At 30.7% G+C, this 72,089-nt stretch overlaps 6 protein-coding genes across 6 annotated transcripts in view; 3 read left to right on the top strand and 3 right to left on the bottom strand.

Moving 5' to 3' along the window:
- Window positions 1–7,884, bottom strand: part of LOC113851105 — a 16,218-nt gene extending 8,334 nt beyond the window's left edge. The window contains exons 1-5 of the mRNA XM_027481590.1: window positions 4,954–7,884; window positions 3,910–4,170; window positions 2,431–3,183; window positions 1,623–2,291; window positions 1–111 (exon numbers count right to left, since the gene is read on the bottom strand). The exon at window positions 1–111 is cut by the window's left edge and continues 630 nt beyond it. Of these exons, the coding sequence (XP_027337391.1) occupies window positions 1–111; window positions 1,623–2,291; window positions 2,431–3,183; window positions 3,910–4,170; window positions 4,954–7,884 (4,725 nt within the window). The remainder of the gene's footprint in view (window positions 112–1,622; window positions 2,292–2,430; window positions 3,184–3,909; window positions 4,171–4,953) is intronic.
- Window positions 7,885–14,402: 6,518 nt separating this feature from the next.
- Window positions 14,403–18,184, bottom strand: LOC113849896 (F-box protein PP2-A13-like). The gene is made up of 3 exons (XM_027480122.1): window positions 17,396–18,184; window positions 17,182–17,300; window positions 14,403–15,751 (listed from the first exon to the last, which is right to left on the bottom strand). Exons 1-3 carry the CDS (start codon window positions 17,708–17,710, stop codon window positions 15,337–15,339), a joined length of 849 nt encoding a protein of 282 aa, XP_027335923.1. The 5' UTR covers window positions 17,711–18,184; the 3' UTR covers window positions 14,403–15,336.
- A 9,139-nt stretch (window positions 18,185–27,323) lies between these two features.
- Window positions 27,324–33,399, top strand: LOC113849110 (probable methyltransferase PMT16). The gene is made up of 6 exons (XM_027478741.1): window positions 27,324–28,150; window positions 29,593–29,803; window positions 30,235–30,535; window positions 31,401–31,793; window positions 32,335–32,412; window positions 32,766–33,399. Exons 1-6 carry the CDS (start codon window positions 27,449–27,451, stop codon window positions 32,998–33,000), a joined length of 1,920 nt encoding a protein of 639 aa, XP_027334542.1. The 5' UTR covers window positions 27,324–27,448; the 3' UTR covers window positions 33,001–33,399.
- A 4,228-nt stretch (window positions 33,400–37,627) lies between these two features.
- On the bottom strand, window positions 37,628–46,313 carry LOC113851417 (plant UBX domain-containing protein 8-like). The gene is made up of 11 exons (XM_027481883.1): window positions 46,225–46,313; window positions 46,011–46,072; window positions 45,351–45,864; window positions 45,170–45,253; window positions 44,971–45,084; window positions 44,305–44,427; window positions 43,989–44,198; window positions 43,792–43,911; window positions 41,956–42,099; window positions 38,477–38,533; window positions 37,628–37,766 (listed from the first exon to the last, which is right to left on the bottom strand). Exons 1-11 carry the CDS (start codon window positions 46,300–46,302, stop codon window positions 37,659–37,661), a joined length of 1,614 nt encoding a protein of 537 aa, XP_027337684.1. The 5' UTR covers window positions 46,303–46,313; the 3' UTR covers window positions 37,628–37,658.
- A 1,991-nt stretch (window positions 46,314–48,304) lies between these two features.
- On the top strand, window positions 48,305–52,664 carry LOC113849636 (COP9 signalosome complex subunit 1). The gene is made up of 6 exons (XM_027479677.1): window positions 48,305–48,905; window positions 50,178–50,498; window positions 50,939–51,055; window positions 51,167–51,252; window positions 51,733–51,967; window positions 52,198–52,664. Exons 1-6 carry the CDS (start codon window positions 48,507–48,509, stop codon window positions 52,372–52,374), a joined length of 1,335 nt encoding a protein of 444 aa, XP_027335478.1. The 5' UTR covers window positions 48,305–48,506; the 3' UTR covers window positions 52,375–52,664.
- A 7,345-nt stretch (window positions 52,665–60,009) lies between these two features.
- Window positions 60,010–65,438, top strand: LOC113849415 (probable methyltransferase PMT13). Its single transcript, XM_027479315.1, has 7 exons — window positions 60,010–60,838; window positions 61,696–61,899; window positions 61,982–62,192; window positions 62,284–62,545; window positions 62,784–63,158; window positions 63,901–63,996; window positions 64,891–65,438. The coding sequence occupies exons 1-7, from the start codon at window positions 60,410–60,412 to the stop codon at window positions 65,096–65,098; spliced, it is 1,785 nt and encodes a 594-aa protein (XP_027335116.1). The 5' UTR covers window positions 60,010–60,409; the 3' UTR covers window positions 65,099–65,438.
- The last annotated feature ends 6,651 nt before the right edge of the window (window positions 65,439–72,089 follow it).

The following is a 72,089-nucleotide window of genomic DNA, read 5'->3' as shown; positions in this document are numbered from 1 at the left end:
CGTCAAGCTCGAAAACCAATTCTCTAGCAGTTGAGCATCATTTGATTGCCAAGCTTTTTGTAACTCAGGATGTTCGGAAAAATTCATTTCCTCCATACCTTCAAAACACTTCTGTAAATTGCAATTTAGTTTATCATTAAACATGTTAATACTTATGTATATAAATCAGTTTTTGTTATTCATGTCACATGTTAATACTTCATGAAATGATACCGTTTTTTTCTATTTTTTTTAAATTATTATAACAATGCTGTTACATTTCTTATCATGATAATCTGTAATCCATTTTGCAGAGGTTAAATTTTCTATGTATTTTTCTTGTATATTTATAATAGTTTCATCTATTTATCTATTTATTCATTTATTTTAAAAATCTGTAATTTATTTGATGAAAGTTAAGGGACTGTTTAATTCTAAAAAATATTTTATTTTTATCATTAGTTGTAAAACTATCACTTTGTTTCCATTTTGTTTCTTATTTTTAAAGATTTTTATATGAAACGATGAAAAGAATAAAAAAGGTTGTTTTCACCATTTCTTGTTTATCTTTGAAAATAAGAAGAAGAAAAAAAGATGATAAGTTTGAAACTAAAAGTGAAAATAGAATATAAAAATAGTAAATATTTTTTAAAATCAAATAGTCCTTAAATTTATATATCTACAATATCTATTTTAATTTATGATATCATTTACTTTTCTGTATAATAAATAATGATTTATTTGATGGAGCCTAAATTTATCTTTTTGAATGAATTCATTTTATTTTATTTTTAATTTATTATAACTTTATTTTTTAAACTATCACTTACTTTCGCTAATTGTAAAAAATCAATTTTTTTATCAATTTTTTAACTAACATATTAAAATTTTTCAGTGTTTTGAAAAAGTTATGCACTCTTTACTCAAATGTTTACAAAAATAAATAATGATCTCATACTGTTAACGAAATTTAACATAAAATTATATTTAAAACAAAGATTTAAAAAATTATTATTAAATTATTATTAAGACATACTAATCTTTAAATGATTAATTTAAGGATTTATTCTAATTTTAGTAACAACATAGAATGAATAATGTTGTTTGAAAAGAACACATTTTTATTAATTGATTTTAACAAAATATTGGATGAGTAAAATAAAAGTAAACGAATTATAGTGGAAATAATAATTGGTAGGATTAGAACAGGGTATCAGAACATTCATTTCAGTTTGAAAAATGATCCATACCTGTTTTCTACTGGTGAATAACAACTCTATGTCCACACAAATATCAAATGAATAGTTATATATACTTGAACACTTTATTTTAATTAGATAGAATATATTTTCCTTTTTCATCTTTTAAGAAAAAGAAAACCTTGTTTTTAAAATTATTATCTGAAGAAATAAGTTACTCGTTTTAAATTAATTTTCAAAGGCAAAACAAATAAATCAGAAAAAGCAAAGTAATTATAAATCATGTGTACGTACCTTTTCTTGGAACATTGTTCGTATCGAAGTTTCTAAATTTTCGTTCCAGTACAATCTCTTTTTTTCTTGTTCATGTTGGATATATATTTTCTTTAAATTTGGCGCATTCTTGACTTTAGAGAAATTTTCCATTTTGGCACATGCACTCACTACTAATTTCTCCAATGACGGGAACTCGAAGACACAACTCTCAGAGCTGCAGAAGCTTTTGAGGTTCTTCAGTGACACAAGTTCTAGAGTTCTCAATTGTTTGAAAACAATCTCAACTTTGTCTGCATCTGTTCCTTCATCCCTTACAATTTGCTCCAAAGATTCACATTTCATTACTTTCATGATGTTGAGTTGACCCATAGCAGTTGATGGGGCCATTAAGTTTCTCAATCCATTACATTCAACCACTTCCAAATATGTCAAGTGAGCTAGAAAAACCGAGGAAGGCACTATAGTGTCTAAAGAAGGACAATTCTTTAAAATCAAGCTCTCTATTCTTTGAAGGACTATGTCTCGTTCAAAGCCTATCTTCTCAAGCATAGGTAAGTCTATTAACTTCAGGCTTTTCAGCTTTGGAACAACCCCTAAGTTCTGAATTTCAGGACGCCTTTTAAGAGGCACTATCTCTTTAAAGGAGCAATTGTTCAATGAGAGGCTTTGTAGATTAGGATTGTTATGAAGGAAAGAATATAGAATCTCAGTATTCATAAATTTTGATAACTGAAGCTCTTCTAAGTTATTGCTTCGATAGTTCCCCTCCCCCATGTAGCTGCTGGACGAATTTGCATGCCACAACTCAATTTGTATGGCCTTGAGCTTATTGATTACCTATAAGAATCAAATGATGAAAAAATGTAAATATATGAAAGTACATCATTTTCAATTCATCTGTACACTTATTATCATATCTTGTCTACGTCTCAATGAATTAGAAAGAAATCCAAAGAGTTGAAAGGCATAGCAGTACCTCTTCAGGAAAGATAGGCTTTCTTGGATGAGCATCTGCACTTTCTTTTTCGAATGGTTCCAGCTTGTCACAAAGTTCAATAGACAGGTCCTTCAAAGCAGGACAACTTAGCTCATAAACTTCTGGATAGAAACACTTGAGTTTTGGTAGGTTTGAAAATTTGACTGTCATTAGTTTAGGAAACAAAAATGGTTTTTGTGTTGGTGTTGGTGTTGGTGCTGGTGCTGGAGTTGGAGTTGGTCTGCTTCCATCGATTTTGATACCTTCCCGCTTGGCAACAATTTCCCTCAATTCAAAACAATCCAATATCATAAGATATTCAAGATTATTAAGACAATGGGCCACGGGAAATGGAAATATATTTTTTAAGCTGTCACAATCGCGAACCCGTAATTTTTGCAGGTTATTCAATTTAAGAGCCCCTTCCTGATTGTCTTTCCATATCTTTTCCAATTTCGGGAGTGTTTCTAAATGAACATCTTGCAAGTTGGTTACATTCCCAGCATCTCGCCTTTTGTTCTTTAAGTCAAATATAGCTTTCATGGACTTGCAATTAGTAACCCTCAAGGTGCATAGACTTTGAAACATTTTCTCCATGTAAAGAGGAAAAACATTGACTAATTTATCACACTTCTCGATTATCAAAGTCTCCAGCTTTGCGAAGGAATCTGGAGGGACTTCAGAATTCCATATCTCACTTAAACTCTTCATGCTAGTCAATTTTATATTCTTCAAATTTGGAAAGAGTCTATCCTGCTTTGGGTCACAAGAGCCATAGTTAATCAAGATGTCAAAATTTTTAAGCAAACTAAATCAATGTATACAGAGCAGAAAGTATATTGATTACCAATGTTTTAAACTGCGATATAGGTCAAGAAATTGTAGTGTAGCTACTTGCTAGTTTGGCAATTGCAAAATACAACTTTAAGAATTACAAAGCATATCAAATCATTTATAGTAATTCTCGAATCATGAATGGTAATTTATCATCTTAATTATTAAGATGATAAATTAAGTTAATGAGTTTTTTGCATACTAAATCACTTAAGCGACTAGTTGTCCACGTTTCTTTTTCTTCTAAACAGGAAGCAATCCTATTTGAGCAGTTGTCCATATGTAGTATGCTGTAGTAGTATTTGAGCATGAAAATGTATGGTTTCATATTTTTACACATCTACATGTACAGTTCTGAATAATCTTTCAATATCTAAGGTGTCACCACAAACAGATTTCAAATCCTTAGTCTGTGTGTTTTCTGTGCAGAGTGAGGAAATGTTCTCTGAGATTCTGTTTTTTTGGATACGGTGATAAAAAGTGCAAATGTGTGGATAAAAACAGAGTAAGTGAGTGAAGTGACGACAAGAAAATAAGATAATAATAACAAACAAAATAAAACAATGAAAAGACAAAATTTAGGTGCTCACAGTAGTATTAGTTCCACATTATGAAGGCATAATCTAATTCCTCTAGCCTACGTACCTTCATTTTACCAAGATAACTACTACCTGCACCTTCGACAAAAATGCATTCCATGTTCTCACATTCGCTTACGAAAAGGCTTTGAAGATTCAACATACTCTTGGCCATTGAAAATGACAACAAATTTGTTAAATTCCAACAATAATTCACATCCAAGTGTCTCAAATTTTGAAAATAGGAACATAGCGAAGCTTCTTTACTCCATATTCTGTCACTTTGAATTAAGGACAACTCCAATCTCTCTAATTTGGAAACTACAACCTGCGAAGAAACACAAATAAGCATCTCCAAATATTTAACAATATATATATTTGACTTATTCACTACAGAATTTTTATTTTTTATTTTACTTTACCAACTTACAAACTTTTTTCTTTGCATGTATAAATGTGTATAATTTAAATATATTTTGTCTAAAAAATATAAATAAATTTAGTTTTAATACTCATAAATATTTTTAACAAGCCCTTATCATCACTTATAAAATTTATGGTTTCAATTTGTGTAAACTCAGTCACCCTAATTTGCAATTTAAGATGACAAAGACTTTTACATTGATAACAGATAGTTACCCACTAAAGTAAAATTATGCTCCTAATTTACTTTGCAAGATCGGAATAAAATAAGTTACCCAACTAATTTCAATACTTAAATATTATTAGTGTATTACTAAATATTTCATGAGGCAAGCTAAACAATGTGAAATGTACAAGTTAACAATTACATTAATTAAATAAAAATTAAATGAAAAAGGAACTTCGATGTATAAAGAGGACCTGATCGTTGCAAAAATTAATCATAAAAAGAATGAAACCCATTATTTTTTTTTTATATCGTATTTAATTTACTAAATTTTTTTATACCTAGTATCAATAGTGATGTGCATGCTACATCAACAACCATTTTAAGATAGCATGTGTTGCCGTAGGAGGACTAAACTCAATTTTAACCATATTTAAAGGGACTAGAAATATATTTTACCCTACACGCGTATAATTTAAAATAAGAAAGATAAACTAATTCACAAGAAAGTTTTAAGCGCACCTTTTCGTTGAATATCCCTCCTATTGCCCTCGATGAAAAGCCAACAAATTGGGGTAAAGATCGTAGTGTCAAAGAGCGCAACTCAAGAAATTTAAGCTCTTCATTGCGATTATTATGTTGTTCCACATCGACAATGTAATCCAAAGAGTTACATTCAGAAACTTCAATTGTTTCAAGAACAATTAGAAGTTTAACCATAGAAATTAAGAAGATATTCTTTAATTCACTACAAAGATTGATCTTGATGACTTTTAATTTGGTGAAGGAGGGTGCTGAAAGTCTACAAGAGCATAGTCTTTCCATTTTCTTGAGATTATAGAGATACAATGACTCTAATTTGGGGAAAGCCTTCTCAGGATGCTGCCTTCTCTTCTTTGGATCAATGAGAGATAGAATATGAGAATTATTTACAATTGACAGAGATTTTAGATATGGAAATCCCTTCAAATTCAATCTATAAAATAAATCTTGGACGCCTTCGAGATCTTCCAGCAACAAATTTTCAACTCTATCGAACAACATTTTTATACCTATTTGAGAATGAATGTCGAAGGCCTTTTTTAACTGTATTGCCAAAAATCTTGATCTTTCATGCTTCTCGGGCATCTTGAAATCTGTCTCTAAATATGCATTCAATTCTCCAATAACAATCTTGTAACTATATAACTTGTCAAAGAACAAGTTCTTCGGCAATTGGGCAATGTACGGAATTTGTATGTCTAAAATTGTCAACTGATTCAGATGCCTTAACTCAGATAGAAGAACACCTAAACTTTGTTTTGTTTGTTGGTCAACCTTGAATTGAATCAAAGTGTTTCTCATATACAACTCTTCCAAACTAATCAAACTGGATATTACATTGGAAGGAATGTGATTAAGTTTGAAGCAATTACTTATGTCAAAAATTTGAAGATTTGTTAATTGCATCAACTCAACTGGCAATTTCTCAATATCAGATCCTGAAAAGCTAAGAATTCTTAACATTTTCATCACAGCTATGAAGGATAAGTCCTTACCTAGCACACATTGCTCCAAACAAAGCATTCGGAGTTTTGTTAAGAATCTAATTGATGGAGGTAAGGGGGATCGATGAAAGCCAGTCAATATCAACACTTTGAGTTCTTTCATTCCTTGAAAAAGGTTGTCAGGTATTTCCAAATGTGGATAAATATTGTTGACATGGAAGACTGTAAGTTTTGGGCAATTTATTCTCCTAGGAAAGCCTTCAATGATATCACAATGATGTAAGGAAATAGCAGCATACCTTCGAAATTTGTCATGCAATTCATCTACTTTTGCCTTTGTCATTGTAAATACTTGCTTATCCTTGGATGCTATTGACAAAGCCGCACTACGAACAATATCTTGCATGGTAAAATGATCAGTTGAATAACTATCAGACAACAAACCAGACCCCTTTAGCTTTCCAACCAATGAATACACTCTATCTCTGGCTTCCCTTACTGTGTAGATTCCTTGAAGAAAACCCAAACCAACGCAGTATTTCACCAAATCCATAAGTAATGTGTCATGACCCATGCGAGCACAAAGTAAGAAAGTGTACTTGAGCTCCTCATCTTCTAAAAGCTGATAACTCAACTTTGTAGAAAACTCAGGCGACCCTGTTGACTTTTGCCATTCAAGTTGTCGACGAACATCCTCCCACGTTGACCGGCTTTGATTTTTTAATGCCTTTGCCGTTGTAACTATCAACATTGGCAATCCATTGCATTTGTCAGCAATTTGAGCAGCTAATTTTACAAATTCAAAATTTCTCTCATTTATTCCAGCCATTTTCGTGAATAGTATCTTTGGTTCATTTTCCTTCAAGGCCTCCAATTGAAAAATAGAGCTCTCCTTCCCTCCCATTTGGCTTAATAGTACTTGTTTGATTTCAGAAATCAACAAAACTTTGCACCCTCTGTAATGAGTTTCGTCTGTTTGCATCCTATTGGAAGCACCAGAGGTTGTTTTCGGTTTCATCACTTTGGAAGTACCCTTGTTTTTTTCCGGTTTCCCCATCACAGCGCCTAGTGATGTTCCTTCTTTCACATTCATCGAGCCATAATCATTATTATTGTTCACTGATGGAATCCCTAGCATGTTGAAGTCCAATTTCTCGCAAAGGTCATCTAGGATTATAAGGGTGCCCTCCTTCTCATTCTTTAATCTGTTTCTTATTTGATCAGCTCTAGCAATGTCACTTTCCCCATCTAATTGCTTCCCTAACATGTCAGCAATTTGTCCTTGAATTTTTCTTATGTCTGGATTCCTTGTTACGTTTGCCATGATGACTCTTTTAAATGTGTTAGCTTCCAAGAAATCCTTGGCTAGTTCTTTGACCAAAGTGGTCTTGCCTACACCACTCAACCCATGAAGCCCGATTATTCTAACACTTGGGTCTTCCAATGCTGTCTTAATCTTTTCCATAGCTTCATCTCTTGATGGAAGTCTTTCATAATCAACATTAGAGAAAAAGGATTCCATGGAGGGTGGGCCAAGCCAATATGAAAACGAATCAAACTTTGGCGCCTTTTGCAGTAATCCATTAACCTTTCCTATAATATCATTTGCTTTTCTACTTCGACGATACCTTATCCCTGGCTTAGGAAGGTAACCATTTGTAAAGAAGTCCAACGCAGCAAGTTCATGGCATTCATGATCTCCATCAAAATCCTCATGCTCAGAAATCACTTTATCCACCCGTTTTATCCATTCTTTAATTTCATCTGAAATTCCTCTCCCATGACGACTTTCTTCCTCCTCAACTCTATGTTGAACCCTTTCTCTCTCTCTCTTCAGTTTTGGAACAACAGCTGTCAAATCCTCAACTCTTGCCTCGTACAACTTCAAGTCAATCAGGTGCTCCTTTAGCCACACCTTTGCATCAGGTGATGATAGGAATTGATAAATCCCAACAAGAGAAGCCATGCCTCACCCCTAACTACATCTTCTGCATGTATGTAAATGACAAGATAATATTAATTATGATAATCAATAGACGAGATGAGCTTTATTGTTCTTGTTCTTCTTTGTGCAAAAAGTTCAAGTTCTATAATGGATATAGGTTGCGTGATGTGATTGTACCACAATTGCGCTTCTTAACGTGCAAATAAGAATTTAAAAGGATTTCAAAAAGATGACCAAAATTACACTCCTGAACCTAGGGAATTGCTATTCACACCACCCATTTTAGGATATTACTTTTTGCATTACCTAAATTTATTATTCACACCACCTTTTTTTTATGGTGACATCCAGAATTTAATTTTTAAAGTGTGTTAAATACTTTTCAAAAACTAAATTTAGAAAGTGGTTTGCAAATGACTTCTGAAAACTAAATTTCAGAAGTCATTTTGTATCTTCTAGAAACTACATTTTGAAAAATATTTATAAATTATTTCCAAAAATTTAATTTCAAAAATAATTTAATATCTTCTATAAACTAAATTCCAAAAGTGATTCTAGAAACTAAACTCCAAAACTCATTTACAAATCACTTTTGGAATTTAGTTTCTAAAAAGTATTTAATACACTTTCAAAATTTAAATTCTAGAGCCCACAGCGGAAAGGATGACGCAAATGGCCAAAAACGGTAGCGCAAATAGCAATCTCCCCTTTTCTATTTTCATTTTTAGAATTTAATTTGTAGAATGTGTTTAATACATTCCAAAAAATAAATTTTAAAACTCATATAGCAAATCATTTTTTGAAATTTAATATCCAAAGGAAATTCGTAAATGACTTTCAAATTTTAGTTTTTGAGATATATTATATATACTTTCAGAAATTAAAATATAAAAGAAAAAAAATTGATGCAACTAGTAAAAACAGTCGGTGCAAAAATTAATCCTCCTAAACATATTGAAGTAAAAGATTGTGTTGTATTGCTCCAGTCTAAGCCTAATGGAAAACCACAAGCCAACAATGATGCAATAGTCTCAATTGTTAGAGTATGTTTTTAAGAATGTACAAGGTAAAAAATGATCTAGCTAAATTTTAAATTTTTTTGGATAATCTTTTGATTTTTATGCTTCTTATTGTTTTTTTATTCATTTTATTTTCCAATTTAGCATGCAACAAAAAAATAAAATAATTTATCTTTTATTTTGAAAATAATCATATTAAAATTCTAATTTCACCTGAAACACAAAACTTTACAAAAGTGAAGATAATTGAATTCCCTTTCATTTTAATTTTCTCACGTTTCAAACTCACCAGCTTATCCTAACCATTAATTTCAATAGATATATTCATTGTTTTAAAAATCAGACTAGCCAATTGGATCGAGAAACTGTCAAGTCATCGATCTAGACAATCCAAAAAATTGATGGAGCAAAAAATGGGTTCAAAACTGGTCAAGACTGGGCAAAACCAGTGAAAACCTACCATGAACAAGTACTGTTGGACCATTTTTATTTTTTTTTTACAATCTTATATAAATCATGTTGTTGAATAGTTATAAAGGCCTAATTAAGATTTTAATATTTTTAAAAAATTTTAAAAATTTCATTTAATTTATTTTTTTAATTTAATCTCTCAAAACATGTTTTTCATTTGTATCTAGTCAATCTGTTAATGATTTATTAATTTGTTCTATTATAACTTAACTGAAATATGACATAAAAAGCTGAAATATGACATAAATAAAATCGTCATTTACAGCATCATAACTTTCATATTTTCAAGGCTAAAATGACACCTGTTAATTGTCCCACAAAGCATCATATAAGAGTTCCTCATAGGTTTGCATTGCATTGCAAGTGGAAAGGTATTTCTAAAGTTGCTTCATAATCTTTTGAAAGAAAAAATCTTGACTTCATACAAATTGCTATGACCTGAACGTTTTGCTTTAAATTATGGAACCAACTTAAGATCTTAAATTTGAGCCAATATTCATTCCCTTTATCTTTTTCTATCAACAATGATCGAATCATAATTAATCACTACCGCTTTGGGTGTCATAATGGGCTCAAAAATGGCTCCACCGAATGTTTTGCGTTCACTGACTAGCCAGTCCACTCCGATTTAGCTTGCCAAAATATAATGGTAGGTTAATTCTATTGTCTTACTCCATCTTTCTCTTTTCTCTTTACACGATTCTTTTCCTTTTTCATCTTCTTCCTACTATTTTCACTTTTTATGATTGGATTAGCAGGAAATTCTATAGGTAACAACGTTCTACGAGTGCTTACCAAATGAATGCGTCCCGCGCAGCAACAGTGGAGTTGTGAGTGATCGAATGAACCTACAAAACACAAAAATCAACAGAGATAATCTCTTGGCAGCTCGTAAGGAGTCGTTCGAACCTAACTAAGAATGACCCAAAATAAACTCACCTAGAGCTGAGGTGATGGCACTAGGTTTCGCGGTCCAAGCCCTGGGTTTCACCCTAGTCTCTGTGTTCAGTTGAGAAGGGAGATTGAACCACAGTGTGCTTCTGTGTGCATATGCAGAGTGAAGAAAAAATCTATAAAACTTTATATATATATATATTTCAATTGTATTTAAATACCTCAAAATATCATGAATTTTATTTATTTTCTTTTTGTTTCTCATTCCATGGGACTAAATAAAAAATTATAATATTTATGAAAATCAAATGATAAATTATAATATTTAAAGAGATTAAATAAAAATAAAATTCACAAAAAATATATTATAAAAGATTAACTTTTAAAAATAAATAAATAACTAAGAATTTTTAAGGGACAAGAACTTAGTTTGTTGGGCTTTCAGGCCCAGTATTAACAAATCACTTATCAAATAAGGTCTTTATAAAAACAAATTATCTAACAAACTAAAGTTAACAGTATAAATTTTATAACCAACTTCAAAAACTAATGAATCCATATTCCAAAGATTGTAACTCGAAAAATCTAGCATCAACAAATTTCTTGGAAAAAAAAATGAGTTTAAAATTATATATATATATATATATATATATATATATATATATATATATTTATATGAAGATAAGCAAATGAAAATAAATAAGATAGAAACAAACCTCAAAGTTCAAAATAGGATGATGAAATGGTGACTAGTCCTTTCTTGACCACTATCAAAATAACCAGAAGTATGAACGCAAAGAGGAAAATATTTGAAGAGATGAATGGAATGGAAAAGGCCAAGGAATCCTTTCTCCATTCACGGATCAAAGCATTGAGATAGTTTTGAAAATGAAGTTGCAGAAACCAATATTCGCTCATTCAGATTCCTAGCACAGATCTGGTCATGAGAGGAATGGAGATTTAATAATATGCATTTGCTTGCACCCCTACCAAACACAGGTATTTATATATTGTATCAAGACAACAAGCAATTCATATTCGTCATTTGTTTACTTTTATGATTACAAGAAAAAAAATAGAGAAAAATTTTAAAAAAATATATGATAAATGAATGTAACAGAGAGAAAATTTTGAAAAAAAATGAAATAAAATAGAAACAAATGTATTGTATAAGTATATAAATATAAGATAAAAATATTAATTGTTGAGATCGATTTTATCGTATCTATACAAATAAAAATAAAATTTAGTCTGATGAAACAATAATATAAAAAAATTTATGATCAACTGATTAAAGTATATCAAATAAATTTTAATATAATATTATATTTTTTTCATCTGATTTAATTTAAATTTAACTCAGGTCAAAGACTTAAATATAGTAGATAAGTTTATTATAAAAGATTTTTACATTCACAACAACTTAAATTCAAAAATTTGCTTAAGAGATTAAAAACAGCTTGCCATTGTAGTCAACTTTCTTACACCATTTAAATATGTGATAGATATAATTGAATTAATAATATAAAATTAAAAAATGATATTTAATAATTAAAATATTATTAATATAGGAAAGACAAGAAAATTTTAAATTATTATCTCGACTAAATGAGGTGAAGTGTGGTTTCTTAATTATATAGAAAAATGTGTGCGTTGGAGGCGTGACCTGAGAGAAAAGGACAGTTTAGCGTGTAATGGAACAAGTTGCCATGGAGTGACCTATTTTCATGCATTAATTGTTACTTTTTAACTATTACTTGGGCGACGACCTCAAAACCATTTTCTAGGTCGTCTTAGAAAATTTCATTTATCAAGCTTGCATCTTTCCACTTGTCGTTTGTATTATTCGTTACCACTATAGCCATCATATTTGTTAAAATTGAAATTGACCAATTCATTTTCATTGCTTGACCTGAAAATAAATCCCATAATTAAACTGCTCATTTAAAAAAATGTTTATTTTTCTTTTTTTCTTGTATTTTTTTAAATAAATAAAGACTCGCACAATATTTATATATAAATTATTATTTTACTATAATTTTTTTTTTATAATAAAGCATGTAATACAATTTCTAAAACTGTTTGTGTATTGGTTGTGTTCATGGTATTGTAAAGACTCTTACTTACTTTATTTATAATGACTATCACATTTATCCTCTCCTTTAATAGAGACTTTAGACTCTGAATAAATATAGATGTTCATAACTTTATTACAGATAAAGGCGACTGTAGATACAGTCTCTCCAGTAATTGTCTGTCAGTTGTTCAGCCGATAAACCTTAAGAATATGAGTATCAAATAATTAGAAAGCTCTAATACAATTACTGGCAGGGAGCCCCTTATATTATAACTCAAATAGAAAATAATAGTTAGGTCTGTTTTCCTTTCAAGAGAAAGAAAAATTTCTTGTGAAAACATCATGCATGAATGGGTTGAGTATTTGTTCTATGACTTGAACTAATAAATCATAAATTAATTTATTTACCAGTTTATCAATGAATTCAATTTTAAAAATATTGATTAGAATTGTGAATAATATATTAAAAATAGGAGAAAAAGAAGCAAATGACAGATAAATAAACCACCTGAATTTACAAGCCTTCTCGTAATTTGTTAATTATGTTGCTCAAAAGTTTCATTCGGGTTCTTCTCAAATAATTGTAATAGTGACCTGTATAACAATAGAAATGTCTATTCCTCTAAAAGCAATAAGTTGAAAACTTTGCAACGTAATGGACTTATATACCTATAAACTTCGAAAACTTTGCAATGTAACAGAAATTAATTTTTCAAAATTTAATGAAATAAACCTTATTGATCCATTTAAGAAAAACATTAAATGCCTCTTCAAATGTCTAGGCATTAGAGCAAATACACCTATAAATATTTGTTATTGTTTTTTTAGAAAAATAAATACACTTGGAGTAAAATATAGGATTCAACATTTTCTTAAAATAATGCAACAACACAATTAATATTTTAAATTAAAGAATGACACTTAATTGTACCTTTTTCACATTATTTCACAAACCATTCATTTAATAACTATTATCATAAGAAAGATAATATAGGCAAATAAATATAAAAAAAAAAAGTTAACACTTAATCAATGAAATAATTAATAATTTTGAAAATTCAAAATGAAATTTTAATTATATTAAATAGTAAAATACTACTAAAATATACAAAAATCATTAAAAAAAATTATAGATAAAAAACCTTTACTTTCTAAAATATCAACTTACACACAAAAGATTGCTTTAATTACATCAATATAAGCTATATTTATTTTCATCTTGTTAATAAATTTTTATTAAATGTTTTAATACAAAAATTAATTATTAGATTAAAATTTCTAATTATATAAATCATATCTACAATATTTTAAATAAAATTAAAATTATTTAACACATTATTCTCATACATTAAAATTAACATAATTTATAAAATATGTAAAAAAAAAAGATCACTTAATTATATTTTTATAGTTATGGTTATTTAATTCCAATACAATTTAATATAGATAATTAAAATAATATATAATTGTAGTTAAAGTTTAGGGTAATATATAATTGCATTTAACACAGCTCAGCCCAAATTTTTACGTTGCAAGAATATTTTCTTTTGGGGTTGACACCATTCTCCTCAGCATCCTTAATATCTTAAAGTATACGAATTTCATTCTGCATTAAAATTAGCCTCAATCAATTAAAGGGATAAATAATATTTATCATTTAAAATAGATATAAAATTCGTGTTCTGATAATTATAATGGTGTTTGAATGTAGTCGATATAATCTTGTGAGTATATATGCAAGCTAGAACAATGTTTATATGTGATCTAGAATTATTAATAACATAAACTTCACTCTCATATTAGTTAGTGGCTGAGTAGTGTTAAGGGTAGCCAGAGTCGGATTATTCAAGGTTAAGTTGCATTCCTCATGATAATATGTGATTTCAAGAAGACAGTAATTAGGATATAGGATAATAAGATAACGTACATGGATTACATAACGATTAAGGCTTAAGATTACAACTGAATATGAGATTAAGTATTGGCAATGGTTTATCTAAGTTGAGTAGGTGATTAAAGACTAGTGTAGGGTTTATGATGAATTTGGATGAAGTAATGGTTCAAGTAGAGTATATTTAATTCCGAATCACATACCTTTAAGTTATTGCATTTGATGATGAAAATCCTCCTAAGGAACAAGAGATTACAAATATATTTAAAATAAATAGAAAGATTAAAACTCAAACCCAACCATAATTGAATTGGTTTGGTTCGGTTTGCTTTTACACCCAATTCAAATAAAAAACTTTTGCTTAGTTTGGACATAACTAATCCAATCTAATTACAATTCTTATAACAATGCTCGTCTCACTGGGTCATGAAGAACATAAAGGTCAGGTTGAGAAAGAAAATGAACAGAAAAAAGAAAAAGGAAGAAAAAGGAAAAGGAAATATGTTTACATGTATGTGCAAACTGTAAATATTGATACAACGCTCGAGAATGAAACTGCGACTTTGACTAAGTTTATGAGGTTAGATGAGAGTCACTTGTAACCACATCAAAGTCCTATGAAGACAAATCTACGTGGCAGGAGAAGAGGAACATTGACAATATAGTATTTCAAAAGCATGTTCAAGCGTTCAGATTACATCATCATCACAACTCAGCAAAGTCTTTGTACCATGTACAAGAATCCTTCATAAAAGAAAATCACAAAAAAAGATGAACTACCATACATACAAGCTAAAATTATTACACATGAATCACTTCATTCTTTGAGAAAACACATAAATCAGTTCCCAACATCAACAACAGAGGACATATACACGAGTAAAATAGATTATGACCAAAAGGGGGTAATAAAACGTGTACAACCTAATTAAAGGAAACATTGTCCTAACAAAGAAACAAAACAACTAAAGGGATCACTATCAAAAAAACAAAATATCTAAAGGGAAGTTCTGCTCTGAGGCGTATTTGGAAGATTAACCTCTACTTAACTCCCCTATAACACAAATCACAAAACTAACACTCATTTTTTACTGTACAAATTTCCTACCTACAAAAACATTCTACACCTCTTTTCTTACATCATCACTATGGCATATAAATACAGAGTCTACACACAAACCGCCTTTGGTATGAGTGCAATCAATTTGAGTCAATGAAAATTTGATCTTCATCAAATCATTAGGATTCTTAGAAACAAAGTTCCCTGCATGGTAGAGAATCCAGTGCCCTGGATTATCCAAATGACTCTGGGATACAACATGCTGTCCATCAGAAGTTGTTAGCTGAAATTTCACAGGTTTTATATTCCATCCATGAATGTCCTCAGTCTTACAAACTCGCCTACCCAACCTCTTGGATGACCTTCCAAGCTGGAGTCTGAAGAACACACTGTATGTTCCAGGTGGAAATTGGAAATCAATATCTCCTTCCACTTCAAGCCACCAAATTTGTTGAAGATAAGCAATTGTATGGAATCTGTTCGCACAAGCATGCCAATAAAAAATAGCATAATGTATCAGGTTCCACCATGTAATGCTTATGAAATATCATAGGAGACAGACAAAATAATAAAGGGTCATGCAATTTTAGAAGTTGTTTGATTTTAGAAAATGTTTTGTTTTCACTTTTAATTACAAAATTAATATCTTATTATTATTCATTTTCTATTTTCAAATATTTGTATAAGAAATACTGGAACTAAGGGATTGTTTGATGTAATTTTTGGTCGTTTTTTATTTTAATTAAAAATTGGTCCCCTGCATTTGTTCTTTTTTTTTTTCAATATTTGTATAGAAAACACTGAAAATATGAGTTGTTTCAGTATTTTCTTGTACACAAAAATAGAAAACATAATAAAAACAAGGTGAGAATTTTATAATTAAAAATGAAAATAAAAAACATTTTTTGAAACCATATAGTCCCTGACCTTTTTTATTTTACAAATTTTTAAAACAAAAATTGAATAAAAATAAAATAGCAATTTGATAATTAAAAAATATTTTCTAAAATTAAACAGCTTGCTTACATTGGCTAATTTTATGTGTTCTGGCACAAGGTGGTCAAATCATAAAAGTTAAAACATGAAAACTGGAGCAACTATACCATGACTACAAGGACATCAAAATTCCGACCCAAATAAGTATTACAGGGAAAGATGGTTCATTAATTGAGCCTATTTCAAACCAAGTTAGGTTCCCTATTTCAAACCAAGGAAAGGAGAAAGTTATTTCACGCCCAAACTTAGAGCTATTATCTTCAAATTGTATCTGGAGATTTGTTCGTCATTCAATCAGACTGAAATTTGATCTGCTAGTTTGAAACGTGTAGTTCTTCATTTTTTATGGTAGGATCATCAATTGAAGATCTTTAATGTGACAATTATTTTTATATCTTATGAGATTTTTCATTTTCTTGGTTCTCATTTGTATTTTGCTGCTTTGTAATTTGAGTGATTGTTAGCCTTGTTTTGTGCACTTGATGAAGACTTTCCTATACCCTTATTTGTTTTAGTGAATTATTTCTTTAATGAGAAGCACTGGTGACTTTTATTTCTCACATTGGACTTGGACTCTCAGTGCTATCTTTTTTTTGTTATTGCTCCTTTCTTGCAAGTTTGGAGGGATTATATTTTGCTGCATTTATCGTGCTTTTGTTACAGTATTATTATCCCGTGTCAAATTCTTCAAACCTTGTACACATACCACATTAGCTATTAGATAAACTTGGTAAAATGGAGTAGATAAGGTATGAATAATTCAATCTACGAATTTTATAAATAACAAAGCAAGAAAGTAAGATGATACGTGTAAAATGCGTGATATTAATCTAGAAAGGGAACAAGAAAGCAAAGTGAAGACTCAAGAAATTAGCCTGAGTAAACATAGATTCACTTACAATAGTCTCACCTTGACTCTTCGGTAGAAATGCGATTCCAATATCTCCGATCATCTATCCCTGTAATCCTTAACGCTTTGGAAGAAATCGCCAAACAAACCCCACCCGTCCTCTTATCAAGCCAAATTTCCTACACCAAAAAGTAACATGTTTGACAACAAGTAAACATCAAGCACTTGAAAAGTACGAGGGAGTGAATGAGTAAACGAGGCTTAGAAAACTCACCTTTGTCTCATTGTCAAACAAATTAGGCCTACATAGTCTTGCATAAATGTCCCTCTTCCCCAACTCTGCCACACAAGTATCCTTCAAAGCCTTTTCCATGATGAACTTATAATTCAAAGGCAACTTCGATTCCCAAATGAAATCAGCTAATGAAGCATCACGAAATGCCCTGTTTAACCGTGCTAGCTTGCAAATATCTGGTGGATCCAAATACATCAACACCAGTGCCACACAACTCTCAGGTATATCACCAAGCCTTGGCCTTAAAGCGGTAGCATCACCATCACAAACACAAGAGGAAAAACTAGCACCCATAACCAAACACCACTTTATAACCCGAAATTGAATGCTTTTCTCTCTTATTTCACACACCCAGAATATGAATGGAACTCAAAACTTGATCTTGAATGAACACAAAGCTATCAAATTTCACCCACCCAGAATCTGGATCGGCCTCAGAACTTGAGTTTGAACCTGAATTTGTCAATTTTCTGAGAAAGAGCTAGAGAGGGAAAAGTGAAGAGAACAGCAATTGGAGTGAAATACATGAGATATTGAAAGAAAAAAAAAAAAACTCCGAATGCAAGACGAGATCTTCGGGAGGTCAATTTGTTTAGGAATTTTTTAAGATGAGAGTGTAGATTCCCCAACGCGCGTTTTTAGTTGTCGTGTAAGGACCAGACATGGATTGATCTAAGCTGCACACCGTTTTGCACCTTAAGTTGGCTGGTTGAGAATGTTAAGATGCATGACCAGTGACGAACAGAATACGAGCTTCTTATCCAGTACAAACGATTATTCTCGACTGTTACGGAGTTGTCAGCATAGTGATCTTTGTCCCTCTCACGCGCTTCTGTTTCATCGTAGCGCGTGATGCAGTTAATTATATTTTCACAATTTTGGAAAAGAGTTTTGATATCTGTCTACACATCCTTTGCTAATTTTTATTCATTTCATTCATAAAAAATACATTTATTATTTTAAAATATTAAAAATATGTGTGTGAATGTATATTTTTAACATTTTTTTCAAAAAATAGAAAATCACTGTCTGTATTTCAAGATAATTTATGAACAAGTTTGTTTCTTTCTCTAGTTTCCTTTTCATAAAATAATGATAGAAAATTTTTGATGAATTTAGTTATGAAGAAATTTATAAAATTTTAGAATTATTTAATACTTTATATGTTTTTCCTTATTCATCACTAATGATATTAAGTAACACAATTAATATGAGAATGAAATTTGACTTTAAAAGATATTTTAGTTTAGATATTTATTTTTGAATATGTGTGATTTGGTAAAACATATCTTGTATATAAGATTCAAAGAATTATAATGATTAATCAATAAATAAATAAAAATTTTCACCGAAATTAAACATTTTAAACTGGATAACTTTTTTACAATAATGCGTGAAAAAATTTAAATTAAAAAATACAAAAAAAATTATTAAAATCAAGATATGTCAACTTAATTGATATGGTTCGTTAAAATTTAAATTTTAAAAATTAAATTCAAAATAAGTGACCCGGCATATGAAAAATTTGAGTTTGGATTCCGTTTCTGTGCCTTCTATCTCATGAACACGGCACAAAATCTGAGTTTTTAATCTTACTATTGATACAGTTTTAATGTATGACTTTGAAGTTTTGACTTTGTGATTAAGATTATAATGACTTTAAAATTTGATTTCATTTTAAAACTATATTTAATGTGATATAATATATAAAAATTTAAATAAAATTAAAAATAAGGTTAAGAAATAATATTAAAAATTAACAAAAATATAAAATTAATTGTTTAATTTAAGAAATTATAAATCAATTTAATAAAATTAAAATTAACTCTTATTTTTTTGTTAAATAGTAGAACATAATTTTACAATAAAGGGATAAATTTTATTTGAACTATGCACATTTATATTTTTAATGATGTCGAATTTGACTTGTGAAAGTATTTTATATTTTAGATGAAAGTTCAATTCTACACAATTGGATAAACGAATTAGAATAGAAGTTGAGGATGGGACGGGACGTATGTTTTGAATCAATAAAATTTAATTTTTTAAATTAATGTTTAATAATTAAAATTAGAATTTTATTTTAATAAAATATTTAAATTATAAAAAAAATTATTTTAATTAATAAATAATAGGTTTAATTATATTTTAGTTTTAAAATAATGTATGTATAGTATAACTTTGATTTATTCTATTTTAATTATTATAACGTTTAAGATGTTCAAATTAAAATTTTTTCACTTCAAAATTAATATTTTCTTATATTTATATATTTTATTAATCATTAAATAAAATTTTAAAATAAAAATCAATTTAAATATTTAAAAAGGTAAATATAAATAATTAAATTAAAAAATAAAAATCACACATACATTAAAATATAAAGAGAAAAAACATAATTAAAATTAAATAATTTCAACTATACTTGAAGAATTATATCGATTCACGTAGAGATTGCATTTTAGAAAATTGGATACATGAAGGATATGAGTTGATGATTGGAATACGGATATATATGATTAAAAATGATAAATCGATAGTTTTTCATTTTCATTTAAAAACCTGATATTATTTCCATTATTTGTTCATATTTAAAAATAGGAGTACCCAAAAATGATATTCATTTTATGAGCTTATGAAAATATCTCCATTTGAATTTGCACCCTCGTAAAGCAAATTATCTTTATAATATTAGATTTTTTAACTTTGTTTAAATATATAATAATTTTATTAAAATTTAATATATCAATAATATTAAATACTATAAATTTAAATAAAAAATTGTTATTTATTTACTACTATTTACTGTTAAAAATAAATTAAAAATTTCTTATAATATATTATTAAATTGTGAAAACGTCTATAGCATATGATACTCAAAATTGCTTAAATAGATCTCACTGTCTGACACACCAGGACACACATTAATAATAATAATAATAATAAAGCAAATTTTTATTTTAATTGATACGATTTTTTTTTAAAAAAAGTTATTTATTTGGTGTCATAAAAACATCTCATGTCTATATATTCTATTTAGATTTGTTATTTTCTATATCTTATATTAAATATTGTTGAAATTTTTATTTATTTATTTCAAACTATTGATTGTTTTAAAATATAAAAACATCAATTTTTTTAATATTTTTATTTATTAAAATAGTTTTTGTCAATTAACTACTATAATAATTTTATAATATTTGTAGTTATTATCAACTATAATAACTGCAGTATTTTTAATAAATTTAATCTATTTTACAATAATAATTAACAAATGAATTTCTTAATTATGCATATTAATACAAATGATATTTAAAATGAAATGAAAGATCGGTATAAGGTGTCTGCTGTACTAACTAATGTTTATTAATTTTTTTAATATACGCAATCAGTGGTTAATTAAGAAATAGTTTGCTAAATATCGTTGCCGTTTGAACTACTGCATTTGTAATTAATTAGTCTTAACAACACCATCTTATATTGAAATTTTGAATGACGTCAGCTTAGAAAAAGAAGAAGAAAGGAGAACAATTTTATTTAAAAAATATATAATTTAAAACTATTAAATTAATACTTAAAATAGCCCCTTATATTGATACCATTGGGTAAACCCCTTACCGGTAATGACAAAAATATAAGATGGGAAGGTGGAATGAATCCTTAAAATAGCCTATTTGTCAAAGACTTATTCAAACACAATTCGTACGTTGTCATAAGGACCCTGATTTCATTCTTATCCATTGGAATAAATAAATCAAACACTTATCCAAATACTAGGTTTTTTTTTTAACCTCTTCTGCATTTCCTTGTTAGCATCAATCATACACCCAACAACTTCTGCAACTTTAAGCATATTTTACTATTTGTGTTATAAAAGATGCTCAACCTTTTTAAAAAGGAAAATTGCTAACCTTGAATCGAAGGTTACATATCCAAAATTATTAATGATATAAGAGTGACCCTTTATGTAATTATCTGCATAAGTTTAAATTATTATAATTAAAAGGGGCTTTTTTCTTCGTATCTACCATGCGAACATGTGTCATCCTTAAAATAATTTCCCTTTCAACACAAACTCTAGGATTAAACAATGAGCAAACGACACAAAGGAGGGTTTCTTTTAGTTAAAATATGAGACTGAAGTTGCTTGATTGGCATCATAAATGCCACAATAAATTTTTTTATTAATAATTACCTCAATTGTTCCACTTGAGTATGTAACCTGCTGAGGTGTCACGATGACCCTCCTTATCATAAAATTAAGAATTATTGATCATTATTTATGCTTAGCTGACTCAGATACACCTATTGATGACAAATACATTTCTTGATTCTTACACACATTAACAACAACCACACATACCAAAAAATCTCGCTACATAATTAAATTTCATAAGTGTGTTAATTAGAATTTTGTTCTTAATCATATAAATGAAAAGTTCTTAATTGAAAGAAAAAACCCCATTTAAGTGACTTTTATTAAAGAAATCAATCCCTCATTATCATTTGAGATATACTATTAATGCACAACTAATTAAAACAAAAATATGTATAAAGGGTATGGATGAAAGTAAATATTTAAATTGAGAAGCTTAAATTTGAAAAATTGAAAACATTAATAATATAATTAAAAATCATATAGACTATTATTAAGGGGCAAACTCAAAATTTACATATCAAAATTTCAAAATCTATATGTACAATATTATTTGAACATCTATTTCATATGTAATATAGACTATTATTGCAAACAAAATTTATTTCAACAACTCTTACACTTAACATGGGAAAAAAACTAATTATATTAAAATTGAGAAACACCAAGGTTTAACACAAAATTTACCATAAAGTTTAGGTATGAGTTTAATTATTCATAATCATAAATAAATCTTAAAATATTTATAATGAATGAGAAAAAGAGAGAAATAAAATTCCTTTTACAAGACAAATCTAATAATAATGGCAAAAGGGTGCTATAGAAAGTCAAAAGGAAAGACCCTTAAATAGGGGTATTTATAATGCTAGATGTGAAGCCAAGTCCAATCTCATAAGTATGTGATATAAAGTTGCTTAATCTCACAAATAACACAAGTATGTTATTTAAACTTGCATAGTCATGTTAGATACTTGCACATCCACGCCAATGGATGCACTCCATCTCAAGTATTTTATGTAATGCTGAATTCAGCACAAACATGCTAAATTTTAACATGCTCTTACTATATTTTACACAGTCGTGATAATTTTGGGTATGTAATGCTGACACCCAAATTTAATTGTTCAGGAAAATCCATGCTTATCATTCTAAGATAAGTAAATAAATATAATTTAAAATCACATACTAATAAATATAATAAAAAAATCCAATTTTTCAATAAATAAACAAATACAATAATGATTTATTAAATCTTATTGTTTTTCTTCAATTTTATTAAAAATATATTTTTAAGATCAAATGAAAACACATCTTTCAAAACAATAGTATAATTTAAGCAGTTCTCAACTTATTTAAAGTATTTTAAAATAAATTTAATACTAATTCCTAATAATAGTACAAGTAATAGCTGCAATAGCATTAATAGTAAAAAGTTGAGGTAGTTTCATGACTACTAGAAGTAGTAATTTAAAAAATTGTACCAAACCATTTAGTGCATACCATTTGGGAATCTCTAATCTGCTGGTTCTATTTCAGGGCATTTTAATCATGACATAGTAATAATAATTTTTTTATTATTGTAAGAGAAGAGAAATAACAATAAAGAGAAAGCGAAATGAGTTTGAGATAGTGTAAGAATGTAGGACAAGCAGGACACGCAATGCTTTCTGTGGTGGATATGGGCTTTCAGCATACCCTTCGTGCTGTGTTTATGGGCTAGGCCTGTTAATGACTCTAGTTAGAAAATTCTATGCCCACCATAAAACCAAAAATATGAGACCATTAACAAAATAATAGACTTAACAACTACATGGATATATGAGGAACAACATCAAATATACAAGTTATTATTAGTCCCTAAAAATATATAAAAAATTTTAATTTTAATCATTAATGAGGGGCTAAAACCACATGTTTTTTTTTTAAAATAAGGATTAAAATAAATAAAATTTTTATAAAGATTAAAATAAAAATATGAAAATTTTAGAGACTAATAAATTTTTTAAGCCTTTTTAAAATAAAAATATTATAATGAAAAAATTTATTTATAAAAAATATTATATCTTTCTACTAGTTTAGTTAATTTTTTTTATTTACTACAAGTGATGCATTTTCTTAAAAAGATAAAAATAAAAAAATAAATTTTAATTAATATTTTAGAAGATATATGTTATTTTTTATGAATAAAAAAATTATAAATTAAAACAGTAAGAAAATAATAATTTGTTTACACCAAAGAAACTAGTAAGCATGAAAGAGAGTGAATATTTATCAGCCCTTTTCCATTTGGTAAATTCTTACCCTTTCTTTGACTTGGAATGTGACTCTAATAATTTTCCCCCTCCTCTACGCACCATTCATTTTCTGCACAAGTTTTTTCTTGGAAAATTAAGACGAAGAGAAAAAAATTATGATGATTTGGTAGGGTGTTTAAAGTATATTTATACTCAAAACGAACCGTATATATAGTAATTTTATTTTAATATTCGTATCCTTATATATGATCATTTGAACCTACTACCCATCACCCATTACTTGTAAGAAGAACATTGACCATGAAAAAAAAAAGAAAACAGTAGTAATTAAAAGTATTGCATATAACTTAATTGAAAAATTATTTTTTAAAAATTAATTTGTAATCATAAATATTACATACAAAATTATTTGACTTTATTAACTTTGTTTAGTTTAATTATAAAATTTAATAAATATACTATACAAATATAAGACTGAATATTATATAAAATGCTTGTACTCATTTACACAATTTTGTAAATAATTATGTACACTTAAACTTATTTGATAAAACCATTTATTTTATTACAGATAATCTTTATTAATACCCTCGTCAATATCAAATCTGAATATGATTTTTGCTCCATTTCTTTCCTTAAAATGTGGTTTTGTGACACAATCCTCTTGGAGGCATTTAAATACAAATATATTTTGATACTTAAATGAGACACCAAATCAAATAGTGACACATATGATGGAATAATAAACATATTTAAATATTCTGCTTAATATTACTTTATAGTCATCAAATTTTTACCAATCTTACTAATATATTATATAATATTATCTTCACAATTCAGCATATTAAATTTTAAAAAAATATATTTATAAACTTGTAACTTTATAGCGAATGTTTATTAGTATTTTTTTTAAAATAATATATTAAAATAAAATTATTTGATAATGTGTAAAATAATTTGAAAATTTTATAAAATTTGGTAAGATTATCTACTTTTTAAAAATATTTAAATTGATAATTATATCAATAAAATTTAATATTTATAAAAATCCTAAATCTAAAGATAAGAGTTAGGCTTAGGCTTAACCTTGGATAAGCTAGCGATGTTCGGATTGTCCAAAGAAAAATAAGTATTATACCCTTGTTAGATGTACATATATTTGGTAAAAAATAGAAAAACCAAAAACATGATATTGTAAATAATTTTTTTATAGAAGCATAGAAATAAAAAATAATATAAAAAACAATGTGTACATTAATATTATTGTTGATTTTCGTAGTATCAACCATCAAAGTAAACTAGTGTCTTGACCCATTCTTTTTCAATGACCACCTTCTATCATACTCAGTATTCTTAATGAAAGGAACTCCATGACAAGTTGGGATGTAAGGAATTATGATATTTTTAAGTAATTGCATATTTAATTATTTATTTAATATTTTTTAAAATGATAATTTATGTCATAAGTTAAATAATAAAGTGTATTAATATAAGTTAAAAATACTTTATTTTGATAAATTATACTAAAATTTCAATTAAAATTAACTAAAAATATCTTATAAATCAAAATAGACCTTTAACTGTACATGTGTCATGTCATTTTCCAAACATGACAGAAAGTATATAGTTAAAAATTATTATATTTTTTTAGTAAAATAAAATATTTTGAAGCACTAAAATTCAAATTAAGCATATGAGACAGCATCCCTCCATTATATGCAATTTGTCATATTTACCTCTATTATTTGCAAAACATTATTTAAAAAATGATTTTAATATATTATCAATGGTGTAGGTAATGTTATTAATAGATAATTAAAAAGTCAAGTTAAAGTTGTGGTAAAATTTATGGTACCTTGTGTAAGTGAGAAAGTTTGGTACCCTCTCATACATATAAAATCATTCTGATCGTTAATTTACATAAATAAATAATGAAGTTAGTAATATAGTTGAAAAAAATGTTAATATCTTCAGATCTTTAATAGATTAAAAGAATCATAACTATTAATCTAAAATGTTAGTGATATACTTTTTTAAGTTTATGGGCACTACAACTAACATCTAAATAAATAAGTTTTATCGAGACCAAACTCACTTAACTGAATGACAATATTAAGAAATAAAAATGAAACATTAAATTTATTTAATAATTAAATTTAAAATATACCAATGTACCACATATACAAAGAAAATTAAATGATCATGGAACTATTATTTTCTAATCAATTTTATATTTAATAATTTCTATACAATCATATAATAAATTTCATGTATATATAAATTTTTAGTAAATACTAATAAGTGCTCTAAATAAATTATTAATTAAATTTAATTATGATTGATCATTTATAAATACAAATACAATAAAAATAAATAAAATTATTTTATTACTCTAAATTGAAAAATATATTTAATAATAATAAAAATAGTTACATATAATATAATCAAGAAAATACAAATTAGTGTTATACATATTAGAGAAATTAAAGAATAATAATATAAAAAAAATTAATAGATAAGATTTTCTCTCTTAAAAAATATGCAGTAGAATAATTTTCACTTTCAACATAAAAAAAATTAAAGTTTTTAATTTAAAATTTTAATTTATTTGATATATACATAATATTTAATTTTTTACGAGGATAAGTTGTGTTTTTCTTATTCAATTATAACTATAATTTATTTTCATTTAAATATGTGTTAAAAAATAGATACATTATCTTAGTAAAATAAACATATTATATATATATATATATATATATATATAATATGATATTTTAAAATTTTAAAAATAATAAAAGCTGTCTCACTTCCGCTGTTTTTTTTTTTACACTCCTTAACATATTCGTTAAATATAATAATAGTAATAATAATAATAATCTTAAAAACCTTTGTTAAAAAATTAAAAGATATTTCAACAAGTAATATAACATTTAATAAGACAAAACAATTCATTTTTGTTAAAATTCGCAACAATAATGAAGTTAATTGAATAGAACTTAGACTATTTTGAACATAACTATAAATGGAAAAAGAAATTAGAGCTCTAATTGAACAAACGAAATACAAAACTTATTCTCGTATGAGAAAAAATATTTAAACATTAAAAATAAACAATATATATATATATACATATATAGACAGATATGAAATATGCTCTTTTAAAAAAAATAAAAAGTTGTCTCACTTCAGCTGTATTTTTTTTATACTTCTTAACATATTCGTTAAAATAACTTATGCTAATAATAATCATCTTAAAACCCAGGTTAAACAATTAAAAGACATTTTAACAGGTAGTATAATATTTAATAAATCAAACAAATTATTCTTATTAAAATTCATAACAAAAAGAAAGTTACTTAAATATTAGACTATTTTCAATAGAGAAAGCTATTGCCCAAATTAAATTTCAAGCAACAACGTTGATATTTGTTTATTTACAACAAAAAGACAAAGGTAAGAGGATAGAAGAGAGAGAAAGAAAAACATATTATACACTCAAGCTTTGGCTTCACTATACAAACAAACACATACTCCTTCAAACTTCAACTTCTCCCAATTCAGTGACCAACAAACACCAATTATTCTTCTTCTTCACTTAGAATTTGAAGTGAAGAAAAAATGGCAAACTGCTTAACACAACTTCAGATTCAGAATTGCACATCCAAAAAACCAAACAGATTATTCACAAACCTTTACCTTCTCACCTTTGCCACCTTCCTCTGCACCCTCTTCTACCTCCTTGGCCTCTGGCAACGCTACCCCTCCGCCGCCACCATCTCCGCCGCCGGCTACACCTCCGCCGACTCCTCCCTCTGCTTACCCAACACCACCGCCACCGCCACCGCCGCATCATTCACCAACCTCGATTTCTCCGCCCACCACCTCCTCCCAGACCCCCCGCCCACCGTGGCGCGTGGACCTCACCTCCCTCCCTGCAACCCTTCCTTCTCCGAGTACACACCCTGTGAAGATCAGAAGAGGTCGCTGAGGTTCCCTAGGGGGAGACTCGTTTACCGGGAGAGGCATTGTCCGGCGCCGGAGGAGATTCTCCGGTGCCGGATTCCGGCTCCGCATGGGTACCGGTTGCCGTTGCGGTGGCCGGCGAGTCGTGACTCGGCTTGGTTCGCGAACGTGCCGCATAAGTGGTTGACTGTGGAGAAGAAGACCCAGAATTGGGTTCGGTTCGAAGGGCAACGGTTCAGATTCCCCGGCGGTGGAACCATGTTTCCACGTGGCGCTAATGCGTACATTGATGACATTGGGAAGCTTATCAATCTAAGAGATGGCTCTATCCGAACCGCTATTGACACCGGTTGTGGGGTATGTTAATGTTTTTTTTTTATTGAACCGTCATCCCGGTTCGGTTTTGCTGAGCCGGTTCTTTGTCGTGACTTTTCTTTCTATGCTTTTTCGTCTTTTTGTTTTAGGGTTAATTAATGAAATGCAGTGCATTCTTTTGGACTAGAACGACCGGTTTTCGTTGAACCGGGTGGTTCACTTTACGTAGAATATTCATGTGCATGAATGACGGATCAGTAATTTTAGCTGTGCTTTTTTAATAAAGTTTTAATAAGATAATTTGAATAATAAAATTTGATATATATTATTAAGATGAACTTTTAATTTTATTTAAAAAGGATCAATAAATACCTATAGTATTATATTTTTTTACCTTTTGAAAGTAAATTTTGGTACTAACTCAGTTTTTTAAAATGTGGGTTGATGGAGATTTGAAATCATATTTGTTTCCTTCTTGAGACAACGGGGCATTAATGGGAGCATATGCTATTACAAGTACATTCTTGTGCTTGGGTTGGTGTCATTTCCTAGAAATTTGACGAAATTTCCTATGGATCTATTGCGTGACCTCAAAGGAAATTTACTATAACTTTTTGTAAAAAGCTAATAATTTAAACTTTTTATGACACTTTCTGTAACTTTTTTCTCTCTCTCTTTCTTTATTATATTACTTATTTTTTAATATATATTTTTTTATAATTGTGATTTTTGTTGAATAAAATTAATGTGGGAATACCATACTCTGAAAATAGAATTATGATGGGATCTTACTGTGAGGGATGAAGGAAATCAAGGATGATCAGTGCTAGAAAAAGTAGATTTTGATAATGTCAATCTGGTACTCCACTAGTCTATGCGGGTGAGTGAGGTATTATTTAATGACTGAACCAGATCCACGTGATTGCGATGTCACTTAAGTAAATATTTTTCCAATGTATTAAATATCATAAAAAATCTGAACTTTACACTTCTCTCTCTCTTCTTTCTGGCGAGCAAAAGGATGGAAAAATAATAATCGAGAACGGGTTTGTAAAAAAAATTCTTGAATTCTTCAAAATGAAGTAAAGATTGATTATTGAAATATATAAAATTTACTCTCTTGTCTTATTCGTGGGGAAGCATGAAGCTTTTTTGGCTCAATGATTTAATTGGAACTTGCAATATTAAATTACAAAACTTGTTTATTTATTCACTTTGTGGCTGTCATAATCTGCTTAGGAGTTCATAGCTTTAGGTTATTTGTTGAAGAATTGGTGAAAAGCACAATAAAAATTGACAGATTACAACCTAATCGTCTCAATCATGCCTCCCGTTTCCTGATTCAGACTTCACTCCTCCCTCCACACACTGCTTAAACATAATATCAGTATCCTTAATAATAATAATAATAATAACATATATGTTCTAATTAAAATAAGTTCATTCTTCTTATGGCCTCTGACGAATTTCACTTTACAATTTAGGTTGCAAGCTTTGGAGCTTACCTTTTGTCCCGTGACATTTTAACAGTGTCATTTGCACCCAAAGATTCTCATGAAGCTCAGGTTCAATTTGCTCTTGAACGAGGTGTTCCTGCATTGATTGGAATTCTTGCCACAATTAGGCTTCCTTACCCTTCAAGAGCCTTTGACATGGCTCACTGCTCACGTTGCCTCATTCCTTGGGGCCAGCATGGTACATCCTAAGTGCATGTTTGGGAAAGTTTCATCAACAAAAATAATCGCTTATTTCTCAAAGTATCTCTAAAAAAATTGCAAATTTTTAGCGATTATTCTTTTGAAAATAAGCTGAAATAGACATGTATTAAGATTCTGTTTGCATAAGCTTACTCAGAAGTATTTATAAGAAGATAAAACTAATAAAATTATTCTCAAGTTAAAATCAACTTATATATTTTTTTTTATTTTTAAATTTTTCAATCAACTTCTTCAAAAGACGAGATGTATAAGTTTGATTTTAACTTATGAGAATAACTTTATTTGTTTTATATCCTTATTTTTCTTTTCTACCGAAAGTTACTCAAACTGAGCTTAAATCTTATTCACATTTTAAGCAGCCAATGAGTGTGTGAATGTGACGTTTCATTGTTTATATGGCTTTGTTAGATGGGATTTACTTGACCGAAGTTGATAGAGTTCTACGTCCCGGTGGTTATTGGATTCTCTCTGGGCCACCAATAAACTATCCTAAACACTGGAGAGGCTGGGAAAGAACACGTGATAGTCTCAAAGATGAACAAGATGCAATTGAGGATGTGGCGCAGAGTCTGTGCTGGAAAAAATTGATACAAAAAGATGACATTGCAATATGGCAGAAGCCCACCAATCATATGCATTGCAAGATCAAGCGAAAGGTCTTCAAGAATAGGAGATCCTTCTGTGAGGCACAGGATCCAGACACAGCATGGTAATGCCACATTTTTCACTTTTTCTATTCATTTCATAAATTCATTGCTAGGACTAGGAGCAATCAGATAATGTAACTTTCTATTTGTGACTTTGGGAAAATATTGACTTGCACTTACTCTTATTGCCGGTTCCTTATGCTACTGATTTTGGCTTTGGACTCAGCTTTTGTAGTGTTTCTTGTTAAAAGAAAATATGAAAATTATTCTTGCTGACAAAGAGAGTTTAAGTTTAGCTGTGATGCCAAAATTAGTTGAATTATAAAGAGACTAGTTGGCATAATGTGTGAAATCAGATTGCAGCTTTAATTAATAAACCTATGTTAAGTACTTACTACCCAGCCACTTAAGCTTGTGTTGTGTTGCATATTCTGCCTTGTTTCTTACTTCATTTCCGTAGGTTCCTGCATCCTGCTGAGCAGTTCAGAAGATGATATTCTTTATGGGGTACTCCAATAATTTTATTTTCATGCAGATTCTCCTTTTGACTTAAATATATTTTTTAGTTCATATAAATACAGTTAAGTTTATTTTTAGTTTCATAAAAATATTTTGTTGATTTTAGACGATAAATTTTGAATTTTTTAAAAATAGTTCCTATTATCACTTAAAGATGACAATGACATGTAACTATCGTGTAACTTAAGTAACTATTCTTAGGTGGTATGCGACCTGACATATCTAAATACAGGTCAAGTTGCTAAGTCCTAGCAAGGATTATTTTCAAAGTAAACAATTTATGAGATTCAAAATTAATATTTTTTTATATTATAGACTAAAACCAAATTTAGTAAAATTATAGGAACTGAAAATATATTATACCCTTTTCCTTTTGGTTGCTTGCTTCACCAAGCCTTTTCATTGCAGGTACACTAAATTGGATACCTGCTTGACCCCACTGCCTGAGGTAAATGATGTCAAAGAAGTTAGTGGTGGGAAACTGTCTAATTGGCCTGAGAGACTAACTTCAATTCCTCCAAGGATTAGAAGTAAAAGTTTGGAAGGAATAACAGCTGAGATGTTCAAAGAAAATACCCAATTATGGAAAAAGAGAGTGTCATTCTACAAGACCCTGGACCATCAGCTAGCAGAGCGTGGGAGATATAGAAATCTTCTTGATATGAATTCTTACTTGGGAGGCTTTGCAGCTGCACTAGTCCATGATCCACTGTGGGTCATGAACATTGTTCCTGTTGAGGCTGAAATCAACACCCTTGGTGTTATATATGAACGTGGATTGATTGGAACCTATCAGAACTGGTATGCTTTTCTTCCTTTGCTAGGGAAAAACTGATTTGTTAAGATACAAGCAATTATAGGTAGATGAGTGAAAATAAGCATTTTTATATGCCTAAATAGATAATCAGCATGTTTCTAGATATAATTTAATAATTTAAGGGTCTTGCTAATTAGGCACTGGTTAAAGAATTAATAAATAGTAAGTTTTTATGGAATTAACATGCATTGGAAATCACTGTGAGTAACTGCATCGTTAAGTTTTCTAATAAAAATTTTCCACTTTTCAATCCTTAACCAGTACCCTTAACTTTTTTCCATACTTTAATATGGTCAAGGACCTACCATCAACAACAATGTCATGAATAAAAAAAGGGAGTTTGAATTATGTAATCTGCTACACACAACTCAAGTTCTATCACTGTTTGTCCTTTACTGTAGACAGAACACTGTTTCACAGATACAATCCTTCGATCTAATATTATAAAATTAAAATTTAGATTAATCATTTGTTGCAGCACATGGTAGTTTAAATTCATTACTTACTACCTTTGTCTTCTCTCAGGTGTGAAGCCATGTCCACTTACCCTCGAACTTATGACTTCATACATGGTGATTCAGTTTTTAGCCTCTATCAGAACAGGTAATGATAAGAATCAATTAGATGTAGTGGCCAAATCTAGTGGCCAAATCTAGAGAACCTTGTTCTCTAGTCTAAAATATGATTCTAAATCTTATTTTTCAAAGTTTTCTAGTCCATTGCTGACAAACAAATCACCTAATTAATGGTATTATGGTAATACTGATTAATTACTAACTAATCCTAACTAATATCACAATCATGTGATGTGATGTCATTTTGGTTAGCTCACAATTTCCAGGGACAACATCACCTGTTTTCTAGTCAACTTTGAAAATTGAGAAACACCTTATATCAGTAGTGACTATTAGTCAATATTGTAAAACCTTCTAATGTATCAAATTAATGTGTCACAGATGTAATATTGTGGACATTCTTCTAGAGATGGACCGGATTTTGCGGCCACAAGGAAGTGTCATTTTGAGAGATGATGTGGATGTGTTGACTAAGGTTAAGAGCATTGCAGATGAAATGCAATGGGAAGCCAAAATTACCGACCATGAAGAGGGACCTTATCAGAGACAAAAGATATTGGTAGCAGTTAAACAGTACTGGACAGCCCCACCATCAGATCAAAACCAAAACAAGTGAAAATTATGGCCCCATTTTTTGGTTGGTGCAAAGTGAAATTTTCTATTTTTCTTTTATTGTCAATTTTCTTAGGAGTTCAATTCTTTCAAACCCCAATTTTTTGGGTGGAGCAAAGTGACATTTTCTTTATAAATTATGGCCCCTGAAAATTTTGAGGCACAGTCTTCAAATTTTAATATAGTGGGATAGCTTGTAAATTGATAGAACACGAACTGGTAACTATTAAATATCAGCTGTGATGTTTTCCCATGTCCTCAGTGTAGAAAGTTTGTTCAAAGAAATTATGGGCCACATTACCATAAGATGGCTCTATGTCCTTAAATAAACTAAACGTCTGACATCTTTAATGTTTGATTACTTATGTTCCCTTATTCAGAAGCTATTAAATATCTTACTGTCCAAACATGTCGGTTGTATTCATGTCGATGGTAGAGTATATTTAAAAATAATTCTAAATTTTCTTACCCTTTGTTTCTACAATTTTTTAAATTATTAAATAAAAAATATTTGATATAATAATAAATAAATATTTTTGTTTAATACTTATTTAGGAGAAAGACATAATAAAGCTGCAGTTTGAAATCAACGATATTTTCTTGTCTTTAACATGTTCCCCTGAATTTTAACCTTTTATTTCAATTTTGCTTTGGTCAAAAACTAAATCTAAACTTGGAATATGCAAAATTTTGCACAATGTGGGTGGGGGTGTTTTATCAACGAGAATGGAGGTGCAGGAAAAGCATCTATTACAGAGCCTTCCCGCGTGTATGTGTAAAGGTATTTTCAATAGCTACCTTTTTAATAGTATCCATTGAACCTTGCACGTTTTAACAACTAATTTAATTACCTATAACGGGAGAACCTACCTATAAATTTCTTGCAAAGTAAACATTACACTATACTATATTAATAAAAAGTTTCAAGTTTTTCAAACTACAAATAATAATGAGTTATGAAACCTCAATTTTAGCTCTGTTACGATCGAGAGCCTGGTCAATGGTCTGATGCAATCACTAGCATAATACCTTGTCAAATAGTCACAAAGTTCAAACAAAATTTTTATTTCGATATCCAAAGTCAAACTTGTTACTAATGGCCTTCAATGAAGGAAGGAATAGAGATACCATTAGGTACTTAAATAATGGGAGATAGTTTACATTCCTGAATTACAACATCAAAACCAAAGACAGTAAGATTAACTCTTCTCTTAAGCCAATTTATAGCATCATTAACCAAGGTCAATTGCCTCATGAGAAATGCTAATGACACATTATTTTGAATTCATTCTTTATGATTTGTCTCTTTTTTTTTTAAGAAGTCAAACATTTATCTCATAAATTTATTATTTTAAAATGATATTTTGACCTTAAAAAAAAAAGTCAGTCCCATAAAGTGTGTTCCCATAAAGTGTGTTATTCAAGAGTATGTTGTTAAAGTTCCTTATTGCATCATTACTTGTCATATCATGGTTACTGGTTCCAGAATGCTTGATGTTGTAAGCGATGGGTAGATATTTTAAGCTTTAAGAAAATAGAGGTTTGAGGCCATCACCATTAGATAATTTCATCATAATATTAGCATTTGGTATTGATTTCTTGAGGGCATAGAAATTGTTTTCAACCATTACATGAAATTTATACAAAGTGGATGATCCATAGTTTCCTGAATAACAGCTGGAAGAGGAACACCGAGTCTTAAAATCATCGACTCTAAGCAGAAATGCTATCTTATGTGCTTCACTGACACTACAAGCAACTTTAGGCTTTCACTATACATGGAAGTCACATCTAGCTTAAACAATTGCAAAGTTAAATCAATCTAAATTATCGACCTTAAGAAAACGGTGCTTTATGATCAAATAGCTACCTTAGCTTGGATAGTAGGACATAAAGGGAAGGCACCCTTCTTTGCAAAATCTTCCTGGCCAGAATGCTTCATAATTAAATAACCCAGTTATAACATTGGCAACATTCAGCCAATTATAGCTGCTTAATTTAGATAATAACACCATGTTAGAAACCATGTGAAGCAATAAAGGGAGTACAATTATTACAACTTTTTTTCATTTCAGAAATACAGAAAGTTGAAAAATGTGATATGGTTATCATTAAACACTTCTATGTAAATTTTAGGATCAACCTATTGAATATCAAACCATTATAAATATTCAGAAAGAAATAAATCCGTGATACAAGATTTGTCCAACTTAAGTACATATTATATAAACAATTGTCAAAGAATGCATATCAAGACGTCAAATATATTTAATCATTATTGGTTTAAGAAATTTTGAAGATTGAACGCAGGGCATTACATCTCCTATGATAATTGTCATCAAATACTAGACAATTCCTTAAGATTGAGACGCTTGGCAGACACAAAGTCGGAAATGAAAAAGTAAAAAACATCCAAAGTGAAACACAATTCAAGCTGAAATGAATATTCTGCTTAGTTAGTTAGCGTAAAATTGCTTCCACTGCAACAGATCTCATCCCATGACTCAAACTTTGACTTTTCTGTCAGTGTGGTCTAACTTGATATCAATCTATAAGGACTAAACTAGCTCCCCAAAAAATGGATCCGATGTTTCTGAAAGGGGCTACACAACACACCATATTTTTACCATTCGATTTTCACCCATCCATTTTCATATCAGCAGGCTTTGAGTTTGGACATTTCGGTTTAAGGGTCACATCCTGATCTCATTTTTGGGACACAAGACCATGGAATGAAGGGTCAGGTCGGTTTGGTTCCGTTCGGTTCGAGTTGTTTTAGTTGCATTTACTCTGGAGTGAAAAGGGTTAAAAGAACCATAAAAAACCGGTTTGCAAAAGATCTTTTTAAGTTTCGAATTGAAGTAAAGAACAATTATTGAAATATGAAACTTTACTGTCGTCTTATTCATTTGAAAGCATGAGGCTTTTTGATCAATGATTTAATTAGACTTTGCATTATTAAACTACCAAACTTCTTTTCGATTCACTTTGGGGCCGTGATAAGCTGTTTTGTAGTTTATGACTCTGTTGTTTGTTGCACAATTAGTATAAAGTGCAATTAAAATAGATATACCTCTTGTTAAAAACAAAAAGTTATTATTGTATGATCTCGGCTACTCACGTTGCGCTAACTGTCAAAAATTTGCTTATTTCTTTTGAGATGTCAACATGTTCTATGTGGTTTTTGGTGTGGTTATATCTGCAGTAACATCTATTAACAACATAGGAACGAAACCATGGCGATTATTTGTAACATGGCATGTGTCCATCTATGAAAAATACTTTAAAGTAAAAACTAACCACATGAGACATTTGTAGTTAACAGATTTATTTTGCATGGCATTTTTCATTGAAAAGTGTTATCCAACATTCTAAGCACACTGGTTAAAGAATTAAAACTAGAAACTTTTTACTCCAAAACACAATAATGCACTCACTCCTGTAATTTCTAATGCATAATAACGTGATTAAAAAAAACACTATTTATTGATTCCTTAACCGATGTTCAAGGCACTAGTTAGCAAGGCTTTTTTATTTTGTTTGGCAATCTGACAAATTGCAATTGTTGAAAACTGGGGAACATAGTTTTCTGTCTCGTGAAATTTTAACATTGTCATTTGCACCAATTGATACTCATGAAGTCCTGGTTTAATTTGCTCTTGAACTTTGTTCCTGCATTGATTGGAATGCGTCAATCAGGCTTCCTTGTCCTGCAAGAACCCATCAGATGGATCACTGCTCATATTGCTTACATTCCATGGAGCCAGTATGATACATCCACTAGTCCCTAACAGTAAGTTTTTCACATTCTTAAAGCAGTCAGTGAATGTCTGAGCGTGACACTGCATTGTTTTCTGTTTCTGGCAGATGGAAATTATTTGAGTTGATGGAGTTCTAGTCCTGGGGGAATTGAATTTTATCAGGGCCACCAAATAAACTGGTGGAAACACTGGAAAGGCTGGGAAAGGAAAATTCACGCCTTTGCTCCAGTTCAATATTTTCATCCCTTTATATCAACAAGAATCGAGGGCAAGAAAATGGGGCAATTGAAAAAAGTTTATTTTTTATAAACTCTTAAAAAATAAATTACTTTTTATACATCCTTAACGGGTATATAAATTAAGTGGGCACATACTCTGACATTGCTGAAATGTAATTTTGGCAACCACTTCGACTACGAAGCTCTTCAAACTTCAATAAGCAAGCCCCAATTCCATTTCATAAGGCTACGAACAAGAGCATGATTGGCACCACCCCAATCAAAGGGATTGTAATAATCATGTTAAATTCACAAACAAACAAAAAAAGACTACATAAATCTTGAACCACTTCAGTTATTTTCAAGTCGTTTGAATCGTGATTACTTAAATTCAAGATGTAAAAAAGATAGAAAATTTGCACTCAATTTGTTTCACTACTCTCAAACTAAAATCAACCTTTTCATTTCCTAAATGATTAAAGCATGTTCAGCCAACAATCGATTCTTACATATCAAAATATAATACTTGACAAGTAACCCCCCTTTCCCCACAATTGTTTGCAATGAATATCATCCGTCTAGTTTTGTTTAATCGCTACAAGGTGAGAATCCTTCGATATTTATTTTTTTCTCGTTCAAATCTATGCATACAGACCAGGATACTTACAGGAAAATAGCTGAAACTAAATCAACTCCAGAAACAAAGCCTCATTCTTGTTACTTAGGCCTATTTCATTCAAGGTTGATGAGCTATCATTCACGCTAAAGGCACGTCGTGGGTATGACTTTACCTGTTCAAATATCCAAGCAATGATAGTCGATTATTTTTACATCTCAGTCACAGGGATCATATGCATCCTAAATATAAATTAATGATCAAGAATTGTTCCCATACAACGAAAAATCATTTAACTGAAAGAAATGTATTACAATAATCCATGAAAAAAAAAAAAAAACCTGAGTGCCATCATCCATGCCTTGTCAGTTTTATAGAAAATCATTACAGTCAATGAATTAATTTTAGGATGTGTTGTCAGAATGTATAATAAATGTATTAATGGATCACCCAACACAGACAAGAGTGTGAAAAATATGAAAATCAATATATTCTGAAATGATAACATCATATTAACTTGTTTTAAATATTGTCAAGTTGTCAACCAATTTAAGTAAATGCATTCCCAAGTATTTATTAGATATAAACTCGAACCAACATAACTCAGGTCTCAGGACATGGACATGTGCCCAGAAACAATAGTCACAGATTCATCCTAGTCTGTTTAGATCATATTCTATCAAGCATGGAGTTGGATAATCAACATGAAAAAATTACAGTAACAAAACCACAGAGTAATCAGTTATCTATGAAGGTAACTCAGTTGATGACAGAATATTCCACCACAACTAAACAATACCTTCAGTTACACCATTGACAGAAACCATCGTAATAACATAAAAGGTTCAACACAGAAATCAAGTGGATAGGGAATGAGACACTCACAACTCTATAGGTCCCAGGCTTCAGTGCTCCATGAATGTTTATGAAATCAAAAAGAAGCTACCAAGATAGAAAAACAAAAATCCATTAGCCAAGATAAGTATGCCAAAAGAAGGTTTATATGAGTAATAACAAATCATTTGTTAATTTTGCTAGCATTATTAATTAGTCCCTTCCAATGGTGTATGGGAAAAGTGCTAGACTACATTTAATGTGAGATGAAGTTTAAAACTTCCAATGGTCCAAAATCTACTAGATACGAAACATTACTCTCATGTTGTTGACCTAGATATTTTCTTACATGTTTTAGAATTTATTTTTGAATTATTTTTAAATATGGAGGGAATTATTGGAAGTAATTCAAAATTTTAATATTTCAAGAAGTCCATCTAGAAGTAGTTGTTTTAAATAGATAATATCTGAATTGATCTTCTAACTTGTTAGATACATTATTTTATCAGTTAACAATCTTATCTTTATCTTATCTCTACTACGAAGAAAAAGTTTCTTAATTTCTTTTTACCTGGTATTAACTACAACTAACAGTAGGCATGGTTTGAAAAATTCCTTTCTCTCACACCCCTTCTCTTTTTCTATATTGTGAGTAAATCCTTAAGAATAAGGTCCAACGTGTCTCAGGCCTTTTCTCTCTAACATTTTTTGTGATTGTAAGTTAAGACCAATGTCCAACATGACATGCCATTTTTCTCTTAACATTTTTTGTGGTTGTAGATTAATTCTCCAACACATACACCATCCTGGAGTAGACTTTCAAGTGTCTGGCCGGTTAGCCCAAGTAACATGTTTGCTAACAATTATAAGATGCCTTGCACTATGAAATGTTTGCTAAATGCCGAGGTGATTGCATGGATTTGTTAACTGTTTGGACAGCACATGAAATGTCTAGTGATTGCGAAGTATATGAGGCTGCCAACTAGCTTCTCATATAAAGTAGGATCTTCAAGGAGTGTGACTTCATCATCCCTATAGTTGACCTTAACTTCCATTGGGGTGTTAACAACAAGTGTGTTTTGCAAACTAGCTAACACAACCAGATCCTATATGTACTTTTGTTGAATAAAAAAGAACTGCTTAAGGTTGATGATGTACCTCTAATCCCAAAAAGTAGGTGAGGTAGCTAAGATCTTCCATGTGAAAAGTATATTGCAGTTGCTGTTGAATTGCAACAATGCCTTTTGTATCTGAAGCAGTAACCACAATGTCATCTACATAAGCAAATAAAGCCACTATACCCTTAGACATCCTCTGTCGGGAAAGAGATGGGTGTCATACTAACTTTGTGTAAACAAAAATCCAAGGAGAGGACCAAAATTTTTCAAACTATACTCATGGTGCTTGCTTCAAACCATACAAAGATCTTTTTAGTGCAAACTACATTTGGAAAGGAAATTGGCATATCAGTCAGAAGTTAGATGTAAACTTCCTCTTTATGATCATCATGGAGCTGCATTCTTTACATCCATTTGATACAATGGCCATGATTGAAATGCAGCAATTGTGAGAATGGTTCTCATTGTAGTCATCTTGGCTACCTATGAAAAGGTCTCGTTGTAGTCAAGTCCATACTTTTGTTTACTACCAAGAGCAACCAAATGAGCCTTGTGACTATCAATGGATCCATCTACACAAAGCTTGACAAAAGATACAAACTTATTGCCAAGGTGGGTTTGACTGATTTTGGGTAGGGAACAACATCCCAGGTTTAGTTTTCGTCAATCACAAGAAATTTGGTTTCAATAGCTTTCTACCTCCACTCATGCACCACAACTATCGTCAACTAGTTGACCAAAGTGGAGGAAATATCATCGATGGCTCCGATGGACAAATGGTTCCCATCAAGCATATATGAAATTTAAGATTTCTAGTATATACGTTTATCATAAGAAAATGAGAACTATTTGTCATATGATTTGAAGCTCCAAAATCAAAGTACCAAGGAGAAATTTTGGGTAAGATTCTACTGGACATACCTAAAGCTAAAAGGAAAAAAGAATTGTTTGTCGAATCATTTCAAGGGTCATAAATTCCGCAGCAGCATTTGTGAGGTAGAGTTGTATCCAATGAACTATTGGCACTAGAGGAACCAATTGAGGCCAGAAAAACTATTGCTGATTTTTTTGGAGGTCGAATGGGATATTCTTTTATCATTGCAAAATTTTTGTTGATAGTTAGAGGCATAATGACCAAATTCTTTGCAACAAAATCATTGAATATTGCTCAAGTCACATCCTTTTGGCTTGCCATGTGCTGCATACACCACTAGTACAAATTTGGATTTTGTTGCTCCAAGATTGTCATAGTGGAAAGATGTTCTTCATGAAACAACTCAATGAGCAAGGTATTCAAGGATGGGGTAGGTTCTCAGTTCATAAGGTTGGATCAAGTATCCTTAAATTCATGCTCTGAATTATCTTAAGAAATTGGTCTCATTTTGTAGTCTTGTGGACAGATTGAATTGAACTAAGACCTCCAGAAGAAACATTTTAACAGATTATATCAGCATATTTAGCTCAAAGATTCATCAAACTATAATAGAATTTTGAGACAGACAGATTTTCCTATTGAAAAATAGTGATCTCATGTTCAAGTTGAAATTGATGAGCAGTATTATTTTGAGTATAGATTTTTTTCAGGCAAGCCCATGTGTCAGCAGTAGTTTTGGTAGGCTGAAGATTCAAGACAATGTCTTGCTCAATAAATCCTAGAATCCATGCCATAACCTGGGCATCTTATACAGTCCACTTCGCATGATCATCATTGCTTTTAGCTTTATCTAGAGCTAGAATGCAACAATCAACAAACATGGCTCCACAAATCCTTGCTGTTTACAAAAATCTAAAAATGGAACACCCCAACAGAATAATTCTTGCCATTGAGATGCAACAAGGCTTTGTACTTGTCGAAAGACATATTCTGATTTCTGAATAAACTTGAGTACAAGGAAACAAAGAACTTAAACAGGGAAACGAAAGGAAAGAGTAAGAGGGACTTGAACATAATGGAAAACTTCTAAGAACTCTAGAGCTGATCACACCAAGCTAATACCATATTAACAATGGAAGAAATGAGATAAAACTGTGTTTTCTTCTACTGGCGAATTTTTCATTATATAAGGTTTAATACAACCTAATTATCAACTTGTATGTAACAGCTATACTATTAATTACAAAGGTATGCTACAGTTACACATTTACCGCTACAAATGCCAGATTTGAAAGACCAGATGGCTGATTTTGAATGACCAGCACAAATCATGGCAGTAACAAACCAGCTGATACCCAAATCTCTTTAAAACCCTTATTCCTATTTTCTTATTGAGTTTTCTGGTTTTTCTTTCCTGTGTTGTTTCTTTGTTTAGCAGCTGCATTATCTGGTTTAATAGATTTATTTATGGTGTAAGAGCTGCACTCCATAATATTATCAACAATTTAGTTTTTACCATATTATAACATTAACTTTACCTGAAGTTTGTCCGTTTTGAGAAAACGGCGTTCACAGCGACCACCATCTGGCATTCGAACAACTATTGTAATTGCATTTTCATCATCTAATAGTGGTTCTTTGGAAAGCCTAACTTCTTTCTTGTCAAGCATCTTATCCAATTCCTGCAACCACCAAGCACACGCAATTCAGTAGTGTTTTAAAAACAGAAGGACAAGAAATCCTCCTACCTAAGCAATAAAAAAAAGTAAGAAAATGCTTGGCTTCCAAAATCCAGTTTTGAACATAAAACATATGAGCTGCCGGGAGGTGATAGGAAAACATATTTCCTTAATAAACACGATGAGGAACAAAAAGAGAGGCAAAGTGGTGTTTTTACCAAGACAAAGTGAGATTCATTTTCCAAATTGCAAATCAAATCTTATCATGAATCATACAATTCATGATCAATATTAAAAATAACATACAACTAACAAAGACATAACTCAAATTTATCATCAATAACTAAAGGACATAAATCTAAGAGAATTTAACATAAAAACTCATGCCTATATATAAAATATCATAAGAACACCAAGTGTCAAACTTTGACACTTACACCTCTTAATAATTTTTCATAAAATGTAAGATTGACTAATCCAATTGTTGGTTTGAAGGTTCTTATCGAGTAGATCAACTCAATCCAATGTTATAAATAGCAGATGGCAAGTTTGGGCAAAAAGTCAAAAAAATTGCCATAAAATTATTGCATTATAATCTATATATTATATATACAAAAAAGCTGTAAAATGTAAAGCAATAAGAAAAATAACAATATATGCCATAATCAGGAAACCTAATGATAGAAAACTAAGAAATAACATCAAATGTTTAACAAGATATCACAAGTCTCACAATAACATTGTAACATAAGTCTCAAAGCTTGTTCAGCCATGTTAAGGAGAATTGCTGCTCAACCCAAGTAATAACATAGCAGGGGTGTTAGACAAAAAAAAATGGACGAAAAGAAAAGAACTAATACTGAAATTGAGTAAAAAAATGAAAATATTAGAAAAATAAATTTGATAAGTGAAAGAAAATTAACCCAAAAGATTGAATGAAAAAGAGAATGAAAATTGATGTTGAGAAGGAAAACTGAAAAGAAAATGAGACAGAAAATTCAAGAGGAAAGCTAAGAAGGAGATTTGTGAGTGACAAGAAACAGAAAACAAAAAAAAAAAATGATGTTCATCAAAAAATAGGTCATGCCAGTGATGGCTGTGGTGATATATGGCGGCCGCATGGAGTGGGGAAGGTAAGAGAGAGAGGGAGAAGAAAGACTAAGATGAGAGAGCAGTAGCAAATACACAGCTGCAGGCTCAAAGACCATATTAGGGTCAGCAGCCTCAAAGACCACAGTTTTAGGGTCAGCCAAGTTCCCCTTGTCTGAAAGAATTTCTAAAATTTCCACAATATCCGGTATGCCGCCATGGGAAGAACAGCCACCACAGTGCCATGCCAAATGTATGATGGTTTGTCAACATATGACAAACCTAACTCAATCCTCTAAGAAAATAGCTTATTTATCTTAAGTTACACGTAAAATTCTTTTCTTCAGCACATTGGAGATAAACAAAAAAAAAAAAGGCTCTGCCCTTATCCATCTACCTAACCAACCCACCTAAGCAAGGCCCAAATGGCTATTTGTTGAATGATTCAATTAAAAAATTTGATCTTGGGTCATCTAATGTGCAAACAGTTGTAAAAATTAACATCGTACCACAAAAAACAAAAAGGAAAGAAAAAGCTTCATATCCAGAGGCACAGCTAACAGCATAAACAAAGGCAACAAATCGCCAACTCAGCAAAAGTATTACCTTTTTCTCTAGCATCTTTTCGTGTGACTCTTCTTCCTTTGAGGATTGAGTTTCAGCTTTATTGCAAGAATTTAATTCTTTTTTCTTATCAGCTCGTAGCGATGCTAGATAGTCAGCATCCTGCAAAAAATGATGACACATTATGCTATCATGTCATAAACATTGATCACACAGCCATCACAGGCAAGAATGTTAACCTGTTGTTGTTTCAGCAACCGAGTTTCAGTTAATAATTGTGAAGTAGAACAGGACAAAGACTGCACCTTGGGATCCACATATTTTTCTGGATGATGTTGCACATCAGACAAGGATGAAAATTTGTGAGAACTGTGATTGGAAATTTCACCAAAAAAAGCATTTTCAGCTAACAATGCTTCATTAAGCTCCTCGTAAGAAATACCACCCCACTACATTGTCAAATAAGGCAAGAATTTTTTAGGATAGCAATCATCAGTTTTAGAGATGAAACTTCACACATGCATCAAGCATTCTTTCTTGGGTCTGCAATGGTACCTTTTCAGCAAGAGACACGTCTTCATTCCCTTGACTATGACCACCAGCACTGTGATTCAATAAATGACCAACGACTGGTTGTGCCACATCTTGAGCTACATTTTGATTAGATGATGTTCCTAACTTTATTTGCAAAACAATATTTTGTTAGAAAGAAGAAAGCAAGATATATTGTATTTTGAAGTGAGGTTGGATTATCTAATTGCATAAATCATTTCTACAAACTACCGTCTGAATTGCTTACACTCAAATGAAAGATAATCATATTACATATGCCAATTTAAGTTAATACATTTCAAGTCTAATGGATATATTAGAACATGTCTAGTTCTGTAAATTTATAAAAAAAATTCATCTGACTATGACAAATCCATAACCTGAAATGGTTCAGTAGAAAGTGCTATGCATCTTAATACAAGAGTGGTTAGAAATCTACAGGGCCAAAACTAGGAAGAGAAAGTTGGAGGAGCCAGAACCAGAATATATAACAATAATGGCTTTCGAGTAAATCAAGAAAATTTGTAGGGGTGAAAAAACATATTTACCAATAAAATAATATGTAATATATTTTCCATAAACTTGGAATGGAAGCACCATGGCCCCCTGAATACCCATGCATTTTCAGTGTGTATATGAAATATATAATCAGGGTTACAAGATATGCACCTCTAAGCTACTACTGTTGGTTTTCTTTCCCTTAGCTAGTGAATCATGAACTCCAAGCCCTTCCTTTTCTTCTATTGCTAGAAGTTCGTGTAATGCTTTCTCTTTCTCTGCTGTCTAAATTCAATGTAATGGAACTAAGAATCAGAAAGATTAGGAAAGAAGAAATTGAATCATACATTTAAATAAAACATTCAAAAACCTCTAAGGACAATGAAATTGCATGAGCCAAATCATCATCTTCTTGTTGAAAATGACTTTGACGAAGACCACCATCAGATGAATCCTAAAATATAATGTTATTGAAGGGGGAATTTTAGAAGGCATAAAGAAATAGAAGTAAAAACAACATGGTAAGCTTCATGCTATGACTACGAGTATACATTAAAAGCATCCAATTGCTCCCACGAAGAACCTTCTCTCCTCTGTGTTTTTGAGGCCTCTATTGCTGCTTGAATCATTGCTTCCTCTATTTCATTATCAGGAACATCTGAGGTGTTTGACTGAGTTGAAGTGTATGCATTCTGATCATCATCTGTCCCATGAATTCCTTGACCACGAGATGATACATTTCCAGTCACATATGCATCTGTAGAGCTCAATCCTGATTGATGACGTGGCTCAAATGCCCTACTGATTCCTGCAGTAACTCCCCTCGCCTCCCCTGGATGGGAAGTATATGGCGATGCATGACTTGTAAATGCAGTAGCACCAATCCCATTATATAGATCTCTAAGTTCTCTCCTATAATTTGGGTCAAGAAGTAGTGAAGGTCTAAAGCTCCTAGCAGCATTGAGAAAGGGCACAATTCCACGTGATCCAACATTGTTTTGATTACTAGCACCAGAGTAATTATAGTGTGGGGCAGCAGAAAGATCTTGTCCTTGACCCGATAATCTAGTAAATACAAGTAGAAAAATAAATCACAGAAAATTTAGCTAGATCATGTTTGGTAAAGATTTCAATTTCCAATAAATATTGAGAGGCTATGGAAAACTAAAATAAAACAAAATAAAGCAATTCTATGAACCACGTTGCCATACATGTGCCTATCCGCTTCAAGAAAATGAGCGTTAACCGCTTCATTTAGATTGCCTCCATATTCCTGTAGAGCAGTTAAAAAAACGCATTATGACTCCCTAAATTCACATAAACGATAACAGTAATGTAACTGCAAATAACGGATCACATTAACAAAGATTAATGCTAAACAAACAAGCAACTTTCTTTTTTTATTGAAAGTAAAGAGTATTCAACCTCTAGTTTCTGGACGGCGACGAACTCTGGTGCACCGGTGATTCGCATGAAAGCTACGACGGCTTCCGGCGTCGCCATTGCTCGCTCGATCTCTGGGAGGAACCAAGAAGTAAGTTTCTGTAAAGTGAGGTTAGTGTCTATTATTATGCCAATTATGGGAATGCGCGCCACCTTTCCTCATTCATTCAACTTTTTTGTGTTTCTATTAGCCGTGTAACAAAAGTAGCACTCAACGCTAATAATTCCCAATTGATTTCAATACCCTTTAAGAGTTGAATTTAGAATTTACCAACAAGGGCATAATCGTCTCACGAAGAACTACATCTAGACTTACATTAATATAAAAAAATGCTTCTTCATGATAAAATTTTATTAAAAAATAAGATTTTTTTTAATTTTTATTTTAATGTAATAATAATTCTATTTTTAATGAAATATGGTTAATTTTTGAATGGTTAGTAAAATTATTTTTTAAGATTAATAAAACTGTTGTACATATTAGAAGAAAAAAAACTGGTGCTACATAATTTTTTTCAAATAGTATTATTTTAAGTAACTCACTATATTTAATTTTATATATAACAAATACTATTTTAAGTAATAGTAGTGTGGGACAGTAGAAAGATACTAGTGTTTTCAAAGTATTTGTGATATCTGAATTTTAACAAACACTGATTCTATTTTAAAAAAACTTTTGTATTTGACCTGATAATCTAGTCACAAGAAACAACTGAATAAGTAAAGAAAAATAAAAGTAGAAAAATAAATCACAGAAAATTTAGCTTCTTAGATTATGTTTGGCAAAATTATTAAGATTTCAATTTCCAAGAAATATTGAGAGGCTATGAAAAACTAAAATTAAACAAAATAAAGCAATTCTATGAACCACATTGCCATACATGTATCTGTCCATCCGCTTCAAGAAAATAATTACAAATGTAACTGCAAATATCAGACACTACCATAATTTCACATTATACGACGGATTTTAAATAATTACAAATGAATTTGAGTGTTAAAGATGTATGGCATTTTAATTTCCATAAACAAACAAGCAACTTTCTTTTTTTATGGGATCGGCGTTTCAATTTCCATAAACGGTGGAAGAAGGAAGTGAAGAGTGTTCAACCTCTAGTTTCTGCGGCAACAAACTCTGCTGCGCTCCAGTGATTGCTCGCTCGATCTCTGGGAGGAACCAAGAAGAGAGTTTATGTAGAGTGAGGTCAGTGTCTATTACTATGCCAATGAAATAAGATTTTTTAAAATTTATAATAGGGTGAAAAGATGCTTCTTTGTAGTAAAATTTTATTAAAAAAATTATTTTTTTATAAATGTAATTATAATTTTATTTTTAATGAAATATGGTTAATTTTTTAATATTTAATAAAACTATTGTACATATTAGGAAAAAAAACTTTTGCTACATAGATTTTTCCAAATAGTATTATTTTAAGTAACTCACTATATTTAATTTTATATACAAAAAATACTATTTTAAGTAATATTAGTGTATTATTAATATAAAAATTAAAATAAAAAACAACATACTATGTGTAAAATTTAAATCAAATTTTTTTTTTCGTATATGAATATAAGCTAAATAAAATGTAAGTAAATAATGTCATATATAAGAATTAAATTTAATATTAACTTTATAAATATTTTTATATAAATACTAAAATATTAAATTCTTTATGTAAAAACTAAAAGCAATAATATCAAATATAAGATCAATTTTATAATTAAATTAATATTTTAAAATCTCATATCATTATTTATTATATCTATTATGTTAAAATTTATGTTGAAATATAAATAGCATCAATTATTATTCTTAAAGTATTGAATAAAAATGATTAAAATATAATAAGATATTCTATTTTCAATTTAAGACATTTAAAATATAATTTTTTGAAGTGTGTAAAAATATTAATTATTTTTTATCATTTTGAGATAATAAATGTTATATTTTTACTAAAAATATATTAGACATAAAATTTGTTTAATTATTTAAAAGCAAACATAACAGTTGGTTTAATAAAATAGATTATATATTAGAATGGAGTTATGACCACGCATGAAACGACCACGTTTAGTTATCTTAACGGCACTATGTAGAGAAAAAAGCGTTGAAGAAGAAGCGATCTATCTCCGTGCATAGTGACACTAGAAAGCAACCCTGACTGAGCCACCGCACCCAGGGATTAGTGAACCACACCACACAGAAACAAACCTCTCCCACAAAACCCTAACCCTAACCCTAATCCCAATCTCTCGTCGACATGGACGGCGACGACGAGACCTCGGGTCCGATGATCGACGAAATCTACGCCAACGGCGGCGGCGACGACGGTGAGAAGCGCAGCCGGCGAGCGATCATGAGCGGTGACCAGCTCGACATCGAAGCCTACGCTTCGCTCTACTCGGGGCGCACGAAGATCATGAGGCTTCTCTTCATCGCCGACAAGATGAACAACCCGGCGATGCAGCTTGAGGCGCTTCGCATGGCTTACGACGAGATTAAGAAGGGCGAGAACACGCAACTCTTCAGGGAAGTCGTGCAGAAAATCGATGGAAGGTTGGGACCTAACTACGCCATGGACACGACTTGGTGCGATGCTGTCGATCGAAGAGCTGAGCAGAAGAAGGAGAAGCTCGAGAACGAACTCAATGCCTATAGGGTATTATCTCTAATCACGCTTTTTGATTTTGATTATTTTGTAGTTAAAATTTTCTCTGCTTTTGCCCTAAAATCTATCTTATTTGCGCGTGTATGTTTTATTCGTGGATATTTGGTTTAGGCGTTAAAGTTATTTCTAAGAAACAATATATTATTTTTGCTAGAGAGCTTTTGAAAACTATGATCATTATTTATCCTAATTTAAGGATTAAGTACATGTTCAGTTTACTTTGATTATTGGGTGTTTCAAACATACGTGTCATTGATAATAATTGATAAGTGGTGTTTGCGCAGACTAAAGAGCAATTCCTTGGTTTTTTTTTTTTTTTTTTTTTCTGTGGTGGATTGCAACTTGTTTGTCGATTTCAAATTATTATTTGACTATAACATTGGTTTCTGTTAATGCTTACTGTCAACTATTGTATTTTGTATACGTTCAGCAAACTTTTGGGATATGCTGTATGTGTTTTTGGTGACAGTAGTCAGTTTCACTTTCACCTGGCCCTTTTGATACTCTCGTACTTATTTATGAAAGATAAAGACTTGTTTTTCTTCAAACGAAGCGTTCTGCAGATAGTTATATAGATGTTGTGTGCTATTAGACTGAACACTCGCATTGTTTTGTATTCGGTGGTTATGTCAGGGCTCACTACAAATGTACTACCTCTGGTCCTAAATATTAGACCCATTTTGGGAGTTTGTCATGGTATTTCTTTACAAGACCCCTTGCAAGTTGTCTCTTACATTAATTATTTTGTTACAAACAACCCCCCCTCCCCCGTTTAGTTGAGGCAAAGTGATTAATTATGTAGGAGAGTAGACGATGGGTGCCAATAATTTTAAGGGTAGTTTGAAAAAATTATCCAAATTGTCAAAAAATTTAATGTCATCGATGAAGATAACTACTTTTCTTAATTTTTGTGAAGTAGTTAAAAAAACAGTCTTATTTTAAGACCAGCGGTAGAATAAAACATGCAAGCTTATATTGTCATGTCATTTGGATTTGATATGGTGCTGAATTCTGAAGTAGTTCTTCAGTGGATCTTATGAATATGTTTTCCATAATTGACATTTTAAAGAAGCCAGATGGATGCCTCCCAAACTAAAGTCAAAAAGAATAACAAGTGAAGCTAAATGGATAGGTTTTGCTATTTGTTTCTGTTTTCAGGGATATTGTTCTCTTATACGATATTTTGATAAGACCTGCTTTTTCATAAATTGCCATTGCTTCCATGTCCTATCAATTCTTTCAGCCTGCCTTTCTTTTCTGCAGACAAATTTGATTAAAGAAAGCATTAGAATGGGATACAATGATTTTGGAGACTTTTACTATGCTCATGGTCAACTGGGGGATGCTTTTAAAAGTTATGCCCGCACCCGGGATTATTGCACTACATCCAAACACATTATTCATATGTGTATGAGTGTGATTCTGGTCAGCATTGAGATGGGTCAATTTCCTCATGTTACAAGCAATGTTAGCAAGGCAGAACAAGCACCAGAGGCCCTTGAGCCAACAACAATTGCAAAGCTACGATGTGCTGCAGGACTGGCAAATCTAGAGGCCAAAAAGTACAAGCTTGCTGCCCGGAAGGTCTGTTCTTTAGCTTTCTTTTTTACTTTACTGCTCAGGATCATCCTAAACTGGGTCATTCTAGCAATATATGAAATCCCAGATTAGAATTTTGAGGAACAACGATTCTACATTTAGGCCTAGTTTGGGTGAGATTCTCGAGAAGCACATATAGAAGATAAAACAAATAAAATCCTTCTCACAAGTTGAAATCAACTTATGCACTTCATATTTTAAAGAAGTTTACTTGAGAAAACTTTTAAAAAATAAAAGAGCATAAGTTGATTTTAACTTATGAGAAAGATTTCATTTGTTTTATTCCCCTTATCTTTTCTTCTTACATGTACTTCTAAAATTGCTCAACCAAACTGGGCTTTATTCATTTATTATTTTTTGATGTATGATAACATATTAACTTGATTGCTTATAGCTTAGGCAACCTCATTTTCGTCATAATGCAGTTTCTAGAAACGGGACCAGAACTGGGAAGTCACTATAATGAAGTCATTGCACCTCAAGATGTTGCAACATATGGAGGACTGTGTGCACTTGCAACATTTGATCGGTCAGAGTTAAAGGCAAGTACTCTGTTATACTGTTATGATTATTTTTCTTCACAATGACTGCTATGAGACATTGATGACATTGTCTTCGTGATCTTTCTGTTTTCTTTTGGTAATATTTGGCAGAGCAAAGTTATAGACAATTCCAACTTCCGCAATTTCTTAGAGTTGGTGCCTGAAGTAAGGGAACTGATAAATGATTTTTACTCAAGGTGAGTTGGTGATTTTGCTCTCTTTCTCACTAGGCATCACATTTTTTTCATGCTTAACTGAGTTAAAAATAAATCTATGAAGAATCGGTTAGGTGGAATTGCACTGGAATCTGGATAGCATAGGTACATGAAGTTCTTCATGCATGGTGCTAAGCTATATATGTCTAAAAAAATGGCCAGAGTTTTAAAAAATTATACTGCGATTTTTGCATGAAGAATGTTGACATTATTTTGTTGACAGTTAGACATAATTGATTGTTATGGGGTTGGCTATTTGTTTTGACTGATTATTGAGTTGAGATGGATAAATCTTTCAATACTTGTCTAACACAAAGTGTTAATGTTTTGTATTCACACACATTTGCTATGTCTTGCTCAAATTGTTTCTTTGCAGTGTTTTACTTTCCTCTTGTTACTTCTCTTTAACTGGCTCTCTCTGTGTGCATGTGTAAATTTTATCTCTTTTATTCCTTTTTGCAGTCACTATGCTTCATGTCTGGAATACCTTGGAAACCTCAAAGCAAACCTATTGCTTGATATACATTTGCATGACCATGTTGAGACACTCTATGATCAAATTCGTCACAAAGCACTTATCCAGTATACACACCCATTTGTTTCCGTTGATTTGAACATGATGGCTAATGCATTCAAGACAACTGTTGCCGGACTTGAGAAAGAACTTGAAGCATTGATTACTGATAATCAAATACAGGTCTGGTTGGAGTTAATATGCATTGTTTTCATGGTCCATAGCTCCACTGGGTTGTATTTATAATGGCAAAAATCTACAAATCCCAGTATTACATGCTTCTCAATTTTTTCATTTGCCTTTGGCCACCAAATTTCTTCTGAAGATAATTCTAACTTTTTTATGTTTATACAATAAAATAATCTTGATGCGATTATAACTGTATCATTTATGGAACCTATTTCACTTTGCAGGCTCGAATTGATTCGCACAACAAAATTTTGTATGCACGGCATGCAGATCAAAGGAATGCCACCTTTCAAAGGGTTCTGGAAACCGGAAGGGAATTTGACCGTGATGTTCGTTCCATGTTACTGAGATCAAATCTTATCAAGCATGACTACAATCTTAGGGCATTAAGGAAACTATGATTTTGGACTGTTGATAATGGGACCAAGGTTGCTATTTTATATATCATGTGGCATTGGTCAAATATAACGGAGCAAGTTTCTAGAGTGAAGTTAAAAAGATTTCCTTACCTTATGGTGGGTTGAGTCGAGGTTGCGAACATACATTTGTGCAAACATTTAACTGCATATTATGGTTGTTTTTGTATATACTCCCTTATAATTTTAATTAATTTGTCCCAAAGATCTTCTTTCCTTTATTCCAACCCCCTTATTTAGTGTTTTTTCTATTCAATACAACGCATCTTTTTGGGTAACACCATTCATTGTCTGGAGCTTTGATGGTTAGAAACCATTCTGTTGATCTATTTCAAATAGTCTGCAGATAAATATAATAGAGTGGGTTCTCCAAAGATCATGGTTGATATATTTACCCAATGCTTTGGTCGAAATTGCATTGAAGTTGTACTTGTGCAACGACAAAATGCTATCTGCTCAAAATTTTAGTTCAAGATTGCCTATGCAAAAATAACCAGTTGTTGTATATGACCATCGGTATTAAACTCGTATAAGTTAATGATATGACTGTATTGGCATTAACTATAATTTTTTCCACAGTAATATTTAGTACTAATTAATATCATCTCATCTTAATAATAACTTTGTGCTATCTTACGAGAGAACAAAATAAAATGTTTGCCGACTACTAAAAATTACTTTGTACAGTTTGCCGACTATTTTATAAAATAAAATGGTGTGTGGTTACAACTAAGTATTGTTACTAAATGAAATGTTGGGTAACTAGTTATTAATGTATGAAAAATATTAATGCCCGTTACTTATATGTTTCATACCTTGAAATGTTAGAAAATTTTTGTGTAAGAAACTTTGTATATGTATAGTGATAAAGTAAGTTCTTACTTCAACTTTTTCAAAATTTGATAGAATTTGATGCTTAGTTTTCTTGGGCCTTAGTGGCATTCATATTTTGCGCAGAAAAGTAGTAAAACCTAGAAAATAAATAAATTTGATAATTGAATGGAACAAAAAATTTAACCCCCAACTCGATTATGCCACTCACAATCAAGTGCATAGTTTAAAGACCAAGTCACTAAATATTTAGAATTAGGGTGAAGTCATTTGCTTTCACACATCTTAAGTTGTTAAATTACTTAGAAAACTCTAATAACTTTACAAAACTAGAGCCTCCAATTTACTTGTTTACGATTGAACTTTAACCAATTACAAAGATTTGACTTAAAAATACAGAGTTAAGCTTTTTTGTAAAGTACAAGTAGCACACTTCAAAGCCTTATAAACTTATGAACTAAATGTACTACATGACTTGAAAGGCTTTGAATTTAAAACAAAATAAGTACTTAAATATTGTTGTCAATTTGAAATCTTAATTGCTCTCCAACAAACCTATTTTGAAAAACCTATTCCGTGAAATACCTACTGCATCCTTGGCTTGGACACCTTATTCTAACTTTACTCGTATATGTAATATTGGACAACAACAAACCAATTCAATTTAATACTACTAGGATGCAAAAATGATAGTGTAGAAAACTTTTGAAACAAGAAAGAAGAAGAAGAATACATGAATTATATTAGTTTAGATTGAATCTTGCATCCACTTTTCAAGGTATTTATGGTCTTTTTAATTCAGAGAGATTACAAGAAGTTTACAAGAATTGCTTTCCTCACACTCAATCTTTATGCACTCAACAAAGGTACCTCACCAAATTATTTGTGAATAATGATCATAAGAATCAGATAGTTAAGTCATTATGAAGGAGAAAATAACAAGCCTATAGTTAGTTATAACAGAAATAACTAACTTAAAAACAAATCAAGGCTTCTTCAACTAACACTTAACTAAAAACAATATAATGACATCTAATAATAGCAGTTAAGCCAATGAAGATCTACTTAATTCTACAAATCTCCACCGTGAGTCTTTATGAACAGCTTTAACTCTAATAGATGTCCAAATCTGACTTGAAACTTTACTTACCAGGTCTTCAAATGCTTACTAAGTCTAGGTAGTGTTCAAAATTAGAAGTAGGGATAACCTTGGTTAACATATCTGCAAAATTATCTTCAATATCAATTCTACTGAGTTGAATCACACATTTTACAATGATCTCTTAGATGAAATAAAACTTTACATCTATATGCTTTATCCTTTCATAGAATGATTAATTCTTAGATAAATATATAGCACTTTGGCTATCACACATAACCTAAGTCTTCAATTCCTTTCATCTAGATGACTTCCTTCATGGCCTCAATCAGAGCAATATATTCTAATTTATTAGTTGATAAAGCTACAACTGATTAAAGATTTGCTTTCTAGCTAACTATATTTCCATGTAGAGTAAAGATATAATCAGTTATTGACCTTCTCTTGTCTATATCACTTGCATAGTCAACATCCACATATCCAGTGATTGAATTATTGTCAGTTTTTGATTTATTGAACCTCAATCCAATATTTGAAGTCCTCTTCAAGTATATGAACATCCATTTGACTATCATCCAATGTTCTTTGCCAAGATTCCCCCTAAATCTACTAACTAGACCTCTTTCATAAGCTATATTTTATCTTGAACAAACCATGACATATATCAAGCTACCTGTTGTATTAGCATGTGGAACATTGCTCATGAATTTGTACTCTTCTTCATACCTGGGAGATTGATTTGAACACAATTTGAAATGACCAGCAACAGGAGTAGAAATTGGTTTTGCATTGAACATATTGAACCTGTTCAAGACCTTTTTAACATAGCTTCCTTAATTAAGATGAATTGTGCCTTTACTTTTGTCCCTCACGATGTCTATACCCAAAAACCTTTTTGTTTCTCTTAAATCTTTCATTTCAAATTTTGAACTTATAACCTGCTTTAGTATTTTAATAGCTTCAACATCTTTGCTAGCTATTAACATATTATCTACATATAAGAGCATATATATGTAGTTTCCAGTGAATTTCTTCTTGAGATAGACACAACTATCACAAGAACTTCTTTGATATCCTTTGAACACAACAAAATTATCAAACCTGAGGTACCATTGCCGTGGAGACTGTTTAAGTTCATACAACGATTTCTTTAGCAAATAGACCATGTTTTCTTTTCCTATCACTTCATGTCTTCAGGTTGTTTCATGGATATTTCCTCATCAAGCAAACCATGTAAAAATATTGTCTTTACATCCATTTGATCAAGCTCTAGATTATAGGAAGTTACTAGAACTAGAATCACTCTTATACTAGTGTGTTTGACCACAAGTGAAAATATTTCATTGTAATCTATCCTTTTTTTTTTTTTTTTTCTGTGAGAAGCCCTTTAACACTAGCCTTGCCTTGTACCTACCCTTCTTAACACCAAGAATCTCGTGTTTTCTTTTAAAAATCCACTTGCAGCCTATAAGTCTTTAGCTTTCAAGCCTTTTCACAAGTTCCCAAGTATGGTTCTTCATGAGAAAATCATACTCTTCCACCATAGCAATTTTCTAGTTTTTACAATAAGCACTTAATCTGGCTTCTATGTAACTAACTAAATCAATGCTAGTCTCCTCATACTCCATTGTTAAGGCATAGGCTATAATAATTGCATAGTCATACCTCTCTGGAGCTTTACTACGTCTCCTTTTCCTATTTCTGGTCAATATGTAATCACCTTAGTATGTTTCAGGTTGAGTTCCTTTAGGTTAGTGAATGATGATCTCATCAAGTTGCCTTCGGATAGTAAGCTCTACCTCCAAATGAACTCTCATTTTTGTTTTGGCAATTTTTGGAACAACAAGGTCCTATTTATGATCCTTCATCGTGTTTTCTTCTTGAAAGACAACATCTCTGCTTATAATTATCTTTTCTCTTCTAGATTTAGAAATCCATACTTTGTATCCTTTCACTCTACCAGGATATCTAAGGAAAATCCTTCTCTTTGATCTAAGTTCTAACTTCCCCTCGTTAGTGTGAATGTATGTATTACAACCAAAAATCCTTATGTGTTTAAGGCTTGGTGGCTTACCAATCCAAAGTTTCTTTGGTGTCTTGAACTGAAAGGCTGCAAAAAGAGATCTATTGATGATATATGCAGTTGTATGAACAACTTATCTCCAAAACTATTTACTGAGCTTGGCATTAGAAAGCATGCACCTAATCCTCTCCAAAATGGTTCTATTCATTCTCTCAGCTAGGCCATTTTGTTAAGGAGTTAATTTGATTGTGTTGTGCCTTGTAATCCCATTATCTTTGCAAAACTCATTGAAATTATCATTCAAGTATTCCAAACCATTATCAGTTCTAAGCACCTTGACTTGTTTTCTAGTTTAAGTTTCAACCAAAGCATTACACTATTTAAAGGTTTTGAAAGCTTGGTTTTTGTGCTTCAGCAGACATATCCACACTTTCTTTAATCAATCATCAATTAAAATAATGTAATACCTGGCTCCACCTAGTGATTGAGTTCTAGCAGGTCCCCATATATCAGAATGCACATAGTTTAGAATCTCTTTAGTAGTATGTGTGGTAGTAGAAAACTTAGCCCTTTGCTATTTTTCATATAAATAATGTTCACAAAAATTCAATTTATTATAATTGATTCCTTCTTACAAGTCTTACTTATGCAATTCTTCTAATCCCTTCTCACTAATACGAGTTAGTCTAAGATGTCATACTATAATTGAATTATCCTTAGACACTGAATAGGAATTAGTTAAATTGATAAATATTTTACCTTGCAGCCTATAAAGACCATTCTGCCTTATTCCTTTCATGATCTACTTGGATTCCTTTTTCTATAACAATTGCATCACTTTCTCCATTGAAATCACACCCTGCCTCACTTAACATGCCAATAGAAATAAGGTTTCTCTTGAGTTCAAACACATGTCTAACTTCAGTAAGGGTTTTTACATATTCATCATTTATTTGATTTTGACAATCCCTATACTAGCTACCTTGCAGGCAGTGTCATTGCCCATTAGAACCCTTCCAAGATCCACTTTCTTGTAAGTATCAAACCAATTCAAATTTAAGGTCATATGGAAGGTGCACCCTAAATCCAGAATCTATTCTTGACTACATGAATAATCAGTGACAATGAGAACATCAAAACTTTCATATCCATCTACCATAGTTGCAAGATCTGTCATTATTCTTTTTCTTCCTTTTCTAGACAATCTCTTAAAAAATGGCCTTCCTTGTGGCAGAAGTAACAAGACTTCTTAGTCTTTGGCTTCTTGTTTAGATTCTTTGATTTGTTCTCCTTTTTTTCAAATTTGCCTTAAACAAACTTTTAACATCAACATTTTCCCCTTTGATTTCGGTGATTTTCTTCTTGGTTTCCTTAGCATTCAGTGTAGCTTTGACTTCTTCTAAAGTGAGTGATTCTCTTCCAAACATTATAGTATCAACAATATTTTTGTATGATGGTGGAAGAGAACATAATAACTTGATCTTCTTCATCAACCTCCACATCAATGTTCTTCAAGTCCAAGATAGCCTTCATGAACAGAGATACATCTTCCTTTATGGATGATCCTTCCTCCATCTTGAGTTAATCTCTTCTTTAGGTATAACTTGTTTATCAAGGATTTTATTATATACAATCCTTCAAGCTTTAGCCATACACCCGTTGCAATGGTTTCTCCAACTACCTCCCTCAACACCTTATCACTCAGAGATAGAATGATCAAGTTATGTGTTTTACTCATTATTTCTTTCTTTTCATTATCTGTCAAGGTAGCAGATAATTTGTTTTCACCTACGATTGCATCTTTAACCCAAAAACACCTTCATCTCTATCCTCCGTAAGTTGAAATCATGTCATCATTGAATCTCTTAATTTTAAACTTTGTTGAGCTCATTGCGAAATTGCCCCTTTTTTAACCGAAGTTGTGATACCAATTGTAATATTAGATAGCAACAAAACAATTTAATTTAATACTACTAGGATGCAAAAATGATAGTGTCAAAAACTTTTGAAACAAAAAATAAGAACACACGAATTATAATGGTTTGAATTGAATCTTAAATCCACTCTTCAAGTTATTTTTGATCTTTTTAATTGAGAGATTATAAGAATTTTACAAGAGTTGGTTTCTTCACACTTGATCTCTGTGCACTTAACAAAGGTACCTCACCAAATTATTTGTTAATCATGATCATAAGAATCAACTAGTTAAGTTATTATAGAGGAAGAGATAACAAGCCTATAATTAGTTATAACAAGAGTAAATATAACTAACTTAACAAATCAAGGCTTCTTCAACTAACACTTAACTAAAAATAATATAATATTTAATAATAGTAATTAAACCAATGAAAATTTACTCAATTCTACAAGTTTTGTTTTCTCAAACTAACTGGTACCTCAATATATAAGTCATCATCGAGCTATTGATTTCCTTCTCTTTTTCTATTTAGATGTTTATAAGAAGTCATGTAACAAGGCAAAGAACAACATGATCAAAATGAGTTATATTTAGAAAGAAAAAAATAAATTCACTATAGACACAAGTTTAAAATGTAGGAACCAAAAAGATTATTAGCATTTTTTTCACCTTTAAAACAAATTATTTATTCAACTATATAGACTATCAATTATTTTCACTTTTAAAATTCTCAAAGAATTTTTATTATATAAAAAGAATGGTTATGCCAAGCCAATTAGTCTTTGTAAAAAAAATCTATAATACATATTTCATTAATTCTCTCTAAATACAAAGTTTATAATTTTTTATTTTAATTATTTTTAAAATCTAAATCAAAAACATTTACTATATCAAATGATAATGTTTAAAGTAAAGAAGTCTAACACATTTATAAAAAAAAAAAAGTTACGCCCCTCAATTTTAAACGTCGTATAGTAATATAATATTATTATTTTGTAATTTTATAAACTTAAGTCATTCGATCATAATTACTTTAGAACATGATTCAAAATTAAAAGTAAAAAATTTATAATTTATTTAAAAAAAGTGAAAGGATATACGTGCAATTTAAGAAAATGAGATAAATATATATATATATATATATATATATATACACCCAAGAGACATAAAATTATAAACAAATTGTTTTCGGTAAAAGTAGTAAGTCTTTATAAAAAAAATTTAAAATTAAGGCTTATTTGTTTTTGTTTTAATTTTAAAAAATTATATTTTAAAATAATTTAAAAAAAATTAAATTAAAATAAAACATATATTAACAAATAATTTTTATTTTTTCGTTTTAAAAAATGTTTTAAAAAAATCAAACGAACTCTTACTATTTTATTTTGTTTCTTATGCCCGATCCAATCTTTCCAGAATTTTTTTTTACTAGAAACACGTGTTTGTACAGTTTCCGAAGCATTTGTCCTAGCATTCCCTGTCCAAATTCTTCTTTCAAACAAAATATTCTCTTCTCCAGCAGCTAGTTAAGATTTATTTGCTTCATATATTGATATTTATTTATTATTATTTTGCTTGCCATAAGATCTATATCCCATTATTCTACATAGAAAAACTAAAATGCTTAATATATTATAAAAATAAATATCTTTAATTGCTTTTTATATTTTAAACAAATTTTTTAAATGCATCTATTATTAAAAAATATAAAGTATAAAAATAACAATACATGGATAGGATGTGAATTTTGAGTGTTTCAGTCTTTCAGATATTTAAATTAGTACTCCACCAAAAAAAAATAAAAAAAATCTAAGATAGTAGGAAAAAACTCCACTGTCATTGATCTATCTGAAGAAAAGAGTGGCTTTGAATACTGAACACATGCAAACAAAACCCAGTGAACACACAGAATCTCAGATCCTTCTTCTTCTTCTTCCTCCAATAAACCTTCTTCAATCTCACATCAAAATAACCCAACACTTACCAAAACCCATCTTCAACCAAAAGCACTTCTCAAACTAAACTCCATTTTCCGACCCACCAAGCATCCCTCCGCAATTTCACTTTAAAAAACACCCATTTTTAACCACAAAACGCTTCAAAACGCAAAACCCAGATGCCGTTTTGATTGGATCCAATTCCATTCCAAATGGGTCACGTGAACCTCCCAGCTTCAAAGCGCGGTGGTGGCCCTCGTCAATGGCGGGTTCTGGACCTTGTCTCCGCCGCGTTCTTCGGCCTCGTGTTCCTCTTCTTCGTGCTGGTCTTCACCCCGATGGGCGATTCGCTCGCCGCATCGGGGCGCCAAACTTTGCTCCTTTCGGCCTCGGATCCGCAACAGCGCCAGCGCGTGGTGGCGGCGATTGAGGCGGGGCAGCCTCGAGTGATTGAGGCGTGCCCCGCCGATGCGGCCGACCACATGCCATGCGAGGATCCGAGGCTGAACAGCCAATTGAGCAGAGAGATGAATTACTACAGAGAGAGGCATTGCCCTCCGTCAGAGACTACGCCACTTTGCCTCATTCCACCGCCCAGTGGCTATAAGGTTTCGGTGCAGTGGCCTGAGAGCTTGCACAAGGTATATGCAGTTTGCCTGCTTTTGGATTATATCATGAGAAAGTGCTGAAAAGAAGTTTGGTGACTGCTGTTATTTGGTTGTTAGAGTAGTGGATAAGGAATTAAAAGTAAAATTAAAATGCTTTTATAAAAAATGTTACTAACACATCTTCATTTTTAATATAACCTCAAAGTAGATTTTAATATATATATATATATATATATATATATATATATATATATATATATATATATATATATTAATTTCTTAGTCAATGTTATTAGGGTGCTTGTTAGTAGGACACTTATTTTGATTATGGTGATTTGTGGTGGTTTTACGTAGGGAACTATTATGTTGGTGTTTGGCAAGTAAATAATTATCATGTTTGGAAGATAGGAACTTGTTTCTGAGTTTTTCTAATATGTGATTAAGTGGGCTTAACTTGTTAGCATCTTGTTTTTGCAAGATTTTGGAGTCTGAGTGGAGGTCTTTAATAGAAAAAAATGATTGCATTTTAAGCTGATTCTGGATCCAGCCCCCCATTGTCAATATGAGGGATTAAATTCATGTGTCTTGGTTTTTAAAATGATGAAGTAATTAGGTTGTGCCAGTTGATAGGGTCCACGTCAGGATCACTTCTCAAATGCTATGTGGTTGTGCAAGTAATCATTGATCTAATAGAATTCTCTGTTCAAATTATCTGGCAGCCATGTTATGGAGCCACCTAGGCCCTAAGACGTTTGTTTTAAGAACCTAAGATGAAAATATTTGCCTCCAGAATAAGAAATTATGTGTTTCAGAAAAGTGTTTTTAGGATGTTGTTGATGTATGTCACTTTGTGATCCATTTATCTGAAAGTACTAATATATGCTCTGTAGATATGGCACAGCAACATGCCACACAACAAGATTGCTGACAGGAAAGGTCACCAGGGATGGATGAAGCTTGAAGGCCCTCACTTTATATTCCCTGGGGGTGGTACAATGTTTCCAGATGGAGCAGAGCAGTATATTGAAAAACTTGGTCTATACATTCCAATGAATGGTGGTGTTCTGAGGACTGCTCTTGATATGGGATGTGGGGTAGGAGCTATTGTCCTTTTTCCTCTTGAGATCTTAGTAAAATTTAATGTTGTTTAACGTGAAAATATCTCATGTTTTACAGGTTGCTAGTTTTGGAGGATATTTACTGTCTCAAAACATATTAACCGTGTCTTTTGCTCCAAGAGATTCACACAAATCGCAGATACAATTTGCTCTTGAAAGAGGAATACCAGCTTTTGTCGCCATGCTTGGTACTCGCAGACTCCCATTTCCTGCCTTTGGCTTTGACTTAGTCCATTGTTCTCGGTGTTTAATCCCTTTTACAGCCTACAGTAAGTTCTTCATCGCAGTTGACCTTTGCACATCTTGCAATTTTCTAAATAGATGTCACTGCCCTAATGCAGAAACCCCCCTGCCTTGCAGATGCAACTTATTTCATTGAAGTGGACCGATTACTTCGCCCTGGTGGATACTTAGTCATCTCTGGCCCCCCTGTTCAGTGGCCTAAACAAGATAAAGAATGGTCGGATCTCCAGGCGGTGGCAAGAGCTTTGTGTTATGAACTGATTGCCGTAGATGGTAACACTGTGATCTGGAAAAAGCCAGCAGGGGATATGTGTCTCCCCAACCAAAATGAATTTGGTCTTGACTTATGTAATGATTCAGATGACCCAAGTTTTGCTTGGTAATTTCCTTTAGGCATTTGGTAGTCAATTTTTCCTCTTCACTATCTTTGCTTCACATTTTCAACATTGATAATGTATTATCTTAACTGTCTATTATTACTGCTTGCTACACATTTCTGTATCATATTGACCTCATAATAAATAGTGTTTGGAAGAATGTTATCATTATTATTTGTTTACAAACTTCTCATAGTGTAGTTACTTGGGAATCCACAATTAAGATAATTTATTTTGCAGGTACTTCAAATTGAAGAAGTGTGTCACTAGGACATCTTCTGTAAAAGGAGAATATGATATTGGCACGATTCCCAAGTGGCCAGAGAGGCTAACTGCTCCACCACCCAGGTCCAAACTCCTAAAAAATGGTGCTGATGTATATGAGGCTGACACTAAGAGATGGGTAAGGCGAATTGCGCACTATAAGAATTCTCTAAACATAAAGTTGGGGACTGCAGCAATACGCAATGTCATGGACATGAATGCATTTTTTGGTGGATTTGCGGCAGCACTACATTCTGATCCTGTGTGGGTAATGAATGTTGTTCCAGCTCGCAAGCCTTCTACTCTTGATGTGATATTTGACAGAGGCCTTATTGGTGTCTATCATGATTGGTGAGTTTTTTTCTGAAAATTTCAAGCCTTTTAAAAAGGACTTTTTATATTTTATCCTTTGGCTTGTCTTAATCAATGGTAGACACCCTCCTTTATAAATTGACACATTCTTGAGTGTTGACATGACTTGAGGGAAAAAAATGTTTTGTGTTTAATGATAAAGGTTTTTCATACTCTAATACCAAAGACTATTTCATTCAGCTAGGAGTTCACTGAAATTATGTTGCTTACAAGTTGATTCCTGGTCTACAGTTTGACTTGCTTGCCATGCTTGCGTCTTTTCCTTTCCAGGCAGTTAGTAATTTCTACTATACTTTATCTTGTATTTTGCTATATATGTCTTTGTGTATCAGAATTTATCTATATGATCTAGTTCTTTTTTTAGCTTTAGTACCTAGGATCTAAATTAGCCGACCTCACATAGTGGAAAAAAGATTGGTTGTTGTGCCTTGGATCTAAATTGCTGTGACAATATGCTCACTTAAGCAAAATAATGAATGACTAGGGACAGTAAATAATTTTTTAATAGATTTTATAATTGTACATGTTTGTGATTTTGGGGAGTCCTTACAAAAAAAGTAGTTAGCATCTTCTAGTTATTATAAAATTGAAAACTGAAGTACTTCACCATTTTAGACTTACAACTAGGACCCTGCTTTTAGGCAACAATTTTATTTCTGTGCATTTGAACACATGTTACTGTTTGTAATAATTTAGATCTAAGTTTGGTTACTCTTCCCAGGTGTGAACCTTTCTCAACCTATCCTCGTACCTACGACCTGATCCACGTGGCCAGCATTGAATCACTTATAAAGGATCCAGCCTCTGGCAAAAGCAGGTATTTTCATTCTAAAGAGCTTATTTGAAGTCATAGCTCTGGCTTCGTCAACTGTTTCCCTATTGGTCTAAGACTTTATAGGGGTTGTCATGATATGATTGAATTTACTAATTTGAATTTTCAGTCATTATTTTCAAATATTTGTACATGAACAAGTGGAGAAAAAGTGAGACAAGATGTTAGGAACTCTAAATTAGAAAATATAGAAAAGGAAAGAAAGATTGTACTAACCCCCCAAACTAACCAATTAATATTTTTAACTGTCTTAACTAACTTCCTAACTCCTAACACGGGATTGCTACCTTAACTGACTTGTGGCTATTAATTAACGTGTTAGATTTGATCAGAAGCCAAGCATGCCTTCACACTGCATGATGTGCTTACAATTAACAATTACTACTTACTGCTATCTGGTGGTGTATGTTGAAGCCTTGTGTATGCCTTCACTGCATCTATGACTTGTTTTAATATGATTATTTTTTGTTTCCTTTAATATGAATGTTTTACACTTTAAATTTATTGCATTCAAATGTTAATTTTCAAATATAAAAACTGATGGTCTGCTTCTGCAACTGTTCCATTATTTTGATTGGGTAGCATTTGTAGAACTTGTATCACTAGAAGACAGGCTGTTTATTGATATGTCTGGAATTATTGATAAAAAACATAGTATGGATCAAGGAGTACTTGAACAGATACTCAAATGTGGTTCTGATTTGCCTAGATTTCCAATTTCCTTCTATTAAATTGATGTCAGATCTCTACTTACAACAGCTGCCCGCCTCTATTCCAATGCAAAATGTTACCTCTCATAACTTTTATCCTTGCAAATACAAAATTGTTTCATAAAAATAATGAGCTTACCCTGATCATCACTTCATGACTTCATTGCAGATGTAACCTTGTTGATTTGATGGTTGAAATGGATAGAATGCTGCGTCCAGAAGGCACTGTTGTGGTGAGGGATACCCCTGAAGTGATTGACAAAGTAGCTCGTGTTGCACGTGCTGTGAGATGGAGTCCTACCATACACGATAAAGAGCCTGAATCACATGGCAGAGAGAAAATCCTAGTTGCCAAGAAGACCTTCTGGAAGCTCTAATTCTCATCTCACTAACATAGCTGTGTAATTTAGGTAAACTTCCCTCCTTTCTCACTGTTGAGGATTGGGGCTTCAAAGCTATCTTCTCAATGCATCAAAGCGATGCAGTTACATTTCCTGTTCAGTGTTTATATGAAGAGAAAGTAAGGTTAGGATCTGAGGAAACTAAAAGATGTGAAGACTTTTTGCTGTTTCACAAGCCCTGCTTTAGTCATTTTCTCTAGCCATAATGATCTTGTAATTCAATGCTTTTATTTATTGAAAGACAATAATCACTGATCCAATTTGCTATTTAACTTTTGTTCTACCAGTTTGTACCGAGTAATTTAGTTTTTTTCTTCATTACCACGTCTTGAATCCACTTTCTCCCTGATCGTCATTCACTTCAACTACTAGAATGAACTCAATTTGAATGCCTTGGTTTCTTTGATTTCGAGTTAATGGTATGTTAGTTTTCATTTATTTGAGATAATTATGAGAAATAAAATGTCAAATTAATATAACCCTTTGATCAACGTCAAAATTGTAAGTAGGCTTCTCCCCAAGGGTGTGGTGCTTTGTAATGGCAAGACTGTATTGGTGTAATTTTTTTTTTTAATCCTAGTCTTAGTTTCTAGTTTTGGGGCTTAGCTCCTCTTGTTGACCAAAAAACCAGCTTTCCACGTATAACATGGAATTGGAGTTATGGAAATGGTATAAGACGGTGAAAAAATAATTGACAAAATTTATAGCAAATAACTCAATATAAAGAAAATAGTGATTTTTGGTATTGCTTCACTTCCTGTCATTGACTTCTGAAATATGAAGAAAGCGAATCATACTGACAGTTTCAAGATCTTAATAACGGAACAAATGCAATGATGAATACATGCACACTGAAATGTGTAGAAAAGTGAAAACAACCAAAAGCTAAAATTTGTGGTTGATCCCAAGCCTACTATTATAAATTGACGTGAAATTTGCGTAATGGTAGCTCCACTTGTAGCTGTGATGCCATGCACATATTTCAAATTTATATTTGGTACCAATTTCTCATGAAATGCATATAAAAGACGTATATGTAACAACAAAAACAAGTGTAAGGCAACTTGTACATTGCTAGTTTCAGCAAGAAGTGGGTGCCAATAAATTAAGCGTATATTTTATTTAACTTATTTTGTAAAAACAAATGTTTATTTTTACTAACCTTTGAAGAGAAGTTTCTGAAAAATAAGCAATCTTTTTTAAATTTAAATATTATCAAACATGCACTAAATAATAAATAAAGGAAAGAATTTAAAGAAAAGACAGAAATTGCTGTTCAAAGCCTCGTCCATTGATTTTAATTTTCGAAAACCAACCAAAATCATGATTTGGTACTGCACGAGTCTGAGCATATCAAACAATAACCCTTCTGGCACAGGTTATACATGAGCTGAGATTGTTGTAACGAAGAAGAACAAATATGACTTGTTTCATATAACAGGATATGTTAGACTTTGGAATAGTTTTTGTGCTTACATGCATCAAATGGAAGCGATTGGTAAATTTCTTGAAAGTAACTTTTCATAAATTAATCTATATTATACTAACAAAAATCTACGTCTATCTATATATGATTCTGTGTAAAGGGTCTAAGTTTTTTTTTTTAAAAAAATTATAATTTGTTTTATGCATGTCTAAGGAAATGTATTAAGAAATGTTAAATATACTCTACTAAATGTCGTAAGTTACTATATATGAGTGTGTATTAAATATTTTTATGATTTTTTGAGATAATAAATATTATTATTTTCAATATGAACTTACTAATTTTTTAATTTTTAACATATGTCTTTAGAGACAATTTAAAAAAATAAAATCAAAATTAAAATTTTAAAAAACATTCTAACAAGTGAGATTGAATGCTTTTTTTAAAATGAATTTACATTAACTTATTCATATTTTTCCCTACAAGTCTTTTAGATTGTAACTTGACTCGGTCTATCATGTATTAAGTTATTCAATAATGTATCAACTGATATACAATTAACTTTACTAAATATGAAATATTCTTTTGAAGTGAATCAACTTTCATGAGAAGGAAGAAATAGGTGGTGGGGCTGGCGGCACTCAATATTTTGTCATCCTATTGATTCATAAGTTCATATGAAGCATATCTTGGAAACATGATCCTAAAACTTAGTTGGCAACCTGAAACTACACATAAATTAGTGCAGGAGCAGGTTGAAGCTGCTTCAGGATTGGTGAACATAGGGCCACCTGATAAATTTAAAAACAAATAAATAATCCATAAATTATTGTGGCTTCTTATGACAGTTGTGAGGAAAAAACTATAACCCTTTTATCCAACTTCATAGTTAATACTACAGATAAGTGTAGATTCAATTGGTTTACCAACACAAAGTCCAACATAATTAGTAAATAGTTATATCTCTTAAAGAAATTAACAAAAAATTGATTTTTTATCATACCCATGAAAAAGACTTTATTGAAAAAAAAATTAAAACTTACTTCAATGATCTTTGTACTTTGAAAAGAATAGCCCTCAACTTAGAATTAGAAGATACCCTGGGTATTATAAAAAAAAGAGAAAGATTCAAGTGGTTTGTGTTGCTGAAATTGAAAGTGTAATGTAGTCAGAAATTGAAAGCTCTGCAAATTTGCAGAGGATGTGTCCTGGCAGGCAGAGCCCGTGTTGGGAGCATGTAACGTAAGTCTCTTATAGAAAAATATTAAATCATTTTCAATTTTTTGAACAAAACAAAAATTATTTTTAATTTTTCAAATATTAAATACATCTATTTCTCATTTATTGCTAAGAGGAAGTCATTACAAGGTACAATAAAGGGAAATGTTTTTTGAAGTAAAACTATTTTTATTCTCTCTTTTAATTATAAATATATTTTGTATATACAAATACACAAAACAATTATATGATATTAAAATGTCATTATTTTAAATATGAAATTTAAAGATTATATATATCAAGATATGACATTTTATAAAAGTTACGAAAATATAAAATTTAAAATGTGGGTATAGATTCGAAGATAAAATAAGAAAAATTTATAAATTATCAAAAAAAATGACAATATTTTAAAATATATTAAAACTCGTCGATAGTAATTTAAAAAAAACCATAAGAAATTAAAAAATTAATAATTAATTTTGAAAAATAAAGTACCAAAAATGCCTCAGCAATTTTTGACAATTTTAAAATTTTTGTATATTTTAATAAATTTTTTCAAAACGATCATTTTCTTTTTTTCATATAAAAAATATATAATTAAATACAATGTTAATTATGTGACGTTTCAATGATGAAATAACAAACTCTTTAAATGAAGCAGAGCTAACTCAAAAAAAAGTACATATAATTACACTGAATAAATGGTACGGACTTATTTTGGTAATTGTGACCCTAAATTCCTAATAAGGCGGAGGAAGGTATAAGGCAAAGCCCAAAAATGTTTCATTGCCCAACTTAAAATTAGTTGCTTCATAAAATTGCTTACCATAATTTGCAATTTGTTTGTGTTAACTAATGTAAGTCAATATTTAAATAGATTAAAGGGTGGTTTATCTTGAAAATAAATAAAATTAATTCTGATTAAGAGAAAAATACATTAAAATATGTATTTTATACAAAAAGGTGCAAAACAAATGGGTCTTAAGCATTGCCTTGGCATCTATATAAATTAAAAATTGAGATAAAGAGTAATTGTTAAAAAAACAAAATATTATTTTGGTTGCTTGTTTTCAATTTTCATCCATGAAAGGAAATGATGAGACATTTGGATACTAAACTTAAGATGTTAAAGTTTTTTTTTCATTTAATTTAATTTAATTTAAATTTGATCTTAGTTGTGTACTTGAATGTAATTATGAGTTTATTACTAAAATTTTTTAACATAAACAAAATTTAAATCTAAATTTTTTTTAAACAATATTAAGCTACTTGTTAAATTCACATTTTTACTCTTCTTTCTGATATAGTTATTTAAGAATGGCTTATGAGGCATTGAATGTGACACACACACATTTGATTTAACACTGTTCGTACATAGGAAGAAGTGAAGGAACTCATCAAATATTAATGTCTTCTGTTTCCACATTCAGAGCCTCATGATTCATGAATGGATGATTGCTGCCACTCCCTCTTCCATCTCCCTCAATATATATATATAATATTAAATTTTATAAATATATTTTAACGTATGCTCTGAGGGGATAAAATAAAAATTAATGGTAATTTTTTATTAACATTATAGCATTAAATATTATTAATACATTAAATTTGATAATTTCTAATTACTTTATCTTTTATGTTATCTCCTCGTCACTCATGTCCCTCTCCCTTAATTAATATTATTAAATTAGTTCTGATCACTGACTTGATTGAAAAATCATATTATTCATTAACAATCTGTTTGGATAATTGATTAATTATATATTTATTAAATAAATTTTTACTACATAAAATTTTATGATATTAAATTGATAAATCTCAAATTTATAAAAAAAATTTAATGTGTATTTTTTATAAAAGTTATATATAAATTGTTATGTTATTAAGTATGTCAACTAATGTCATTTTCTATCTGTAAAATTTCTTTTGAAGCTTTTAATTTTGAAAATAAATATAGGATTTTCCTATGTATTATTAAAATTAAATTAGTGGTTTTTTTCTTCTTAGTTTCAAATTTTAACTCTTTTTAATAAATTTAGCACTTGAAAATTCATTTCCATCTTAAGTTAAAAATTGTTAGAAATTGAATTTTTAAATTAGCTTATCTTGATCAGTTTAATACTCTATGCATAAACTACAAAATACAACAAAACTTTACCAAGCTTGAATTAATTCATAATTTTACCAATTAAGCATTCGATCTTGTTAACCATCATTTTAAAAATAATAAATAAATAACTATTGATAATTATAAAAATTATATTCAAATGACAAGTGCAGGTATTGGCAACACTTCTTTATACAAAAAAAAAAAAAAAACTAATTAATGCTCTAAAAAATTCATTTTAATAATATCATTCCGTAAAACCTAACAATATTATGATCATGCAACCAGTCACAAAGATCACCATTGAGCTGCCAACTATAATGAATTGATAGATATTAGAGTTAGAATCATCTTAATCTTACCCTTCAACAATTCGATTTAACTCTCAACGCAAACTTCTATCATTTTATTGAAATTAAATTCGCTTCTTAAAGTTGAACTCAATTTCTTAACGTTTAATTAAAAAAATAAATCTGATTCCTTAAATGTTTCCACCAAAAGAACTATTAATAACAAGAATTTTTAAAATTTCACAATTATAAAGATATATTCGTAAGATTTTAACAACTATATGGTGGCATACTCTAAGATCCAACTCACTCACCAATCCCAATTGTGCAAGAAAAGCATCTACAAAAAGCATGAAAAATAGAAGAATCTATTAAATGGAAAGATAAAATGCATGGACTGATATGAAAAAATAAATAAAATTTCATCTTTCCCCATTCTAGGTAAATTTGAATAAAAATGTTAAAAATAGTATAACGTATTAATAAAGTTATAATAAAAAATCATTTTATCCAAATATTTTTTATTTCATCATCTATATAAATAAAAAATTGAACTACGAGAATATAACATGATAATTTAACAAAATAAGCTATCATGTTACATTATTCAACCACTAAAATAAAATTAGAATATATTATCTTATCTTGACCACTAAATAAATTCTAAAATTTTTTCAAACTATCATTTAACTATAGATATTATATAATTAAAAATTAGTTTTATGTATAAAAATTATTTTAATAATTATATTACTACACGAACAATAAATTGTTAATAAAACATTTTTTATACTTGACAACATATTAAAGTTAAACTCCTAAAGATATTACTATATTTCTTATTTTCTGTACCATAGTGTTAAAAATAACGTATTTAACAAGACACGAAATGTATGCATGGATATATTTGTGCTATTGCCAATATGTTTTCCCGTGTACGTATAAATTATCAAATTACAAGCACATTAAAATAATAAATTATTCCAAATAAAAAGATTATACTGCGAACATAACAATGCCAACCAATGGAGGAAAGGAAGCTCAGATGTGAGGTTTGAGCCACTCTTTGTTGCATCAAATATCACGAAGCAAAAATAAAGCATAAGGAAATTATTAGGGCTGTCCTTTATGTACATTAAAAACCCTTTTTTATGCACAGAAACAAGCAGAGAGAATTGGCTAAAATAATGATGAGGGTGGGGTACTTAAGAGTTGTGAGCAAAGACACTTATAATAGTGATAAACGTGGATGTGTGCTGGAACACGGCATTGCCATATATAAATGCAAACACATAAAAGCGAACTAAAATTAACCAACACTTAGTGGTCCTTCCTCTATACCATTATGTTAAACCAAGCCAAGTAGCATTCTCTCTCTATCTCTCATTCACAGTATTCAAATCTAAGATAGATAAAGCATTGCATGAAATTAGATCAACAAGCTGTCCATTTCCTTTACATTTGATGAACTTTTGACTAATTTGGGTATACGTAAGATCATATGGGATTGTGGGTCTTCCAATGGTAAACTCAATATACTAACTTTCCTCTTAACTATCATAAATTCCTATTTCTGTGCCACCACTAGCTATATGACCTATTTTGGGGTTTGAATTTTGCTACCAAAACAGCTTGTCATGATATTCCATCCAATTCTTTCATTAGTTCAACATGTTCATATATTTCATACCAGTTTTGAAGTTATACCATGTGAAACGATCTCTTTAATTATACTTAAGTATTGCGTACTGTCTTCTATCTTTTGTAGTTTTCTTTTGTCTGCTGATCAAACCCGTTTATCAAACCCTAACAAACGGGTTTGTTAGGCCATTTGGATTCTTCGTGGAAATTGTGTTGCCATATCAATGTATTAAATTGTATACTACAGGAAATTAATTGAGTGTTGTCTGTTTCTCATGCATT

Source organism: Abrus precatorius, unplaced genomic scaffold, assembly GCF_003935025.1.
Source record: "Abrus precatorius isolate BTA unplaced genomic scaffold, Abrus_2018 Scaffold9, whole genome shotgun sequence".
Taxonomy (NCBI): domain Eukaryota; kingdom Viridiplantae; phylum Streptophyta; class Magnoliopsida; order Fabales; family Fabaceae; genus Abrus; species Abrus precatorius.
Note: the sequence above shows the minus strand (reverse complement) of the source record. Positions and strands in the feature narration are given on the sequence as shown.

Excerpts from the sequence above, each read along its gene's own strand:
- LOC113851417 (XM_027481883.1), bottom strand. The coding sequence starts at position 46,302 with ATGGCGACGCCGGAAGCCGTCGTAGCTTTCATGCGAATCACCGGTGCA. Across the intron at positions 45,254-45,350 it reads AGCAATTGGATGCTTTTAAT|GATTCATCTGATGGTGGTCT; the intron begins GTATACTCGTAG and ends ATTATATTTTAG. Across the intron at positions 44,428-44,970 it reads CCAACAGTAGTAGCTTAGAG|TTAGGAACATCATCTAATCA; the intron begins GTGCATATCTTG and ends TTGCAAATAAAG.
- LOC113849110 (XM_027478741.1), top strand. The coding sequence starts at position 27,449 with ATGGCAAACTGCTTAACACAACTTCAGATTCAGAATTGCACATCCAAA. Across the intron at positions 28,151-29,592 it reads CTATTGACACCGGTTGTGGG|GTTGCAAGCTTTGGAGCTTA; the intron begins GTATGTTAATGT and ends TTTACAATTTAG. Across the intron at positions 32,413-32,765 it reads TTTAGCCTCTATCAGAACAG|ATGTAATATTGTGGACATTC; the intron begins GTAATGATAAGA and ends AATGTGTCACAG.
- LOC113849636 (XM_027479677.1), top strand. The coding sequence starts at position 48,507 with ATGGACGGCGACGACGAGACCTCGGGTCCGATGATCGACGAAATCTAC. Across the intron at positions 48,906-50,177 it reads ACGAACTCAATGCCTATAGG|ACAAATTTGATTAAAGAAAG; the intron begins GTATTATCTCTA and ends TCTTTTCTGCAG. Across the intron at positions 50,499-50,938 it reads ACAAGCTTGCTGCCCGGAAG|TTTCTAGAAACGGGACCAGA; the intron begins GTCTGTTCTTTA and ends GTCATAATGCAG.
- LOC113849415 (XM_027479315.1), top strand. The coding sequence starts at position 60,410 with ATGGGTCACGTGAACCTCCCAGCTTCAAAGCGCGGTGGTGGCCCTCGT. Across the intron at positions 62,193-62,283 it reads AATCCCTTTTACAGCCTACA|ATGCAACTTATTTCATTGAA; the intron begins GTAAGTTCTTCA and ends CCTGCCTTGCAG. Across the intron at positions 63,997-64,890 it reads CCAGCCTCTGGCAAAAGCAG|ATGTAACCTTGTTGATTTGA; the intron begins GTATTTTCATTC and ends ACTTCATTGCAG.
- LOC113849896 (XM_027480122.1), bottom strand. The coding sequence starts at position 17,710 with ATGGGTGCTAGTTTTTCCTCTTGTGTTTGTGATGGTGATGCTACCGCT. Across the intron at positions 17,301-17,395 it reads TGTTTGACAATGAGACAAAG|GAAATTTGGCTTGATAAGAG; the intron begins GTGAGTTTTCTA and ends TTTTTGGTGTAG. Across the intron at positions 15,752-17,181 it reads ATTTCTACCGAAGAGTCAAG|ATTCCATACAATTGCTTATC; the intron begins GTGAGACTATTG and ends TTGTGCGAACAG.